Source organism: Macaca thibetana, chromosome 19, assembly GCF_024542745.1.
Source record: "Macaca thibetana thibetana isolate TM-01 chromosome 19, ASM2454274v1, whole genome shotgun sequence".
NCBI classification, from domain to species: Eukaryota; Metazoa; Chordata; class Mammalia; order Primates; family Cercopithecidae; genus Macaca; species Macaca thibetana.
In genome coordinates, this window is record NC_065596.1 from 47,383,495 (window position 1) to 47,455,583 (window position 72,089).

Consider the following 72,089-nt stretch of genomic DNA (forward strand, 5'->3'; position numbering starts at 1 on the left):
ATAGATATCCTCTTCCTAAAGGAGCTGTCATGGAAAGAAAGAAAACAAGGAATGGAGGTGATGTTATTTTACTGGGGGAAGCCTCAGGAACAAGCATGTAACACGAGGTACTCTATAATTGTTTCTTCAAATAATATATTATTTCTGTTGTAAAGTTGATGGGAGATGGTTATATTCTTGCAGATTTTTTCCCCTCTCACCATGTTTCTAAGTTGGTGATCAGTCCTCTGTCAATTCTCAACAGCACACGATATTTCAGAAGGGTTTCAGATGGGAGAAAGGCTGATTGCTATTTTCTATGTCGTTAGAACTTTCCACTTTCCCACCTTTTCATGGTTGCATCTTTTTCTCAGTGTCTCTGTGGTGGTAGCCATGAATGAGACCCTGCCGGGTCTTCATGGCAGGGACATGATTGACAGAAGGCCCAGGTCAGTGCATTTCAAATTCACCAAGTCCTTTGCACAGAAAGCTTCCTTCCCACAGGCTCCCAGCAAGGGTGTGAAAGCAAGCCTAGTTCTCTGAGGCTCTGTTTAACTTTAATGGGAAACTGGTTGGAGGACTCCCCATCAGCCATGCAAAAACTCTCTTAGAACTGTATTAATACCTAAAACTTCTTTCTCTTTCTTTTTCACAGGAGTGTGCTTTGCATAGGGGTCTGTGAGTTCTCCCATACTACCTTCATGCCTGCCCCACATTCCCTCAGAGGTGTCTTCCCTGATAAATTATCTTATATGTCTAATCCCATCCTGGATGCATCTCAGTTGGTAAAAACTAACATACCAGGTTTGATTCTTTGCACTTAGTTTGTTTGCTTTCTCTCTCACAAGTAGTCAGGAACCATGTCCTAGTGTTTTATGTGTTACCTCTTTTTCTACATATATATGGAAACAGGTACTGTTGAGGGGCACATCCTATGTGCCAGGCCCTTTGCTAAATGCTTTATCTGTACTTCATTTAATTCACACAGTAACCCTGTCAAGTGGATAGTATTTCCATTTTGCCGATGAAAAGACAGAAACTTAGAGTAGTGTAAAATCTTTCCTGGTGTCGTATGGCTAGTAATAGGTGGATCTGAGATTTGATGCTGGGACTATTTAACCTCAAGGCTAATGATGATGGTAGTAATATAGCAGCTGACATTGGTTCGCCTGTGTGTGGCATCTTGTTTCATTGACTGCATGAAACCTTTAAAAGAATGGTATGAAGCAAGCTCCCTCATACTTCAGGATTTGAAAGAAGAACAAACTAAACCCAAGCACAGTGAATGAAGGAAACAATAAGGATTAGAGTGGATAAAAATAAAATGGAGAATGGTAAAAGAATAGAGTAAATTAATGAAACCAAAAGTTGATTCTTCAAGTTAAAATCAACAAAATTGACGACCATTAAGTAGACTGACTAAGAAAAAAGAGAGATTAAAATTACTAAAATGAGAAATGAAAATGGAGTCTGAATATGACAGGTCATAGTTTAATCCTAGCACTTTGGAAGGTCACAATGGGAGGATTTCTTGAGGCCAGGTGTTTGAACCAGCATAGGTAACCTGGGGAGACCCAGTCTCTACAAAAAAAGAAATAAAAATCAATTAGCTGGGCATATTGGCATGCATCTGTATTCCTAGTATCTTGGGAGGCTGAAGAAGTAGAATTGCTTGAGCCCAGAAGGTTGAGGCTATGGTAAGCCATAATCATACCACTGTATTTCAGCCTGGGCTAGCCTACAGAGTGAGAGCCTGTCTCTCTCTCTGAAAGAAAGAAAGAAAGAAAGAAAGAAAGAAAGAAAGAAAGAAAGAAAGAAAGAAGAAAAAAGAAAATGAAGTGATTACTACCAATTCTAATAAAATGATTATGAAATTGCTGGAAATAATTGTATGCCAATAAATTGGAAAACCTAGATGAAATAGACAAATTCCTAGAAAAACACAAAAATATGAATAGAGCTATAATCAGTAATAAGATTGAATCAATGAAAGCATTTGATGAAATTCAATGTTTTTTCACAGTAACAACATTCTAACTAAGAATGGAAGGAAACCACCTCAACATAAAGGCAATATGTGAGAAACCCAATACTAACATCATACTCAATGGAGAAAGACTGAAAGTTTTCCCTGTATGAGCAGGCACAAGACAAGGATGCTGCTTTTGACACTTCTATTCAATGTAGTATTGAAAAATCGAGTCAGAAAAATTAGGCGAGAATTTTAAAAAAGACATTCAAATTGGAAGAAAGAAGTAAAATTATTTCTGTTCGCAGATAACTTGAACTTACATGTAGAAAATCCTAAAGATGGAACAAACTTATTAGAATTAATAAATGAATTCAGTAATGTTGCACAATACAAAATCATCATTCAAACATCAGTCGTATTTCAATACACTAACCATGAACAATCTGAAGGGAAATTAAGAAAATATTTTTAATTTGTATTAATATCACAAAGAATAAAATATTTTAGGAATAAGTTTAACCAAAGAGGTGAAATGATTATACCTGAAATCCATAAAATATTGCTTAATGATGACATCAATAAATTGAAAAACATTTTGTGTTCATAAATTAGAAGACTCAATATTGTGAGGAGGACAATGCTACCCAAAGTGAGCTCCAGATTCAATACACTTCCTATCAGAATCTCAGTGACAGTTTTGCAGAAAAAGAAAAATCTGTCCTAAAATTTATATTGAATCTCATGACTCTAAATAGACAAACAACTCTGAAGAGTAAAAATGAAGCTGGAGGACTCACTCTTCCTGATTTCAGCATTTACTACAAAGCCCCAGTAACCAATACATTGTGGTACTGGCATAAAGGAGGACATAGAAATTAATGAAATTGAAGAGAGAGCCCAGAAAGAAATCCTTGCATATATGACCAAATGATTTTCATCGAGTGTGCCAAGATCGTTCAATGGGGAAAGGACAGTATTCTCACCAAATGACATTGGGAAAGCTGGATATCCAAGGGCAAGAATGAGTGGAACCTTTACCTAACACCATATACAAAAATTAACCCACAATAGATCAACGATCTAAATGTAAGAGCAAAAACTATACCACTCCTAGAAGAAAAGGTAGAAGAAAATCTTTATGATATTGGATTTCACAATGATTCCTTGGTTGTAACAACAAAAGAATAGGCAACAAATAAAATGGATAAATTGGACTTCATAAAAACCAAAACCTTTTATATATCTAAGAACATTATCAAGAAAGTAAAAAAGGAACCCATGAAATGAGAAAAATATTTGCAAATTATATGTGTGATACCTAATTAATTTCTAGAATACATGAAAAACTACAAGTCAACAACAGCAAACATCCAAAAACCCAATTAAAAAATGAACAAAGGATTAAAGCAGAGTTTTCACCAGGGAAGATATACAAATATCCCATAAGTCCACGCAAATTTCCTCAGCGTCACGAATACTTAGAGATATGCAAATCAAAACCACAATGTGACACCATCTCACACACTTTAGGATGGCTTTGATAAACAACATAAAACAAAGCAACATAAAACAACAAGTGTTTTCAAACAGTTGGAAAAATTGGAGCTCTAGTGCATTGCTGATGGGAATGGGAAATGTTACAGCCACTGTAAAAAGTGGTGTGGCTGTTTCTCAAAAAATGTAAACAATAAATTACCATTTGATCCAGCAATTCCACTTCTAGACATACTCCCTATAGAATTAAAATAAATTTGAACAAATGTTTGCACATTGATGTTCAGAGAAGCATTACTCACAATAGGAAAAAAAAGGAAACAACGGAAAGTCCATTGAAAGATAAGTGGGTAGGCAAATGAGGTATATCTATACATCAAAATGTTATTCAACCTTAACAAGGAATAAAATTCCAATACATCGTGCAAAATGGATGAACTTGAAGACATTATGCTAACTGAAATAAGCCAGACACAAAAGGATAATTATTTTATAATTCCATTTATAAAAGATAGAATAGCCAGTTACATAGAGACAGAAAGTAGAATGGTGGGTGCTAAGACTTAGGGGGAGAAGGAGTGAGGGTTACTGTTTATTGGGTACAGAGGTTTAATATGGTAAAAGGAAAAAGTTCTGGAAATGGATAGTGTGATGGTTACACAACACTAAATTGCACACTTAGAAATAGTTAATGATAAGTCTTATAATAGATATATATAAGTGTTCTGGTAGTCTTATACTCTATAAATATACACTTTCTGGCATGGCCCCTTTCCTGCCATGCAGAGCCCCAGAGGTGAATCTCCCTATTTCTCCAAGTGTGCATCACTCATTGTCCTCTGTGCTGTGTCCCACGTGCTGTGCCCACAGCCTTATGTGGCTGGTGACTTCAGAGCCAGGATACAACTCCAGAGTCTGCCCCGAGGCTCCCTCTCTTCTTATTTCCCTGCAGCCTAGGCTTCATTGCAACCGGCAGCTAAATTTAGCCGAATTCAGGACAGGCCATCAGGGGTCTTTCTCCATACATGCTGTTCCCACCCCAGTGGGACCCACCCCAGTGGAGTCAGGAAGGGCCAGTCACTGGAGAAGCCTGGAGCAGAGGATGCAGCAATCTGAGCTGCTCCTCTCTCATCCAAGGGGCTTCCTCCTCTTATTTGGGGGAAAAATGTGAGCTTGTTTCAAAGCCTCAGATGTTCTTTGTAGCACATGGAGTAAGTAAAAGAAAACAAAGATGTGGCAGAAAGGGATGTGTTGGAGACAGCGAGAAGCAACTTGATCTTGAGGACTCTCCTTCTTGTCCCTGTATGAAGCCTCTTCCACCACATAGGGCTCAGGACTGACAAAGCCCCCTCCCTACCCTTCTCAGACTGGACACAAGGTCAGCCATGAGAAAACAGAGAAACAACAAGAAGAAAGTCTGTAGAGAGAAATTGAGAGGGTTCAGAAGGAGAATTTAGGATTTGCTTCTGCCCATGGGACACAGGCTGGGAATAAAAATGTTTTCCTGACTCTTCTCTGAAAGCCAGATAGACTCCACCTAAAACCCTATTGCCAATGATGCAGGGATCCACTTACCAGAGACTATGACCATCTTGAAAGTGGAACATTCCCTGCCAGTGGCTGAGTTACGAGCAGAGCAACCATAGATCCCGTTATGCTTTGTACTAATTTGGGGGATAAAGAGCTCTTGTCCTGATTGCACAAACTTCCCATTAATCGTCCAAGAATACTCTGCCGGTGGGTTAGAGTTCGCGAGGCAGGACAAGTAGAGGTTATCTCCTGAACGGTAATCCGTGAATGAAGGGAAAATCCTGGGGAAGTCTGGACCATCTGGAGTAAAGAGAATAAAACCACAGGTGATGTCGTCCAAGGGAAGGGGATGCGCCTGGTCTCTCAAAGGGACACATGTCCCTCTGAGCCAAGACACACCCTCAAGGCCCAGCCAAACCCCTTCTGTCTTCACTGAACAGAGGCATGAGGTATTCACGTGTTTCTCCCATCACAGGCTGTAGACCCCAAGTCTCCCATGACAAGAGCAGCCCCTCCCTTTATATTCTTGCTTAAGGCTGTGCCTAGCCAAGTTTTCCCAGGGCAGGGAGTCATGACCAGGCCTGGCGTCCAGAAATAAAAGTATCTGTATTTGAACCTGAGAGAGACTGAGATGCCTGGCCTCTGGTGGCTTGGATTTTTGCTGGTGGCCTGGTCCACAGAGGAACCAGATAAAAAGGACATCCAGGATGACTGGGTCACTGCAGATGCTACCAACTCGGTCCCGTATTTCACATTCATAGGGTCCTGTGTCATTTCTTGTGACATTGGCTAGAATGAGGATCCTGTTTTTACCGGGTTGCTTTAGCCTGGGACTGATCGGGAGGCTCTGACCATTTACGCACCACACGTAGGTGTAGCCCTGAGTCTTAGGTACACAAGTTAAGGATACATCATTCTTGTTCTCCATGGGGTTGAAATAATTGCTGGTGATGTAGGGCTTGGGCAACTCCGCTGGGTGGATAACAGAGAGAAGATTGTCCTGTGTGGCACCTTTGATTCCTCCACAGACATCCTTCAATCAGAGTTGGCATCTCCCACCTCTCAGCCCACCAGAGTCCTTGAAAGTCAATAGCGGGTGCGTGTGTCACAAGACAGATGTATGATGATCTAAGGGCTCAAAGACTATGAGGCTGCCTGCTCTGTCTTAGGGAAGCACAGACTTTCTGAAGTGTGAATTTAGCAGCAGTGTTGGGTCATGGACAAACATGTCAGTGGGAGTCACAGGCCCTGGTACACCTCCCAGTCCCTCTCTAATCCACTGACTGGCTGGCTCACCTTGGATTCCTTACCTGGAATGTGCAACTGCTGGGTCCCTTCCAAATTCCATCCTACTTTGCCCCCCTAGATGTGATTTCTCTGCAGCTTCCATTTCCAAGGACATTCTAGAGATGAGTAATAACGGGACTTCCCATTGTCCTGAAACCCTAAGATACTGAACAGCCTGGCCTGGGACTGAATGTTTCAGCAGAAATAAGACATGGGAGACCAGAGTCAAACCTGGAGGTCAGTTCAGTCCTGAGGCAGTGGAGGTACAAGGTGGGGTAGTTTTTTGCAGGTGTTTCATGATGACTTACTTGAGCCAGTGACCTCCAAAGATAGAACAGAATGTAAGGAATGATCTAGAAAGAGTGAAGGGGACAGGCAAAAGCTGGTCGTTTTGGAGCAGAAACATATTCCCTGTCCTGGGTTTTTTATTTCCTTCTCCCTCTGCAGAGGGCAGGTGGTTCTTCCTTGATAGCCAGATAGACTTCACGGGAAAACATATGGCCAATGCTCCCTGGATCCACTTACCAGGAACTATGATATTCTTAATGATGAGATTGTTCCATCAGTAGCTGAGTTATGGATGAAACAGACATAGGCCATTCTATATGTTTTAGTGATGTGGGGGGATAAAGAACACTTTTGCTGATTGCTGGAACTTCCCATCAATCAGCCAAGATTGCTCTGCCAGTGGGTGAGAGTCTGTGAGGCAGGAGAGCTTGGGGACTTCCACTGGATAGTAATAGGTGTATGAAGAAGAAATGGTGGGGGTATCTAGGCCATCTTGAGCAGAAAATAAAGTCACAGCTGATGTTGTCAGAGGGAAGGGAAAATCCTGGCCTGTGGAGGAGCCACGGTGACCCTGTGAACTAAGTCACTACACTGAAGTCCCAGCCAAATCCCTGCTGTGTTCACTGATCTGGAGCTTGAGACATTCACCTGTTTCTCCCATCATAACCTGTGGACCCTGAATCTCCCATGACAGGAGCAGCCTCTTCTCTCCCATTGTCGATCAAGCCTAAGCCTACTCTTAGTCATCATGGCCAGCTTTGATGTCTAGGTTTAAAGGTCTCTGTTCTTGGACCTGAGAGGGAGTGAGAGGCCTGGCCTCTGGCCATGTGTATTTGGGATGGCAGCCTGGCTCACAGAGGAACAGAAGATACTCACAAAGGAGATTCAGGGTGACTGGGTCACTGCGGCTGGAACTCACTGGGTTCTTCATTTCACATTCATAGGGTCCTGCAGTATCCTTTGTGACACCAAATAGAACGAGGGTCCTGTTGTTTCCAGACAGCTGCCACTTGCGACTGATAGGGAGGCTCTGACCGTTTATCCACCACAGGTAGCTTACATCCTGAGTGTCAGGATCACAGGATAAGATCACAGTCTCCACGGCCTCTCTGGGGTTTAAGTTGCTGCTGGAGATGTAGGGCTTGGGAGTCTCCACTGTGCAGATAACAGAGAGAAGATTGCCCTGTGTGGCACCTTTGATTCCTCCTAAGACATTTTTCAATCAGAGATGGTCTTTCCCACTTCTCAGCCCACTCAAGTCCTAAAAAGCCCATGGCAGATGTGTGTGTTACAAGACAGATGCATGGCAATCTGAGGGTTCAGGGATTGTGAGGCTGCCTTCTGTATGTGGAAGAAGCACAGACTTTCTCAAGTGTGAATTGAGTAGCAGCATTGAGTCATGGAAAAACATGGGACCAGCAGTCACAGCCCCAGGTGCCTCTCTGAGTCCCTCCCTCTCCAACTGCCTGCCTGGCCCACCTTGCGGTCCTCACCTGGAGCATGCATTGCTGGAATCTTCTTAGTTTCAGTCTTACTTTGCCCCCAAGGTATGTTTTCTCTGCAGCTTCCCTTTCCAAGGGGATCTTAGAGATGGATGATGAAAGTTCCCATTGTCCTTAAACCCTTTGGGTACTGGGAAGCCTGGCCTGGGACTGGGTACTTGAGCAGAAATAACACAGGGGAGACCAGAGTCAAGCCTGGAGGTCAGTTCAGTCACCAGGCAGTGGAGCCACAAGGTGGGGCGGTTTTCCCAGCTGTCTCATAGTAAGTGACTTGAGCCAGTGACCACTAAAGATAGAGCACAGTCCAAGGAATAACCTACAAAGAGTGAAGGGGACAGGCAAGAGCTGATAGCTTTGGACCAAGACCATGTTCGCTGTTCTGCATCAATGATATTCCCTACCCACTGTAGAGGACAGGTGAGGACCATGTATATCTTTCTAGAAATACATGTAGATGTTTGCAAACGCAGAACTGACTGGTGGAAAGGGCGGACATGAACTGATGACAGAAGTCTGGCCCTCATGGACCATATGTGTTTGGTGGCTATTAGAGCAATATGTGGGAAGAAGTCTTGCAGATACTTTCTCTCATTAGACATTCTACTCTCTAATTCTAGGAGTCAGACTACTCTATGTACCTTATCTCAGTGAATTCCAGAGTGAATCATAGAGTAGAATAGTAGTTTCCAGGAGATGTGGTCAGGGGAATAGGGCATTGTTCCATGGCTGTGCTGTTCAGTTATACAGGATGAGGAGGTTCTAGAGATTTCCTGTACAGTTTCATGCCTATAGTTCATACAGATAAAGTGTTCCTTATGCAGAAAGCTTAAAACCAAGGTTTTTGGATTCTAACTTTTTTATTTATTTTGGAATATTTATGGTAGATGTACTGGGTTAGCATCCCAAATGTGAAAAATTTTAAATCTAAAATGCTCCTGTGAGCACTTCTTTTTAGCATCACATCAGTGGTCAGAAGTGTTGGATTCTGGAGCATTTCAGATTTTGGATTTCTGGATTTGGGATGCTCAATTTGTAGTACTGTAATTTTCCCATAAAAAGTTGTCAAGAGTTTAGACCTCATGTTATGTTGTGACTCTAGTAACGAAACAAAAAAAGATTTGGAGGAAACATTAAAATGTTGTCATAAGTGGAAATTTTTACTGATGGTCCAAACATCTAAGATCGATTGCTATTAGTAGTATTTATCTTGATACCAAATTAAGGTTTAGGTGTGGGGTGAATTCCAACAGGATCACATTATGCTCAAAGAAAGATGCCAAAAGTGATTTGAAATTAGCAACTCCTTAAGTAGAGAGAGTCCCGTTAAAGAGACAGAACTGGTCAGTGTGTCAATTACATAAAGGGAGGAATGATGCCGAATTAAAAGAAGTGATATGTGTTATGTTAGTAAATACAGTAAAAAATCCCTGTTTCTAATTTCTGTGCAGAGTTAGGAAAAATGGGGAAGAGCCCAAAACAGGTATGTGAAAAGCTTTCTTCATTTTCTCTTAACCTCAGGAAATACAACTAGAGTTTAAGTTTGTGTGAATCAGGAAGAGTCTAAGTGAGATGCCAGTGGCTCATGTGTCCCCCACACAAAGAACCCCAACTTATGAAAATGGCATCATCAGGAGGAAACAATCGTATGTGGCACAGGCTGTAAAACCATCAGATAGCACCCCCTGGCTACCCCCAACAGGTCCCGGAAACCACCAGTATTCCCATTATGTGTAAGTTACAGCCTTGGAGGTTGTACCACAACTACAAAATTTAAAAATTGCTATTGTCAATACAAAATGTTAAATATGAAGTGGGATATATTGTTCCATTTTTTCCCCCCCCCACTCCTTTTGAACTTTCCTTTTTCAGTTTTGGAAGTTTCTATTGACACATCCTCAAGTTAGGGATTGTTTTCTCAGCTGTGTGCATTCTACCACTAGGCATCAAAAACATTCTTCATTTTTCTAACAGCAAGTTTTTCGTTTTCCTTTTTTTTCTGAGATGGAGTCTCACTCTGTTGTCCAGGCTGCAATGCAGTGGCAAGATCTTGGCTCACTGCAAGCTCCACCTCCCGGGTTCATGCCATTCTCCTGCCTCAGCCTCCTTAGTAGCTAGGACTACAGGCGCCCGCCACCACACCTGGCTAATTTGTTTGTATTTTTAGTAGAGATGGCGTTACACTGTGTTTGCCAGGATGGTATCGATCTCCTGACCTCGTGATCCGCTCACCTTGGCTTCCCAAAGTGCTGGGATTACAGTTGTTAGCCACTGTGCCGGCCATCTCTGAGGGATTTTAACGAGTTGTTGACTTTTGAGTTTTCCGTTGTTTACTTACTGTTAGAACCGAGTGACAAATTTCAAGCCTGTTATATGGCTGACAGGAAACCAGAAGTCTCTAGGAAGTGGCTGGAGAATGTGAGCTCCATAGTAGGTTGTGGATGGAGTCGTGAGTGAAATGGGTGAAATCAGCCCATGGGCTTTGGAGACTGCAGACCTGTCCAGCCTCTGACACCCTGGTCAGTCAGTGCAAAGATTACAACAGTGACAGCAAACTAGCATGGCTGACTCCATCTGGCATCGAGTCTCAGGCTGGCTGTCCTCACTCATTCCTGGACATAGGCCAGGCTAACCATGGGAGGAATTTAATTTATGGTTTAACTTTGAAGCAAGAATGATAATAGTTCCTCCATAACACTAATACCCTTCTTTTGCCCAGGGATTGCCTTTGTAAAACTGGTGAAAGACCATGAGAATAAGATTGTAGGAGGGAACTGAATTCTGCTAAAATGGAGGCACAGTTTCTATAATCCCTTACTGCTCAAATGTCATTTGCCCAGAGTTTACAAAATTTGTATCTATTTGCTCCTATAGATAACATCACTATTGTAGAACCTGAGATTGGTCTTTTGAGATGTTTCTCATTCTTTGCATTCTGGAAACCCGCTGACCTCATCCATACCCATGACTAATGGCTCAGCCAGTCACATGGTCCCCACCTAGAGGTGGATTCAAGCACAAACAGATCATTTCCCTCCGCCCTCATGATTCCATCCCCAAACAGTCAGCAGTACCCATTTTTTAGTCCTGTGCCCCTGAAACTATCCTTGAAAATCTCTAACCCCTGATCCACTAGGGAGTCTGATTTAAGTAATAATAAACCTCCATCCTCCTGTTTGGCACACTTGGAGTCATTAAAATATTTCTTTACTGCAAATCACTATCTGGATAAATTGGTTTTGTTTGTGCAGGAGGCCAGAAGAACTTGTCTGGAAATTATAAGAGTGGATGGAGGAGCTGACTATCCCTGTCCCATGGTCTTGTCCACAGAACAGCCTCACAAAAGGACAGAGCCCTGAATGGGGATACAGTGGAAGCTTATTCTCTTAGTGACCTGGGGACATTGGCTCAAGATGAAACTTGGCAGGAGTGGCAACTCCAGGTGATTTCTGTGCCTTTCCTGTTTCCTGGGAGGTGGGCCAGGCCACAGTGTTAGCAGGAAGGGAACAGAACAATTAACCTAGTTAGAGGGAGTGTCTGGGGAAGGCCTAGGGGTGGAGGAAGAAGCTGTGCAGGACAGGGCTTGCCAGGTAGAATGAAGTGGGAGGAAGATGAGGGACACAGAGAAGCAGAGAGAGGCAGAGACAGCATGGCAGTGAACAGTGGGGCCTACAGTGACTTCAGAGACCCCAGGGACCAGGTGTCCCCAGTTCCACAGGCCAGGATCAGGCCTGAAAACCCTCCAGTGACCAAAGGGCTTCAGAGTTACATGAGATGGGTTGGCTTTAGGGGCAAGAGTTAGTGGGGGATGAAACATGGGTGTCAGCCTCTGAATGACAAGGGACAGGTGTGGCTAGACCTCCTAGGATCCTGCATCCAAGATCCAGTCTAAAGAAGTTATGGATCATTCATTTCTTCATTCAATTCCTTCATTTGTTATGTGAGAGCTCCTGAGTGTGTGTCTCTCACTGGGCCTGTGCTGGTGCGGGGTGTGAGTGGGGAATGAAAACAAGGTCCTCTCTTTTATCCTGTCATGGCAGTGACATGGACACTTTGGGAAACACAGGATTTCAGGTTCAGTGATAGGGGTTAAGATCTGAGTGGGAGACCCGGACATTTTTTGCACTGACTCTGACAGTTGAGGCAGGTGATTTAGTTCTGGAGAACAGACTAATCAGCTGACCATTTGCTCTCACTCCTCTGATGTTTGGACGCCTAAGAAGAGAGGATTTGAGCCAATGAATGACTATGGGGTCCTTGGAACCCAAAAAGCCCTCACTTCTGGTGGAGGAGAGGATGGGCCTGTGGCTACAGACAGACCTCATGTGACCCTGATCTGCCTTTTGTGTTTGTGTGACTCTCATTCAGTGACTGTGCCTTCCTGTGTCTCAGTTTTCTCTCAGTCAAATAAGGTAAATTGCAAATGGACTGTGGGTTTTCATGCTATCTGTGAATAAATTGTAAATTCTTCACAGTCACCTGACCTAATGCTTGGTGCAGTGGAGGTGTTCACACAAACAGCATTTATTATTACTCACTTCCATGAGAGAGCACCTTTAGGTCAGATCCCTGTGGATAAGCTGCTGCCAGGTACATTTTCTGTCTTCTGTTTCTGCTTCTGGGGACATTAGACTCGCAAAGCAGTTGGCTGATGGCCTATAAAGCTTGTCTTTCTGTCCTCTCCACTCTGAGTGTCAGGTGAAGAAAGCTCTGTCCTGCCCAGATGAGGATCTGAGGGCTGAGCCCTGGCAGTGAGCAGCTCCTGGAGACACAGTCCTCAGACGCCTGGTGAATCCTTGGTCCCAGTAAGCCCTGCCACAACCCAGCCTTGGTACAGCCTCCTCAGCTTTATCTGGAGTAAGGATTTAGGGACGGGTCTGGGGTTGAGGCCTCCAGGGCTGAGCTTTTCTGAGAGCATCTCTGGGGGCCTCTTAGGCAAAGCCCTACTCAGTTCTCCAGGGTCTTTCTCAGGATCTAGTTTATGAAGAGGGCATGAGGTGCTTGGCTGAGATTCATCTCTTGCTGAGCACCCTCCCTTCAGACTGTCCTTCCTGTGCAGCAAGTGTCTGCAGGGTCTGGAGGCAGGAAAGGAATTCTGATCTGTTATAGTTTGTCTCCTCTGTGTGTGTCCTCCACTAAATGCCAAAACACCAACATGCGACATAATGCAGAGAGGGACACAGGCACCGTCTAGGCCTGACCATCCTGTTGGTGTAAAGTAGAACGGACTCCCAACCCCCAACACCCAGGGATCATGTGGAATCACTCACGGTATAAGGTGAAATGTCCAATTACTCCTTTAGTCTTATCACCTTGCTTTATCATTTGTATGGTGTAGGATCCTGTGTCCTTCTGGGTGACATTCTGGATCAGCAGGGATGCATTGGAATATACTGTTTCTCGTCCACTGTATGCAGGCCCAACTATAATTGTTTCAGCATCTATTACATATGATGTAATGTAATGGCGGAAGTCCGTTTTTTGCCCTTTGTACCAGATGTAGGCGATAAGATTCTGGGGCAAATTCTGGACAAGTAGAAGAACATCCTTCCCCTCGGAAACTTTGGTTGGCTGTGCTTCAATCGTGACTTGGGCAGTGGTGGGTGTGTTCCAGAAGATTAAAAGTGATGCTAGGACGTGGAGAGAGCATCAGTCAATATTGCGACGTATGTATGGGGGTGAAAAATGGGACTCTGGGTCCTGAGAAGATCTCTTCAATCTTCAGTCTTGAAGACACACACACACACATACAAACACACACAGCACCCCAGTATGACAGTAGGACACACACATACACCCCTTTTGTGTGTGTGTGTGTGTGTGAACTACTGTCCTACTGGGTCAAAGTCAGCAGCATGACCCCCATTTCTTCAACCCTTCTTACCTTGTCATATTTCTGTTTGGAATCCTCTTCCCCAGGGATCTTCATGCCTCCCTCCACACCACCCTCAGGTCCTTCTCACATCAGGGCATCTTTAGATTTCTTTCCTGACACCTCCTTCAGAGACCCTGGGTCTCCTACTTCTGACCTTTCCCTGCTCTTCTCCCTCCGGAGCTCTTGTCAACACCTGACCTCACATTCTAGATCTCTTTGCATGTCTGTCTTCCTTCCCATGACAGCGTGAGCTCCCTGAGGACAGGGACTTTTAGGATCTTGGTTGCACCCCAGTGCCTGGAACAGGCTGCAGACTCCTGTAGATGAGAAAGTTCCCAGGTCCCTCCATGCCTGGGGTGTTTTTTTTCTTTCACCAATTGTTGAGGTTTTTTGGCTGAGGACAGTGTTTCATGCAATGCTTATATTTTCATTTGAAGTGTCATCTGATAATCGTTATTATTATCATTTTTCAAAATGTGGTGTCCAGTGTTGATTAACCAGGAAAACAGAACACTTGGGATTTTCCTACCTCTTACCAATTCCGGTTCAATGTGATTTTCCTGTTTTGACCCCTGTCCCTCTCTGGTGTATTTCCCCCTATCCAGGCTCCAACAGAGCCTTCTTTTCTGTTTTTGTTTCTTCTTTTCCTTTCCTTTCTTTTTTTCTTTTCTTTTTTTTTTTTTTTTTTTTTTTTTTTTGAGACAGTCTCATACTGTCACCTAGTCTGTTGTGAAGTGTCATGATTTTGGCTCACTGCAACCTCTGCCTCCCAGGTTCATGTAAATCTCCTGCCTCAGCCTTCCAAGTAGCTAGGATTACAGGAGCACATCACCACACCTGGTTAATTTTTTGTATTTTTAGTAGAGACGGGGCTTCACTGTGTTGACCAGACTGGTCTTGAACTCCTGACTTCATGATCCACCCACCTCAGCCTCCCAAAGTACTTTCTTCTGTTATTTCTTAGAACCCCATCCTCCAGGAAAATCCATCCAATCATTCTGCTTCCTCCTCCTGTCCTCTCCGAGGAAGTTCTCTCCTCACCTGTGAGCAGGAGCTCCTTCCAGGTGATATGCAGTGTGCAGCGAGGGGCTGAGAGGGGCCCCATGGCCTGTGCTACCTGTGTGTTCTCCTGTGTGGAGATGAGCCTGGGATCCAGAATCTTTCCTAGCACAGCTGTCAGCTGTGCTGTCCTTCCTCCTTCTTTGCTGGGCCTCTTCCCGGGACAGGAGCACTTCTCTGGCTCATGGGTGGAGTCTGAGCCCAGGACACCTCTCTGTCCCCTCCCCTCTCAGTCCTGCCTCCTTGTCCCCCTCCTTCTCTTTTTCCTTTTGTCTGTGTCTCAGGTCCCTGGGAATAGTGGAGGCCTTTGTCTTTTTCAGCAGTGATTCTGTCACCAAACCTCAATGCACACTATGTCCAGAAACACAAACACACACACAAAAGAGACACACACAGTCACACACATACCCTGTAGGTTGGGCAAGCACAGTCCTGGGTCTCAGCCTCCTGCTGTCCCAATGGCTCTGGTTTGAGGTGCACATTCATGCCCTTTGCCCTCTTTCATCCCCATCTGGCTCTCCCCTTCAGTGCAGGAGGCTGGAGCTGCACCAGGTTCCTGTCACAGGTACACCCCATTGTGCTGTGGGTGAGCTGTGTGTCGCCTGGTGAGAGGGACCTTTCCTTTCTCTAATTGTGTCTAGCTTGGCTGCAGCTTCCAAGGATGGACATTCAGGACCTGGGTGTCCCAGAGGAAAGTGTCCTTCCTGGAGGTGTGCAGGGTGAATCTCTCATGCCTCTTGGGAGGAGAGGCCTGTGCTGGTTGCTCAGTAGGGGCTGTGAGTCCCATGATCAAAGAGACAGTTCTCAGTCACTCTATTGCTCCCTGGGGTCTGGTGGCTGAGCTGGGGCTCAGGGTTTCTCATTTCTTCTTGACCATCTTTGGTGTCCACCAGGGCAGGAGCATCAAAGCCAGGGGATTAGGGACAAGTCATTTTCATTTTCTCATTCCCAGGGACCAGAACCCAGGATTCTGACTCCAGGGCATGGTATCACACCCTGCTGGTGTCCATGAATGTCATGAGTGCTCATAGTGTCATGTTGCCTTGGCATTCATTTTTTAAGGTGTATGTTTATTTGCCTCACATCAGAGGCAGGCCTGGGTCACCATGGTACTTTTTTCCATACTGTATCTGGTTCAAGTGGGTCCAGTTGTTGACCAGAGATAAAATCTTAGAGTCATATCTTCTGCTTGGTGTGCTGGGCTCCCCTCTCTCCAGCTGCTTTCTTTAAACTGATAAATCCGATATTTGCCCTCACATTTAAAGTGACCGCTTCTCAGTCACAGCATGATCTCCTGGTCCCAGTGTTTGCTGCTTGCTTTAAACACATCCATTAAAACTCCCTGCTGGAAACCTGTCAGATAACACCTGAACTTACTAAAGACATTGGCTTACCGGTCTCTTCTCTCCTCCCTGCCTGGGCTCACTGATCTCGGTATCTGTGGTCTCCAGGTGTGCCGAGTGCTCCCCAGTGTCTGTAAGTAGTAAAAACACTTACACTTTCACGTTGTGGTTGTATCACTATAGCCTCACGTGCCATCCAGGGCCTGACATCAAGGCTGCCCTATGGGACCTGTGCTGGTTGAACCCTTGCTGGAGCTCTTGTTTTGGAACCTCTGCTTCTTCTGGGCACAGGAGCTTCCAGCTAACTTGATTGAAAGAGTGATATATGTCATTGAAAACACTGGTTCAGATGATGTATTCATGGGCTTCAGCTGCCGTAACAAACACCTTAGCCTGGGTGAATTAAATAATGGAAATCAATTTTTCACAGTTCTGTGAATAATGTGCTATACTAACCATTTCAAAATGTGTAATCAGGTGGAATTAGCCACATACACAGTGTTCAGTTACCATCACCACTATTTTTCTGAGAAAATTTTTATCATTTTAAACTGAAACTTTGTATCTTTGAAACAATAATAACTCCCTGTATTTTCCACCCTAGACCTTGATCATCTCTACTCTGTCTCTATGAATTTGCCTATTCTTGATGTTTCATATAAATGGAATTATACATATATGCTATTTTGTTTCTGACATGTCACTTAGCATAAGGTTTCCAAAGTCCATGCATGTTCCAGCGGATGTCAGAGCTTCATTCCTCTTTATGGCAGATTAACATTCAGTTGTATGTGTGACCACATCTGTTTATTCATGTGTTGATGAACACTTGGATTGTTTTCATATTTTATCTTTTGTGAATAATGCTGCAATCAACATCCTAGGTAAGTACCTGTTTGAGTCCCTGGATTCAATTCTTTGGGTATATACCTAGGAATGGATGTTATTCTGTATGAGAATTCTATGATTATCTTCTTGAGGAGCAGCACAACTGTTTCTCCTAGTGGTTGTACCTTTTTATAATCTCACCAGCAGTGCATGAGGATTCCAAATTCTACATAAGGCTTTCACTTGTTATTTAACATTTTGAAAGAACGGTAGCCATATTTATAGGTGTAATGTGGTATCTCATTGTGGCTTTGACTTTGTGTGTTCCTAATGACTAATGATGTTGAGTTTCTTTTCATGTTCCTCTTGATGATTTGCATATCTTCTTTGAAGAAAAGTCCATTTGAGTCCTTTGGCCCATTTATATAAATTGGGTGGTTTGTCTTTGTGTTTTTGAGTTGTAGCAGTTCTTTATATATTCTGGGCATGAAACCATTGTCTGAGTGATTTGCAACTGTTATGTGTCATTCTGTGTTTGGTCTTTTTATTTTCTTGATAATATCCTTTGATGCATAAAAGGCTTGCGTCTTTAGCCCAGTTTATCTGTTTTTCCTTTTTGTGTCTCATGCATTTGGGTCATACTTGAGAATGCATTGCACATTTGAGGTCATTAAGTTTTACCCCTATGTCTTTTTCTAAGATGTTTTTATGGTTATAAATCTTATAATTAACTCGCTGATCATTTTTTTAGATAATTGTTTGATATGGTTGGAAGTATAGTTCTCTAAGTTTATTGTTTTGCATGTGGTTATCTAGTTGTTTCTGCACCGTTATTTGAGAGGATGATTGTTCCTCCATTAAATTATCTTGACACCCTTATGCGAGAGCAATGAACTATGAGGGTGAGGGTTTATTTCTGGACTCTCAATTGTATCCCTTTGGTCCCTATTTGTATTCTTATGTCAGGAGCCTCTGTTTTTAATAGTTGTAATGTTTTGTGAGATTTCAAATAAGGAAGTTTAAGTTCTGCAATTTATTTTTGCAAAATTATTTTGGCTCTTTCAAGGATACTTTTTTGAAAAGCAAGGAGGCCAATGTTTTGCAATTAGAAAGCATTTTCTGTCTTCTTTTGACTGAAATTTTGCAGTCTAGGGATCTTTTCAGGAATTTTATCAAAGTAGGTAAATTATCATCACTTCCTTTGCTGAGGAACTGTGTTAAAATGTGTGTTGAGGAATTGAGAGACCCTGGAAGCACTTACCCATGTGGTGAGGGACAGTGAGCTCCATAATGAGGGACACAGAAAACATTGCTTTGGGGCACAATGTTGTCAGGTTAGCTGTGTACATCACTCAGTAGAATGAAAACAGCTGAGACTCAGAGAAGCCAGTGAGGTCTGACTCTTAGAAGCCAAAGACCAGCAGGTGGATGTCCTCAGGGGCAAATGGACTGCACTGGTACCCATTGCAGTGGAGTGGAAAAAAGCTAAGAGGCTTTAGATATTCAATTTTCTCACTCAGCTCTTCAGCAGGAGGTTTGGGCCCTGGGCTGATACTGTTCTGCAGCAGGGTCATGGTAGACAGGAATGGCTGCATATCAGGCCTAAGTCCATGTCATCCTGTCAGGCATTGCCTCTGAAAATGGAGAATTTTTTTCAAAGGCCCATCCTGGGCACATGGAAGGAACCATTTTATTAAAATTTATTTAAGAAAACAGTATGCACACTTTATTCTTCTAGAATAATTATTAAGGTGATGTTTTACAATGTATCTCTTAAAGAAATTGTGAGAGTCATCTACATAATATATGTTTTGTGTGGTCTTTTCTATAATTGCAGCTTTCATATGTTCTTCTAGAAACCATTTCCTTTGCGAACACACAGGCAGTATCTCTGTGTTCATTTCTACTGGGAAATCTTTATGCAGGGTGGAGAGGGTCACATTTCCTAATGAGAGATGGAAAGCATCTAACTACCAAAAAAAGTGTCTAGATGCTGCTGGTAATGATCATGGGGCTGCAGGTGGAGATCAGTTTAAGGAGGTGTCAGGGAAAGTAATTTTGACTGTCTCTTTTTTTTTTTTTAAAACAAAATCATGGGTAGAAGCCACCACGTGGACCCACCACATGTTGGAATGGATGAGGGACAGAAATAGAGCTCAGTCAATTAAGAAAGAAATCCAGGAGTGGGCAAGAGGTTTGAGAGGTCGACGGGTGTGAGAGGTGGATAGGTGAATGGTGAGAATGTTCACAACATCGTCTTTCTCCATAATAACAGAGCATTTATGTCCCTGAGCCAGACAGTGTCCAGGCCAGGAGGAGCAGGATGTTGTCAGCTCTCCTGGCCAAAAGTGAGACTCCAGCAGTGTCCAGTTTCTTGTTCCAATTTGGGATTTATTCCTATTTTTAAAATGGTCCAACAGTATACAATTTTGAAAATACACAAAAATCCCTATGCTACCATTCATAGATAACCAAGATGGCCCTAAGATGGTGAGAGAATCAGAATGGTGTTTGGGTTTACTTTGTGTATTTTTTTCTCCCAATATCTACAGAATTCCCTACATCCCACTTTTTAATGTAACCCAGTGGGTGTCATTCCCTTTCGCAGTTACAGACCTTTCCGGTTCACGGTTACAGACCCTTGGAAAACCCATACCCTTTCTGCTGTGAGGTACAGGCCGCCATGCGGCATCACCTCTAAACATGCCTTCTGGGACATCAAATTACTGATTAAGTAAATGTCCTTTCAATAGATATTGAAGACCTCCATTTAACCCATCTCACACTTGTAATTCTTTTACCAAGAGGTGATGGGTTTTAGTGGTGATTTGCTTTTATAGATTAGTGTAGATTATTGCTTCTGCCAGGGGCAAATTTTTCATTCAGAAAAGCATTTTGCAAAGCCTGGATACATTGCTCTTTGTCAGAGCTGGGAGAGGGAGTCCTGCTGGCCTTGAGCAGGAAGAGTCCCCAGATAGTGCTGAACATTCTAGAGCTCACAGAGCCCCACCAGCATGACCACTATAAAGTTCAATGTTGAGGAGGAGTGGAGAGCCCTGATGTGCCTCCCCTAGCTTCCCTGGAGCTTTTTACCTTCTCCTTCCATCAGTCTCTACCACTTTCTCACCTCAGCTTGCTCCTTGAGCCTTAAGGCCCTCCACTTGAACTTGCCCTTAGTTTAAGACCTGCTGTAATCTCTGGACTTCCTTGGCCCCTTTCTGATCCTTAGCAGCGTGTCCTCTAGAGGGAACCCTCACCTTTCCTGGAGCTTCCCAGGATCCAGATACCCCTGCCCTGTTTGGGCACCAGGGATATCGCCGTGTGCCTCTGGCCCTAAAGGTCCTGTCACTCAGGACATTTGTGTGAGAGCAACTGAGGTGATATTACTCTCCCCTATTTTTCTTGGAACATAAAAATTTGTACAAATCTTGTAGAGCAAAATTTCTTAATGCATGTCAAAATTTAAAAAATATATATATTTTTGCCTCCCAAACTTTACTAGGAAAAATTTATCATAGTCCCAGTCATAAAAAATGACACCTAATCAGGGTTATTCACTGTATTGTTTGTTTAACAGCAAAATATTGGGAACAACCTAGACTTTCACCAGCACAATGCTAATTAAACAGGTTACCTTATGTCTACACAACAGAATATGATGCAGCTGCATAAAGAGTACAGAATCTTTCAGCTATTCGTATGGAAACACCTCGTTGTTCTATTTTAATTATAGCGTTTAAACATCACAGAATAAGATGCAATTTTTGTAGTAGATCTGACCTTAGTACATTATTTTTACTGTTTTTTTTTTTTTTTTAAATTTAAAGAGAGAGTGTCTCACTCTCATCCCGAGCTCGAAGTGCAGTGGCGAGATCATAATTGACTGCAGCCTCAACCTTGTGAGCTGAAGCGATCCTCCTGCCTCAGCCTCCTGAGTAGCTGCAATCACAGGCACGTGCTACCATGCCTAGCTAATTTTTTGTGTTTGTTTCTGTAGAGATGGGGTTTCACCCAGGCTGGAGAAATCCCAGGCTGGTCTCATACTTCTGCGCTCAAGTTATCTGCCCACTTTCACTCCCAAAATGCTTGAATTAAAAGCAAGTGTCACCACAGCTGATTCTGCCTTTTTTTTTTTTTTTTTTTGAAATTGGACTGCAGTCTACTCACTCATTTCTTTCCCCATCAGGTGATTTCTATTTTTCCTCTATTTCTCTACCATATGTCAATGCCAAAATCCAGATGTATTTGCTTTTGTTTAGAATTAGATTTTTTTTTTTTTTTTTTTTAAAGAGAAACCTTAGGAATGGTCTCATAGCTGATTTTCACGATTCTAATCTTCACTGTCTAAGCCCTAGGTTTTCAACTCCGAATACTGATTAGAGTCACTTGTAGGTCATTAAAGCCTACAAATGCCTGTACTATCCCTCAAGCATATCTGATTTGTCTGATGTGTGGTGTAGCCCAGGGATTGGTTGCTTGAAAATGCTTTCAAGGAAAAGGGTCATTTTACAGTGGAGGAACTTTAACCCAGTGATCAAAGTTAACATCCCCAGTAATAAGAGATAACGACATCTTAGGGCATTCTAATATAATTGATGGAGAAGGTGTAGAATCATCCCTGTGGCATTCTTGTACAAAGTGTATAACCTGAGTTTAATCATGAGAAAATATTAGAAATGTCCAAACTGAGGGTCATGCTACAAAATAAGTAACCAATACGCTTCAAAAAGGTGAAGCTCTTAAAGGTAAATCCTAACTTTCCCAGATTAAAGGAGACTGAGAGAAGAGTACAATGAAGAGCAATGTGTGATACTAGATGGGATCCTGGTCCAGAAAAAGGACATTAGTCAGAACATCGAGGGGATTTGGATAAGGTCTGTACAGGCATGCATTTTACAGTGTTAATAATCATTTATTGATGTTTATTGTTAGGTGCATATCTATAATGTTAATATTTGGGGAAGTTGAATGAAAAGCATATGAGGACTTTGCCTATTTTTGGAACATTTTAGAAAGTCTGAAATTATTTCAAAATTAAACATGAGAAGAAAAGAAAAGAAATATAGATCTTTTAGACATTTCTATTAAGTTGCTAAAGTTGAAGATCATTTCCCAACTTATCTTGCCTAATACTGGTCAGGGTAATCTTCCTGGAAATGCTGTTTGTCACGTTTGTGACCTTCTCAAAGCTTTCCAGTGACTTCTCTTATCTGTAGGATGAAGTTCTCATTATGTAGGCTGCCATGCAGTGTCCTCATAACATGGCCCCAATCTCCCTTTTTTTTTTTTTTTTTTTTTTTTTTTGATCTGTGTTGAAAGACCTGACCAACATTTTACTTTCTTATGGCCAAACTTGTTCTAGTTCTTTCTTGCTTGTATAACGCCCTTCCCTGTCTTTTCAACTGTGGGACTTCATGGTGGGAAATGTTTTAGAGGAAAAATTGTAAAGATATTTATAGGAAATAGTCACAAACCTTCTTGGAAGTTTGGGGGTTTTCATAGCTTCAGTAAAAGGTTTGGCTGAAGGCAGCTGAATTATCTTAAAAGCTTAGGGCTTGGGTACATAGGAATGTAGAGGAGTTTATCTAAATAGCTTGTTTACTCAGGTGGTCCTAAATCCAACATTTAATCCTATGCTCAGGGGAACTACTCTGGGGGAGGTTGGCAATGTCAATTACCTTATAGTGGTGTTTACTCAAGACCTTTGTCATTTAATCTGTACTAAATAAATGCAAACTTGCCTGGCTGATCAGGGCCAAGGCTGTTAACTCTTTACCAGACCCTTCTTGGTATTGGTGAGTGATTTGGCCACCTAGCCTGCTCTTTCACTGGATATTAGTGTCTGAGTGTATTTGTTCCTCCATTGCTGGGTCAGGGTCTGCTGGTCGGACCCAGACAGTTGGTGCCTGGTGTGAGGACCTTGCATGTTGGTTCCCAGGTCTGAGGTATAGCTGCAAATAATTGCAACAGAAGCCTCGAAAACTAAGGTGAAGACTATGCGGTTGGTAAGTCAGTAAGTCGATAAGTCAGTAAGTCAGTAGGTCATCGGTGCCCGCTTGGGATCTCCAAGTTCGAGGGAATTGTTCAGGGTAGGGTTTAATAATGGGACAACAGTTATCAGCACAACAGAAGCAGTATCTAAAAGTATTCAAACAGCTGCTTAAAGCCACTGGAGCCTTGGTTTTGCAGGCTCAATTAAGGGACCTAATGCAAATTGTATCACTTAACCTGTGGTTCCTGGAAGAAGGTAAGCGAGACATAGAGCTTTGGGAACAAGTGGGAAGAAATCTTTTTGTTGTTGCGGTTGTTTTTTCTTTTCTTTTCTTTTTTCTTTTTTCTTTTTTCTTTCTTTCTTTTTTTTTTTTTTTTTTTTTTTTTTTTTTTGTGAGACAGAGTCTTGCTCTGTCACCCAGGCTGGAGTGCAGTGGCACAATCTCGGCTCACTGCAAGCTCCGTCTGCTTGATTCACGCCATTCTCCTGCCTCAGCCTCCTGCATAGCTGGGACTACAGGCACCCATCATCACATCTGGCCAATATGGTATTTTTAGTAGAGATTGGGTTTCACCATGTTAGCCAGGATTGTCTCGATCTCCTGACCTCATGTGCAAGAGCAGCGGGTCCCAGTATAATCTTTAATGCTATGAGCTAAATGAGGGCAATTCTGGTCCCATTATACACAGAAGAGCCTAAAAAAGGGAAGGAGAAGGAACCATCACCTACTTTACCACCTCTGAGTCCCTCAACCCCACTATCACGGGGCCAAAATAACAAAGAGGAAAGTGAGGTTTTGCCTGAGTCCCATGCTCCAATAAATAAGAGAAAAGAAGGCATACACTACAGCTATGGGACCCTGTCTTAAGTAAGCAGCATTAGAAGGGAAGCTTTTAGCTTCCTCGGTGATGCAAAATCAATAAGGTAATCAGGTGTATGTTTATAAAGAGGTAAGAAAAGGCATTAGAAGCGGAAGCAGTCCAGCCCAGGGAGCGGCAGGTATAAGGAAAGGCTCAGGGAGAAAAACGCTTGTAGTGTCCAAGCTGACAAGGTCCGCCCAGGATGGCAACCTCCGCCCAGCGGTGGCAGGAGGGAGCGGGGCAGACAAAAAGCAGCACAGAGAAAAAGTGGCGCCTATGCAAGCACAGTGTGACCACTGCCCAGGACCTGTTTCGCTGCCCTCCAGCTCCACGGGCGGCTCATGGTAAAATTTCATGTGTTCCTTGTATACAAGGAACATCTCAAATTATAATTCTCTGTTAAAATTTAAGTTAAATTTAAATTATAATTATGGCCACTGTTTTTCCTCTACTACCCCTGATGTGTGTCTCTCAAAATTTTAATTGGGTAGAACAGGGACCTCTGAAGGTAGAGAAATTACAAAGAGCCCATGAATTAGTTGAGGAACAATTAAAAGCCGACCATATAGAACCATCTAACAGTCCTTGGAATTCACCCATTTCCTCATTCCCAAAAGTCTGGCAAATGGAAACTTTTGCATGACTTATGTGCTATTAATGCTAACCTACAGCCTATGGGACCCCTTCCCGCATGGCAATTCGTCAAGACTGGCCTATAATTGTGATTGACTTAAAAGATTGTTTTGATACTATTCCTTTCACAGAACAGAACAGAGAAAATTTGGCGTTTACATTATCAGCTATTAATAATGAAAGGTCAGCTTGCCGATTTTATTGGAAAGTGCTTCCTCAGGGAATGCTGAATAGTCCTGTCATGTATCAGTAACATGTAGATCAGCCTTGCTCCCCAGTGGAAAAGAATTTTGTAATAGCAAGATTATTCATTTTATGGATGATATATTACTGGCAGCTCCAAGAGAGCCAGCACGTGTAAGTTTATATGCCTGTGTCATAAAGAATACACAGTTGGCCGGATGCTGTGGTTCACGCCTGTAATCCCAGCACTTTGGGAGGCCGAGGAGGGTGGATCACGAGGTCAGGAGATTGAGACCATCCTAGCTAACACGGTGAAACCCCGACTCTACTAAAAATACAAAAAATTAGCCGGGCATGGTGGCGTGCGCCTGTAATCCCAGTTACTCGGGAGGCTGAGGCAGGAGAATGGTGTGAACCCGAGGGGCAGAGGTTGCAGTGAGCTGAAACCGTGCCACTGCACTCCAGCCTAGGTGATAGAGTGAGACTCTGTCTTCAACAACAACAACAAAAAATCTGAAAGTGTTACAGTAGATAGCTGGTCAGACATGAGCAGGCAGGAGAGATCCTTCCACCACCCCCATATTAGAAATGGCAAGTGATCATCACCAGGTGATGGTCAAGTCAGTTGTTTGTTAACTGTCTCTCTAAAGTAATAATTGGCTGCAGGTAGTGCCAGGGAGATACAGTCTCACAATAGATAGAAAAGAGCGGAAACAGGTGATCAGCAGCTTCCCGATAAGTTCTCAGAAGTTGAGCCAGTGGGCTCAAACATATGCACTAAGAGGCAGCATAATAGAGTTTTCTGGTATGTGACCTTCAGGGCCTTTTTTTTTTTTTTTTTCTTTTTCTTTTTTTTTAAATTTTAGAATTTTTTAGGAACGCTGTTTTTAAATTTTTTGCCATTTTATTTTATTTTTAAATCTATTTTTCCATAGATTTTTGGGGATTTGGTATTTAATTACATAAGTTCTCTAGTGGTGATTTGTGAGATTTTGGTGCACCCATCACCAGAGCAGTATACACTCAACTCAATTTGTAGTCTTTTATCGTTCACCCCCTTCCGACCCTTTTCCCTGAGTCTATGGTATCATTCTTATACCTTTGCATCCTCATAGCTTAGCACCCACTTATGAGTGAGAACATACAGTGTTTGGTTTTCCATTCCTGAGTTACTTCACTTAGAATAAGAGTCTCCAGTTTCTTCCAGGTTGCTGGGAATGCCATTAATTCATTCCTTTTATGGCTGAGTAGTATTCCATCATGTATATATGACAATTTCTTTACCCACTCATTTATAGTTTACGTTCCCACCAGCAGTGTAGACGTGTTCCCTTTTCACCGCTTCCACATCGACATCTATTACTTTCATTTATTTATTTTTGAGATGGATGGAGTCTTGCTCTTTCACCCAGGTTAGAGTGCAGTGACAAGACCTTGTCTCACTGTAACTTCTGCCTCCCAGGTTCAAGCCATTCTTCTGCCTCAGCCTCTGGAGTAGCTGGGATTACAGGCATGCACCACCTCACCTGGGTAATTTTCTTGTATTTTTAGTAGAGACAGGGTTTCACCATGCTGTGCACACCGGTGTCAAACCCCTGACCTTAAGTGATCCACTTTTTCATAGGATTGTTTGTTTACTAATCTGTTTGAGTTTTTAGTAGAGACAGGGTTTCACCATGCTGTGCACGCTGGTGTCAAACCCCTGACCTTAAGTGATCCACCGATCTTGGACTCCCAAAGTGTTGGGATTACAGGTGTCAGCCACTGTGCCTGCCCAGCAACTGTTATTTTTTCATTTTTTGATTATGAACATTCTTGCAGGAGTAAGGTGGTATCACATTGTGGTTTTGATTTGCATTTCCCTGATCATTAGTGATATTGAGCATTTTTTCATATGTTTGATAACCATTTGTATATCTTCTTTTGAGAATTCTTTATTCACATACTTAGCCCACTTTTCATGGGATTGTTTGTTTACTAATTTGTTTGAGTTTCTTGTAGATTCTGGATATTGGTTATCTTTCAGATGTATAGATTGTGAAGATTTTCTTTCACTCTGTGGGTTATATGTTTAGTCTGCTGACTGTTGCTTTGCTGTGCAGAAGCTCTTTAGTTTAATGCTCACCTATTTATTTTTGCTTTCGTTGCGTTTGCTTTTGGGTTCTTGGTCATTAACTTTTCGCCTAAGCCAATGTTCAGAAGGATTTTTCCAGTGTCATCTTCTAGAATTTTTATAGTTTCAGGTCTTAGTTTTAAGTCCTTGTTTCATCTTGAGTTGATTTTTGTATAAGGTGAGAGATGAGGATCCAGTTTTATTTTCCTGGTTTGGCTTGCCAATTATTTCAGCACCATTTGTTGAATAAGGTGTCCTTTACTATTTTATGTTTTGGTGTTCTTTGTCAAAGATAAGTTGGCTGTAAGTATTTAGGTTTATTTCTGGGATTTGTATTCTGTTCCATTGGTCTATGTGCCTATTTTTATACCAGCACCAAGCTGTTTTGGTGACTTTGGTCTTAGAGTATTGTTGGAAGTCAGGTGATGCGACACGAGCAGATTTGTTCTTTTTGCTTAGTCTCGCTTTGGGTGTGTTGGCTCTTGTTTGGTTCCATATGAATTTTAGAATTGTTTTTCTAGTTCTGTGAAAAATGATGGTGGCATTTTAATGGGAATTGAATTGAATTTGTAGATTGCTTCTGTCGGTGTGGTCATTTTCACAACAATGATTCTATTCATCCATGAGGATGGGGTCCATTTTCATTTTTTGCATCATCTATGATTTCTTTCAGCAGTGTTTTGTAGTTTTTCTTGAGGTCTTTCACCTCCTTGTTTAGATATATGCTGAGTTATTATTTCTTTAAAACTGCTGTCGTAAAAGGGGTTCAGTTCTTGATTTGATTCTCTGCTTGGTCACTGTTGGTGTGTAGCAGAGCTACTGATTTGTGCACATTAATTTTGTATACTGAAACTTTGCTGAATTCAGTTATCAATTTTAGCAGCTTTCTGGAGGAGTCTTTAGGGTCTTCTAGGTATACAATTATATCATCAGCAAACAGCATCAGTTTTACTTCCTCTTTATCAATTTGGATGCCCTTTATTATCCCTTGTTTGATTGATTTGGCTAGGACTTTCAGTACTCTGTTGAATAAAAATGGTGAGAGTGAGCGGCCATCCTTGTGTTGTTCCCCTGCGGAGACTGATGCTTTCAACTTTTTCTCATTCAGTATTATGTTGGCTGTGGGTTTGTGTGCCAATTTTGATGAGCGTTTTAATCATAAAACGATGCTGGATGTTGTCAAGTACCTTTTCAGTGTCTATTGAGAGGATCATGTGATTTTTAAATTCTGTTTATGTGCTGTTCCACATTTATTGTCTTGTGTATGTAGAACCATTCCTGCATCCCTATTATGAAACCTACTTGATCATGGTGGATTACGTTTTTGATTTGCTATTGGATTCAGTTAGCTAGTATTTTGTTAAGAATTTCTGCATCTGTGTGCATCAGGGATACTGGTCTGTAGTTTTCTTTGTTATGTTTTTTTCTGGTTTTGATATTAGGGTGATACTGGCTTCATGGAATGATTTAGGAAGAATTTCATCTTTTTCTAGCATGTGGAATAGTGTCAAATGAATTGCTACCAACTCTTCTTTGAATATCTAGTAGAATTCAGCTGTGAAACAATCTGGTCCTGGAATTTGTTTTGTTGTTAATTTTTAAATTATCTTTTCAATCTTGCCGCTTTTTGTTGGTCTGTTCAGGGTTTTGAATTCTTTCTGATTTAATCTAGGAGGGTTTTATATTTCCAGGAATTTATTCATCCCCTCTAGGTTTTCTAGTTTATGCACATAAATGTGTTCATACTACCTTTGAATGATCTTTTGTATTTCTGTGGCGTTGGTGGTAATAGCTCCCATTTCATTTCTAAATGAGCTTATTTGACTCTTCTCTCTTCTTTTCTTGGTTAGTCTTGCCAATGGTCTATCAATTTTATTTATTTTTCCAAAAAGCCAACTTTATATTTTATTTATATTTTGTATTATTTTGTTTCAACTTCATTTAGTTCTGCTCTGATCTTGGTTATTTTCTTTCTTCTGCTGGGTTTGGGTTTGGTGTGTTCTTGTTTCTTGAATTTCTAGAAATGTAACCTTAGATTATCTATTTGGGCTCTTTCAGTCTTTTTGATGTAGGCATTTAAAGCTATGAACTTTTAGCACACTCTGCAGATTTCCAGATGTTTTGATAGGATGAGTCATTATTGTTCAGTTCAAAGAATTTTCAAATTTCCATATTGGTTTCATATTTGTCCCAACGATCATTCAGGATCAAGTTATTTAATATGCATGTGTTTGCATGGTTTTGAAGGTTCCTTTTGGAGTTGATTTTCAGTTTTATTCTACTGTTGTCTGAGAGAGTACTTCATAGAATTTCAGTTTTCTTAAATTTATTGAGACTTGTTTTGTGGCCTTCATATGGCCTATCTTGAAGAAAGTTCCATGTACTGGTGAATAGAATGTATATTCTGGGTTGTTGGGTCGAATATTTTGTAAATATATCTTAAGTCTCTTTGCTCTAGGGCATAGTTTAAATCCACTGTTTGTTTCTTGACTTTCTGTCTTGATGACCTGTCTTGTTCTGTCAGTGGAGTACTGAAGTGCCTCACTATTATTGTGTTACTGTCTATCTCATTTCTTAGGTCTAGTAGTAATAGTTACATAAATTTGGGAATTCCAGTGTTAGGTGCATATATATTTAGGATTGTGATATTTTCCTGTGGGACAAGTCCTTTTATTATTATATAATGTCGCTCTTTGTCTTTTTTAACTGCTATTAGTTTTTTCTGATATAAGAATAGTTACTCCTGCTCACTTTTGTGGCCATTTCCATGGGGTATCTTCTTCTATCCTTTTACCTTAAGTTTATATGACCCTTTATGGTTAGGGGAATCTCTTGAGGGCAGTAGACACTTGCTTAGTGAATTATTATCAATTCTGAAATTGTATATCTTTTAAGTGGAGCATTTAGACCACTTACATTCAATGTTAGTATTGAGATGTGAGGTACTGTTCCATTCATCCTGCTATTTGTTGCCTGGATACCTTGGTTTTATTCAGTTATTTATTGTATTTTTGTTTTATAGGTTATGCGTTGATGTGTTTCCAGGATTTGTTTCAAGATTTGGAGCTCCTTTGAGCAGTTATTGTAGTGCTGGCTTGGTAGTGGCAAATTGTCTCAGCATTTGTTTGTCTGAAAAAGTCTGTTATCTTACCTTTATGAACTTTAGTTTTGCTGGATATAAAATTCATGGCTGATAATTTTTATAAGGAGGCTGCAGATAGGTATGCATGCTCATTTGAGGTGTTCTTCCATTATTGAAGATTACTAAAATCACATGGGTTGAAAAGCATTTGGGTTATTTACTTAATTGATTAGTATGCATTTATTTTTATATTTATTTGATACCATGTATAAACAGTATATAAACACAGGTATGGACATATACATATATGTGATACAACATAGAACATATACATGTGCACATAAAGATAGAGGGATGACAGAAATACTTTAGATTTTTGAGTTTAAAACTTTATGCATGAAACCCATAAAACTCACTTTAAAAAAAGCTGTTGGATTTGAATTGTGGTTTTGTAAATAGAAAAAGTTAAAATTTATCTGAGGAAGCCCTTGCCGAGTTTTAGAGAAAGTAGGTAGTAAATTTACATCTCAAAGAAGAGAGAGAAAGAGAGAGAAGGATTTTGGGTGTGTTCAAGGAGATTAAAAATAGATGCCAAGGTAACATAAAAATGATAGAAATTTATAAGGGGATTTTATTAGGAGACCAATTTTATTGACATACATAGCTTTTATTTTGGTCTCTGTTTTCCAACTGTACTCCAGGAAACACACTACACAGGCTCCCTTCCTAAGTGCTCGTGGGCCACTGCACATGCAGAGAGCCCACTTTAAGGGAAGAATCAGGGGAGAAGAGATGCAGACCCCAGAATTATTCCATCATACAAACACCTAAGTCACAGGTCAAACCACACACCTGAAATCTCATCACCTGTTTGGCCCTGTTTTAAGTGTACTTTACTTTCTTTAATTTCTGCTCTAAAGCTTTTAAATAAACTTTCACTCTTGTTGTAAAACTGGCCCCAGTCTCTTCTTCTGCCTTATGACCCTTAGTTGAGTTCTTCTGAAGAAGCAAGAATTGAGGCTGCTGCAGACTTGTACAGATTTGCTGCCATTAATATACTTTAGTGCCATTCTACATGATAGAATATGTGTATATTCTTATATTTATACATATATATATATATACACAACATATATGTATTCATAGAGGCCTTGAATCTACACTCTTGCTGCACTTTGTGTAAAGAATTCAGGTATAAGACTAAAGCTTATTTTGCAATTACGTTGGTCCCATATGATTTCCATTTCATAAAAATGGGAAACAGGAGGGGAAAATTGTTTTGCAGAAGAAAACAACAGCACAACAGTTATTAAATTTTAGGTGTGTTCGAACTCTTCGTGCGCTCTCTTGTTCCTCGGGCGCTCTCCTCGCTGGCCTTCTGGCTTTCCCATGCCCTGCTCTGAAGAGACACCCGCCATTTCACCCAGTAAGCGGCCCCGGACTGCAGAGGAGGGCGGCATGCAGCTCCGCTTTGCCCGGCTTTCCAAGCACGCCACGGCCCCCACCCAGGGCTCCGCGCGGGCCGCGGGCTACGACCTGTACAGTGCCTATGATTATACAATACCGCCTATGGAGAAAGCTCTTGTGAAAACGGAGATTCAGATAGCGCTCCCTTCTGGGTGTTATGGAAGAGTAGCTCCACGGTCAGGCTTGGCTGCAAAACACTTTATTGATGTAGGAGCTGGTGTCATAGATGAAGATTATAGAGGAAATGTTGGTGTTGTACTGTTTAATTTTGGCAAAGAAAAGTTTGAAATCAAAAAGGGTGATCGAATTGCACAACTCATTTGCGAACGGATTTTTTATCCAGAAATAGAAGAAGTTCAAGCTTTGGATGACACCGAAAGGGGTTCAGGCGGTTTTGGTTCCACTGGAAAGAATTAAAATTTATGCCAAGAACAGAAAACGAGAAGTCATACCTTTTTCTTAAAAAAAAAAAAAAAAGTTTTCTTAAAGTGTTTTGGTGTTTTGCACTTCTGTAAACTTACTAGCTTCACCTTCAAAAAGTACTGCATTTTTTACTTTTTTTTTTTTATGGTCAAGGAAGAGATCATAAAAAAATAAAACACAAAGCTTTTTGTGTTTGGATCAAAAAGAAACTTTGTTTTTCTGCAATTGATGGTTGTATGTAAATCTGCTTTGTGGTGACCTGATGTAAAGTGTCTTCTTAAAATCAAATGTACATCAATTACAGATTAAAAAAAAAAAACAACCTGTATTTAACTAAAAAAAAAAAAATTTTAGATGTGTTCATTTTTTTTTTTGAATTTTGTTATTTACCTACAATTTGGACTGAATCCTAAATTTTTTCCTGGGTACAAGTTTCAAAACTAATCGTTTCAGAATTTTCTTCCATTTCTCTTCCATTTTGGTATATTGTAAATTAAAACTGTGCTTTTAAATTTTTTATCATTTTTTAAAATTACACTTTTAAGTTCTGGGACACATGTGCAGAACCTGCAGGTTTGTTACATAGGTATACACGTGCCATGGTGTTTTGCTGCACCCACTAACCCATTATCTACATTAGGTATTTCTCCTAATGCTATCCTTCCCCTAGCCCCCCACCCCCCAACAGGCCCTGGTGTATGATGTTCCACTCCCTCTGTCCATGTGTTCTCATTGTTCAACTCCCACTTATGAGTGAGAACATGCAGTGTTTGGTTTTCTGTTCCTGTGTTAGTTTGCTGAGAATGGTGGTTTCCAGCTTCATCCATTTCCATGCAAACGACGTGAACTCATCCTTTATTATGGCTGCATCGAATTCCATGATGTATATGTATCACATTTTCTTTATCTAGTCTGTCATTGATAGGCATTTGGATTGGTTCCAAGTCTTTACTATTGTGAATAGTGCCACAATAAACATATGTGTGCGTGTGTCTTTATAGTAGAATGTTCTATAATCCTTTGGGTATATACCCAGTAATGGAATTACTGGGTCAAATGGTATTTTTTGTTCTAGATCCTTGAGGAATTGCCACACTGTCTTCCACAATGGTTGAACTAATTTACACTCCCACAACAGGGTAAAATCGTTCATATTTCTCCACATTCTCTCCAGCATCTGTGTTTTCCTGACCTTTTAATGATCACCATTCTAACTGGCGTGAGATGGTATCTCATTGTGGTTTTGATTGGCATGTCTCTAATGACCAGTGATGATGAGCATTTTTTCATATGTTTCTTGGTCACACAAATGTCTTATTTTGAGAAGTGTCTGTTCATGTGCTTCGCCCACTTTTTGATGGGGTTTTTGGTTTTTTTCTTGTGAATTCGTTTAAGTTTCTTGTAGATTCTGGATATTAGCCTTTTGTCAGATGGATAGATTAAACCTTACAAGCTGAAACTAGATGGCTTATGTAAACTTCTGGAGAAATCATAGCAACTTATATATAAACAACCTTTATGCCTGCTGATGTGTAGACTACACAAAAGGTACACATAGACACTGGGTTCAGACTGCAATTCAGAGAATTGTGTCAGATTGCAATTGCAGTTGGGAGACGCTTCAGAAACTCTAGAAAAACTAGTCTATAGACTGCTCCAGACATTACAGGTGAGCCAACATACAACTGAAAGGTTTGGAGCGATGTTTGCTAAACAAATTGCTCTAATTGAAGCAGCAGTTGTGTGACTTTAATAAGGTTCCAGGATTATACTGTCCCCTTTTTGCTGTGATTTCCCTTTGCCCTTTTCTGATTTGACTTCATCCCCTTTTCCATGGGATGTGACTTCTCCAGAATGAGTCTTCCTAGTCATGTAGGATCAGATGAAACATACAGCCACAAAGGTCTTCTACAATGCTTTCTCTGAGAGCTTTTGAAGAATTGGGGTGCCACGTGTGCTGTCACAGGCCTGTAATCCCAGCATTTTGAGAGTCCAAGGCAGGAGGATCACTTGAAACCAGGAGTTTAAGACCAGCCTAAGCAACAAAGGGAGATCACCTCTTTACTAAACAAAATAAATCAAATTAGCTAGGTGCAGTGGTGCATGCTTATAGTCTCAGATACTTGGGGGGCTAAGGTAGAAGGACCGCTTTAGCCCAGGAGTTCAAGGCTGCAGTGAGTACACTCTAGTCTAGGTGACAGAACAAGAGTGTGTCTCTTAAAAAAAAAAAAAAAAAAAAAAAAAAAAGAAAAGAAAAAGAACGGCGTAAACAGGAAAGCCAAAGATCTCAGTCATCTCCAGATGATTGCCTGAAGAGATTGTTTTTTCTTGGCTTCAGAACATTTCAAGATGTATATTTCTTTGCAAAAGAAAGACACGCCAATTGTAACTTTATTATTTTCTGAGGCACAGAAGAAAGAGAAGATTAGATCAATTGCTTTTCTGCCCACTACATCTCTTCCTACCTGCCTTCTATCCTTTAATCAAAGTATAAATGCTAAGCCTCCTGAAACATCTTCAGAGAGAACACAAGCCACCGAGGTTTTTTGCAACTCATGTTTTTCCAGGGTGCACCTTCAAGCTATGGCTCAATAAAATTCAGTTTTTTCAAGACCCTTGCCTCAGTCAGTCATTCTGGATAACCTCCATATGTCCTGCAAAGCCCTTCAGTAATCTATTGTCTGTCTATGTGATGTGTACCTAGGTGAGTGAGGTGTTCATGAGTCAAACACTCTTCTTCCTTTTCTGCCTTTCCCAACCCTACAACTCAGTGCTGTGTGCTCTCATCTGACACCAGCTCCCATGTTGTTTGTATTGGTCTAAGAAAGCAAGACCAGGAAGGGCAGGTTGAGAAGGAAGTAAGAGGCCAACACCCATGGAACGTGGCAGGTGAGGCTGCCATTGCTCAAAGCCACACTCCCTGGGTGCATTTTATGAATTTTTCTGGATTTGGAATCTTTTCCCTGTGTGTCTATCTAGAAACTCACCCTCCTTCTACTTTCTTCTCATTACACTTTCTGTTTCTAGTGCACTTGTTTATGGCCAGAGAATGGTCATGCAAATAGTTGACAATAGAATAAAAATTGACTTTTTTGAGACTTGGAACCTGGCCTTTCTTTTTTCGAAAAAAGATTGAAGTTTCTAAAAGCTAGCTTTTATGCAGGGCTGTGCAGTTGTGAGTGTAGTGTTAGGGAACAGGTGCATAAGTGAAGGATGAGACAGAAAACAAAATGCTGGCTGTCAAATCCTGAAAGCAAATGGGACAAAAATCATTTTTGAAGGTGGATGTCATTCAGGAGACTTTGTAAATCTTAGAGTGCCCTCTCACCAGATGAAGTGGAGGATGAGGTTAACTTATAGAGTTAGGTGACAGTGGGCACATACTTCTCTGCCATAGTTTTTTTTTAATCTGTAAAAATGGGGATGGTGGCACTTAGGATTTTTTTGTCAGGACTGTAGCTACGTGAAAAGCTCTTAGGATAGTGCCTGGTGCATAGTGAGTGCTACGTCAGTTTGTGAGCTCTTATAATTTTGGGAATAGGCAAAAGTGCCACCCTGGCCATCCAGAGTGTGGAGGTACTTTCCAGTCAGGGTCCAGGCAGGCCAGCTGGAGATAAAACTGGTTAGTTGGGAAGCTTGACTTCCAGGAGTAGAAGAATTTAGGAGAAGAAACTCATACACAACATTCTGTAAACATTCCTTTACCCAACAGTAGGAATACTCACGTGGGTTGGCATCTGTGACAATCATTATCTCCTGGGAATCTAAGAGTGTGTCCTAGAGTGGAATGGCTTTGATGTAAGCCAAACCCAGAAACGGGCTTCAGGGCTGCCTTGCAGATAGCATTCATCTTGAAAAAGGAAAGCATTCATCTTGCTAAAGGAATACCCTCTTCTGGCCCAGGCCATTATTTTTGTTTTTGTGCTATCCTAATTTTTAAGGTGTAAGGAGAAAGACTGAAGAATAAAATAATGAAGTGCATGTATGAAATAACAGGGTAGAATTGAGACTGGTATGTGTAAGTTAAGAGAAATCGTGTATAAATTTTGTGTGAACATAAACAGGATTTCTTGTTGCAAACAGACCTCTCCATATACATGATACCACTGCCTTGAGTGGATAGCAGACTCTATCACAAGAACATACCATCAGAGTCATGAGAGAATGGGTACTGTGGCTTTCTTAATTGACAGATTAGACTGATAAAGTTCCTGAAGGGAAAGGAGTTGAAAGAGAAGATGGTTGAGGGCAAGAAAAATGGGATGGTGAAAGGAAAGGACTGAAAGGAATGTTTACGGAGGGCTCATCAGGTACCAGGCTCTGTGACTAATGTCTTACACATGTCCATTTACTCTTCCACTGTCATTTTCTGATGTAGTAAGAGTCAGCCTTACACTGCAGATGAGGAAAGAGGCTGAGGGAGGTCAAATGAGGGGCCTAAGGTCATGCAGCCACTTCGTAGCAGAGCTACTATGTTTCACGGCGGTTTGTGCAGACAGAAAAGTGAGACATGGTAGGAAGGCAAAATATATTTTTGTTGTGGGTAATGTTTATGAAAGTGACCTGTATGAGGCAGAATAATGGCCTCTTAAAAATGTCCACATCTGGGCTGGGTGCAGTGGCTCATGTCTGTAATCCCAGCACTTTGGGAGGCCAAGACGGGCAAATCACGAGGTCAGGAGTTCGAGACCAGCCTTGCCAACATGGTGAAACACTGTTTCTACTGAAAATCCAAACATTAACTGGGTGTGGTGACAGGCACCTGTAATCCCAGCTGCTTGGATTCTGAGGCAGGAAAATCATTTGCACCTGGGAGGTGGAGGTTACAGTGAGCTGAGATCACCCCACAGCATTCCAGATGGGGACACATGAGTGAAACTGTCTCAAAAAAAAAAAAAAAAAAAAATCCCATCCTAAGCCTTGGAACACATGCATTTACTTTTCTTGGAAAAAACACTGTTCAACAGTGAAGCAGTTGAGTGTCTTGACATGGAAAGCTTATTCTGGATTATCTGGGTTTCTCTCAGTGTCATCATAAAAGTCCTTTAAGTGAAAGAGAAAGGCAGGAGAGTCAGAGTGAGAATGATGCAGCCTGAGAGACTCCACTGGCCATTGCTTTCTGTGAACATGTGTGACAAGACAAAATTTCAACAAATTTAATTATAGATGTAATTGGCTTTTATCTGTGATTTATGATTTGGGGCAACTCTCCCTCTACAGATATAGTGATAACTCCACCTCGGCAATACAATAACAAAACAGTGGGTTTTGTCAAATGCGAATCAGTAAACAAAGCCCTAGAAATAAATTGATTGGTTAACATCAGAGCACTTCAGGTCAGTTATTTTGGTAAAAGTTAAAGCAGAGGGGACTTCGTTATTATGATCTCTCAGGTAGACTGGAATCTTCTTTTTACAGAAAAATATGATCTGTTTTGAGAGCTATCTGCTTCCTTAAAATTTCAGTGGGAGTATATAACATCCAGCGTGTGTGGCTCTATTTTGAAGTGTCTGTACTCTCTTAGGAGAGAATATGATTAAAACTTAAAGAATTAGCATTAGTCTCAATAACTGTAGTTTTGGGCTTCCATCATTTCTCTTCTTTTCTTTTTTTAATTTCCTTTGTCTTAAAAAAATTTTTTTATACTTTATATTCTAGGGTACATGTGTACAACCTGGAGGTTTGTTACATATGTATACATGTGCCATGTTGGTGTGCTGTACCCGTTAACTCGCTATTTACATTAGGTATATCTACTAATGCTATCTCTCCCCACTTCACCCACCCTACAACAGACCCCAGTGTGTGATGTTCCCCGTCCTGTGTCCAAGTGTTCTCATTGTTCAGTTCCGACCTATGAGTGATAACATGCAGTGTTTGGTTTTCTGTTTTTGCGATAGTTTGCTGAGAATGATGGTTTTCAGCTGCATCCATGTCCCTACAAAGGACATGAACTCATCCTTTTTTATGGCTGCATAGTATTCCATGGTGTATTTGTGCCACATTTTCTGAATCCAGTCTGTCATTATTGGAGAATTGGGTTGGTTCCAAGTCTTTGCTCTTGTGAATAGTGCTGCAATAAACATACATGTGCACGTGTGTTTATAGCAGCATGATTTATAATCCTTTGGGTATATCCCAAGTAATGGGTTGGCTGGGTCCAATGGTATTTCTAGTTCTAGATCCTTGAGGAATCGTCGCACTGTCTTCCACAATGGTTGAACTAGTTTACAGTCCTACCAACAGTGTAAAAGTGTTCCTATTTCTCCACATCCTCTCCAGCACCTGTTGTTTCCTGACCTTTTATTGATCACCACTTTAACTGGTGTGAGATGGTATCTCATTGTGGTTTTGATTTGCATTTCTCTGATGGCCAGTGGTGATGAGCATTTTTTCATGTGTCTGTTGGCTGCATAAATGTCTTCTTTTGAGAAGTGTCTGTTCATATCCTTTGCCCAGTTTTTGATGGGGTTGTTTGCTTTTCCTTGTAAATTTGTTTGAGTTCTTTGTAGATTCTGGATATTTGCCCTTTGTCAGATGAGTAGATTGCAAAAATGTTCTCCCATTCTGTAGGTTGCCTGTTGCCTCTGATGGTAGTTTCTTTTGCTATGCAGAAGCTCTTTAGTTTAGTTAGGTCCCATTTGTCATTCTGGCTTTTGTCACCCTTGCTTTTGGTGTTTTAGACATGGAGTCCTTGCCCACGCCTATGTCCTGAATGGTATTGCCTAGGTTTTCTTCTAGGGTTTTTTTATGGTTTTACATCTAACATTTAAGTCTTTAATCCATCTCGAATTAATTTTTGTATAAGGTGTAAGGAAGGGATCCAGTTTCAGCTATCTACTTATGGCTAGCCAGTTTTCCCAGCACGATTTATTAAATAGGGAATCCTTTCCTCATTTCTTGTTTTTGTCAGATTTGTCAAAGGTCAGATGGTTGTAGATGTGTGGTATTATTTCTGAGGGCTCTGTTCTGCTCCATTGGTCTATCTCTCTGTTGAGATACCAGTACCATGCTGTTTTGGTTACTGTAGCCTTGTAGTATAGTTTGAAGTCAGGTAGCGTGATGCCTCCAGCTTTGTTTTTTTGGCTTAGGATAGTCTTGGCAATGCAGACTTCTTTTTGGTTCCATATGAACTTTAAAGTAGTTTTTTCCAATTCTGGGGAGAAAGTCATTGATAGCTTAATGGGGATGGCAATGAATCTATCAATTACCTTGGACAGAATGGCCATTTTCATGATATTGATTCTTCCTATCCATGAGCATGGAATGTTCTTCCATTTGTTTGTGTCCTCTTTTATTTCACTGAGCAGTGGTTTGTAGTTCTCCTTGAAGAGGTTCTTCACATCCCTGAAAGTTGGATTCCTAGGTATTTTATTGTCTTTGAAGCAATTGTGAATGACAGTTCATTCAGGATTTGGCTCTCTGTTTGTCTATTATTGGTGTATAAGAATGCTTGTGATTTTGGCACATGAATTTTGTATCCTGAGACTCTGCTGAAGTTGCTTATCAGCTTAAGTAGATTTTGGGCTGAGACGATGAGGTTTTCTAAATATACAATCATGTCATCTGCAAACAGGGACAATTTGAATTCTTCTAATCCTGATTGAATACCCTTTATTTCTTTCTCTTGCCTGATTGTCCTGGCCAGAACTCCCAACACTATGTTGAATGGGAGTGGTGAGACAGGGCATCCCTGTGTTGTTCCAGTTTTCAAGGGGAATGCTTCCAGTTTTTGCCCATTCAGTATGATATTGGCTGTGGGTTGTGATAAAGAGCTCTTACTATTTTGAGATACATTCCATCATTAACAAATTTACTGAGAATTTTTTAGCATGAAGGGCTGTTGAATTTTGTCAAAGGCCTTTTCTGCATCTATTGAGATAATCATGTGGTTTTTTTCTTTGGTTCTGTTTATATGCTGGATTACATTTATTGATTTGCGTATGTTGAACCAGCTTTACATCCTAGGGATGAAACCCACTTGATCATGGTGGATAAGCTTTTTGATGTGCTGCTGGATTCTGTTTGCTAGTATTTTATTGCGGATTTTTGCATCGATGTTCGTCAGGGATATTGGTCTAAAATTCTCTTTTTTTGTTGTATCTCTGCCAGGCTTTGGTATCAGGATGATTTTGGCCTCCCAAATGAGTTAGGGAGGATTCCCTCTTTTTCTACTGCTTGGGATAGTTTCAGAAGGAATGGTACCAGCTCCTCCTTGTAACTCTGGTAGAATTTGGCTGTGAATCCGTCTGGTTCTGGACTTGTTTTAGTTGGTAGGCTATGAATTATTACCTCAATTTCAGAACCTGTTATTGGTCTATTCAGAGATCCAGCTTCTTCCTGGTTTAGTCTTGGGAGAGTGTATGTATCCAGGAATTTATCTATTTCTTCTAGTTTTTCTAGTTTATTTGCAAGAGTTGTTTGTAGTATTCTCTGATGGTAGTTTGTATTTCTGTGGGGTCGGTGGTGATATCCCCTTTATCATTTTTATTGTGTCTATTTGATAATTATCTCTTTTCTTCTTTATTAGTCTTGCTAGTGGTGTGTCAATTTTTTGATCTTTTCAAAAAACCAGGTCCTGGATTCGTTGATTTTTTTGAAGGAGTTTTTGCGTCTCTATCTCCTTCAGTTCTGCTCTGATCTTAGTTATTTCTTGCCTTCTGCTAGCTTTTGAAAGTGTTTGCTCGATATTGATTCTTCCTATCCATGAGCATGGTATGTTCTTCCATTTGTTTGTGTCCTCTTTGATTTCACTGAGCAGTGGTTTGTAGTTCTCCTTGAAGAGGTCCTTCACATCCCTTGTAAGTTGGATTCCTAGGTATTTTATTCTCTTTGAAGCAATTGTGAATGGAAGTTCATTCCTGATTTGGCTCTCTGTTTGTCTGTTACTGGTGTATAAGAATGCTTGTGATTTTTGCACATTAATTTTGTATCCTGAGACTTTGCTGAAGTTGCTTATCAGCGTAAGGAGATTTTGGGCTGAGACAATGGGGTTTTCTAAATATACAATCATGTCATCTGCAAACAGGGACAATTTGACTTCTTCTTTTCCTAACTGAATACCCTTGATTTCTTTCTCTTGCCTAATTGCCCTAGCCAGAACTTCCAACACTATGTTGAATAGGAATGGTGAGAGAGGGCATCCCTGTCTTGTGCCAGTTTTCAAAGGGAATTTTTCCAGTTTTTGCCCATTCAGTATGATATTGGTTGTGGGTTTGTCATAAATAGCTCTTATTATTTTGAGGTACGTTCCATCAATACCGAATTTATTGAGCGTTTTTAGCATGAAGGGCTGTTGAATTTTGTCAAAAGCCTTTTCTGCATCTATTGAGATAATCATGTGGTTCTTGTCTTTGGTTCTGTTTATATGCTGGATTATGTTTATTGATTTGCGAATGTTGAACCAGCCTTGCATCCCAGGGATGTAGCCCACTTGATCATGGTGGATAAGCTTTTTGATGTGTTGCTGAATCCGGTTTGCCAGTATTTTATTGAGGATTTTTGCATCGATGTTCATCAGGGATATTGGTCTAAAATTCTCTTCTTTTGTTGTGTCTCTGCCAGGCTTTGGTATCAGGATGATGTTGGCCTCATAAAATGAGTTAGGGAGGATTCCCTCTTTTTCTATTGATTAGAATAGTTTCAGAAGGAATGGTACCAACTCCTCCTTGTACCTCTGGTAGAATTCAGCTGTGAGTCCATCTGGTCCTGGACTTTTTTTGGTTGGTAGGCTCTTAATTATTGCCTCAATTTCAGAGCCTGCTATTGGTCTATTCAGGGATTCAACTTCTTCCTGGTTTAGTCTTGGAAGAGTGTAAGTGTCCAGGTAATTATCCATTTCTTCTAGATTTTCCAGTTTATTTGCATAGAGGTGTTTATAGTATTCTCTGATGGTAGTTTGTATTTCTGTGGGGACGGTGGTGATATCCCCTTTATCATTTTTAATTGCGTCGATTTGATTCTTCTCTCTTTTCTTCTTTATTAGTCTTGCTAGTGGTCTGTCAATTTTGTTGATCTTTTCAAAAAACCAACTCCTGGATTCATTGATTTTTTTTAGGGTTTTTTGTGTCTCTATCTCCTTCAGTTCTGCTCTGATCTTAGTTATTTCTTGCCTTCTGCTAGCTTTCGAATGTGTTTGCTCTTGCTTCTCTAGTTCTTTTAATTGCGATGTTAGAGTGTCAATTTTAGATCTTTCCTGCTTTCTCTTGTGGGCATTTAGTGCTATAAATTTCCCTCTACACACTGCTTTAAATGTGTCCCAGAGATTCTGGTGTGTTGTATCTTTGTTCTCATTGGTTTCAAAGAACATCTTTATTTCTGCCTTCATTTCGTTATGTACCCAGTAGTCATTCAGGAGCAGGTTGTTTAGTTTCCATGTAGTTGAGCGGTTTTGATTGAGTTTCTTAGTCCTGAGTTCTAGTTTGATTGCACTGTGGTCTGAGAGACAGTTTGTTATAATTTCTGTTCTTGTACATTTGCTGAGGAGTGCTTTACTTCCAAGTACGTGGTCGATTTTGGAGTAAGTACGATGTGGTGCTGAGAAGAATGTATATTCTGTGGATTTGGGTTGGAGAGTTCTATAGATGTCTATTAGGTCTGCTTGCTGCAGAGATGAGTTCAATTCCTGGATATCCTTGTTAACTTTCTGTCTCGTTGATCTGTCTAATGTTGACAGTGGAGTGTTGAAGTCTCCCATTATTATTGTATGGGAGTCTAAGTCTCTTTGTAAGTCTCTAAGGACTTGCTTTATGAATCTGGGTGCTCCTGTATTGGGTGCATATATATTTAGGATAGTTAGCTCTTCCTGTTGAATTGATCCCTTTACCATTATGTAATGGCCTTCTTTGTCTCTTTTGATCTTTGATGGTTGAAAGTCTGTTTTATCAGAGACTAGTATTGCAACCCCCGCTTTTTTTTGTTCTCCATTTGCTTGGTAAATCTTCCTCCATCCCTTTATTTTGAGCCTATGTATGTCTCTGCGTGTGAGATGGGTCTCCTGAATACAGCAGACTGATGGGTCTTGACTCTTTATCCAGTTTGCCAGTCTGTGTCTTTTAATTGGAGCACTTAGTCCATTTACATTTAAGGTTAAGATTGTTATGTGTGAACTTGATCCTGCCATTATGATATTAACTGGTTATTTTGCTCGTTAGTTGATGCAGTTTCTTCCTAGCCTCGATGGTCTTTACATTTTGGCATGTTTTTGCAATGGCTGGTACCGGTTGTTCCTTTCCATGTTTAGTGCTTCCTTCAGGGTCTCTTGTAAGGCAGGCCTAGTGGTGACAAAATCTCTAAGCATTTGCTTATCTGTAAAGGATTTTATTTCTCCTTCACTTATGAAACTTAGTTTGGCTGGATATGAAATTCTGGGTTGAAAATTCTTTTCTTTAAGAATGTTGAATATTGGCCCCCACTCTCTTCTGGCTTGGAGAGTTTCTGCCGAGAGATCTGCTGTTAGTCTGATGGGCTTCCCTTTGTGGGTAACCCGACCTTTCTCTCTGGCTGCGCTTAAGATTTTTTCCTTCATTTCAACTTTGGTGAATCTGGCAGTTATGTGTCTTGGAGTTGCTCTTCTCGAGGAGTATCTTTGTGGCGTTCTCTGTATTTCCTGGATTTGAATGTTGGCCTGCCCTACTAGGTTGGGGAAGTTCTCCTGGATGATATCCTGAAGAGTGTTTTCCAACTTGGTTCCATTTTCCCCCTCACTTTCAGGCACCCCAATCAGACGTAGATTTGGTCTTTTTACATAATCCCATACTTCTTGCAGGCTTTGTTCATTTCTTTTTCTTCTTTTTTCTTTCGGTTTCTCTTCTCGCTTCATTTCATTCATTTGATCCTCAATCGCTGATACTCTTTCTTCCAGTTGATCAAGTCGGTTACTGAAGCTTGTGCATTTGTCACGTATTTCTCGTGTCATGGTTTTCATCTCTTTCATTTTGTTTATGACCTTCTCTGTATTAATTACTCTAGCCATCAATTCTTCCACTTTTTTTTCAAGATTTTTAGTTTCTTTGCACTGGGTACGTAATTCCTCCTTTAGCTCCGAGAAATTTGATGGACTGAAGCCTTCTTCTCTCATCTCGTCAAAGTCATTCTCCGTTCAGCTTTGATCCGTTGCTGGTGATGAGCTGCGCTCCTTTGCCGGGGGAGATGCGCTCTTATTTTTTGAATTTCCAGCTTTTCTGCCCTGCTTTTTCCCCATCTTTGTGGTTTTATCTGCCTCTGGTCTTTGATGATGGTGATGTACTGATGGGGTTTTGGTGTAGGTGTCCTTCCTGTTTGATAGTTTTCCTTCTAGCAGTCAGGACCCTCAGCTCTAGGTCTGTTGGAGATTGCTTGAGGTCCACTCCAGACCCTGTTTGCCTGGGTATCAGCAGCAGAGGCTGCAGAAGATAGAATATTTCTGAACAGCGAGTGTACCTGTCTGATTCTTGCTTTGGAAGCTTCCTCTCAGGGGTGTACTCCACCCTGTGAGGTGTGGGGTGTCAGACTGCCCCTAGTGGGGGATGTCTCCCAGTTAGGCTACTCAGGGTTCAGGGACCCACTTGAGCAGGGTGTCTGTCCCTTCTCAGATCTCAACCTCCATGTTGGGAGATCCACTGCTCTCTTCAAAGCTGTCAGACAGAGTCGTTTGCGTCTGCAGAGTTTTCGGCTGCGTTTGTTATTGCCCTGTCCCCAGAGGTGGAGTCTACAGAGACAGGCAGGTTTCCTTGAGCTGCTGTGAGCTCCACCCAGTTCGAGCTTCCCAGCAGCTTTGTTTACCTACTTAAGCCTCAGCAATGGCGGGCGCCCCTCCCCCAGCCTGGCTGCTGCCTTGCCGGTAGATCACAGACTGCTGTGCTAGCAATGAGGGAGGCTCCGTGGGTGTGGGACCCTCCCGGCCAGGTGTGGGATATGATCTTCTGGTGTGCCTGTTTGCTTAAAGCGCATTATTGGGGTGGGAGTTACCCGATTTTCCAGGTGTTGTGTGTCTCAGTTCCCCTGGCTAGGAAAAGGGATTCCCTTCCCCCTTGCGTTTCCCAGGTGAGGCAATGCCTCGCCCTGCTTCACCTCTCGCTGGTCTGGCTGCAGCAGCTGACCAGCACCGATCGTCCGGCACTCCCCAGTGAGATGAACCCAGTACCTCAGTTGAAAATGCAGAAATCACCGGTCTTCTGTGTCGCTCGCGCTGGGAGTTGGAGACTGGAGCTGTTCCTATTCGGCCATCTTGCCCATTCTCTCGAGAGTCACATTTCCTAATGAGACATGGAAAGCATCTGACTACCAGAAAAAGTGTCCAAATTCTGCCGGTATGATCATGGTGCTGCAGGTGGAGGTCAGTTTAAGGAGGTGTTAGGCAAAAAATTTTGAAAGTCTTTTTTATTGTTTCTTTGTTTGTTTGTTTTTGGGGTTTTTTTTTTTTTGTTTGTTTGTTTTTCATAAAATCGTGGACAGAATCCACCACCTGGATCCACCACATGTTGGAATGGATGAGGGACAGAAATGGCGCTCAGTAAATTGAGAAAGAAATCCAGGAGTGTGGAAGAGGTTTGAGAGGTCAACGGCTGTGAGAGGCGAATGGGTGAATGATGAGAATGTTCAAAATATCTTCTTTCTCCATAATAGGAGAGCATTTAGGCCCCTGAGCCAAACAGTGTCCAGGCCAGGGGGAGCAGGATGTTGTCAGCTCTCCTGGTCAAAAGTGAGACTCCAGCAGTGTCCAGTTACTTGGTCCAGTTTGGGATTTATTCCTATTTTAAAAAGGATCCAACAGTATACAATTTTGAAAATATACAAAAATTCCTATGCTAGCATTCATAGATAGACAAGATGACCCTAAGATGGTGAGAGAATCAGAATGGTGTTTGGGTTTACATTGTGTATTTTTTTCTCCCAATATCTACAGAATTCCCTACATCAATTTTTTAACGTAACCCAGTGGGTGTCATTCCCTTTCACAGTTACAGACATTTCCAGTTTACGGTTACAGACCCTTGGATAACCCATACCCTTTCTAATCTGAGGTACAGGCAGCCATGTGGCATCACCTCTACACATGCCTTCTGGGACATCAAATTGCTGATTAAGTAAAAGTCATTTCAATAGATATTGAAGACCTCCATTTTACCCCTCTCACACTTGTAATTCTGCTACCAAGAGGTGATGAGTTTTAGTGTTTTGCTTTTATATATTAGTGTAGATTAATGCTTCCACCAGGGGCAATTTTTTCATTCGGAAAAGCATTTGGCAAAGCTGGAGACATTGCTGGTTGTCAGAGCTGGGGGAGGGAGTCCTGCTGGCCTTGAGCGGGTAGAGTCCCCAGATAGTGCTGAACATTCTAGAGTTCACAGAGCCCCATCATCATGAGCACTACAAAGTTCAATGCTAAGGTTGAGTGGAGAGCCCTCATGTGCCTTCCCTAGCTTCCTGGAGCTTTTTACCTTCTCCTTCCATCACTCTCTGCCACTTTCTCACCTCAGCTTGCTCCTTGAAACTTAGTGCCCTCCGCTTGAACTTTCCCTTAGTTTAAGACCTGTTGTAATCTCTGGACGTCCTTGACCCCTTTCTGATCCTTAGCAGGGTGTCCTCTAGAGAGCATCCTAACATTTCCTGGAGCTTCTCAGGATCCAGATGCCACTGCCCTGTGTCGGCACCAGGGATATGGCCGTGTGCCTGTGTCCCTAAAGTTCCTGTCACTGAGAACATTTGTGTGAGAGCAGCTGAGGTGATATTACCCTCCCCTACTTTTCTTGGAACATAAAAATATGTACAAACCTTGGAGAGTAAAATTTCTTAATGCATGTCAAAGTTTAAAAATTACATATTTTTCCTCCCAAACTTTACTGGGAAAAATTTATCACATTACCAGTCATGAAAAATGACACCTAATCAGGGTTATTCACTCTATTATTTGTTTAACAGCAAAATATTGGGAAAAACCTAGACTTTCACCAGCACGATGCTAATTCAACAGATTACCTTGTATCTACACAGTAGAATATGATGCAGCTGCATTAAAAGTATAGAATCATTCAGCTATTCATATGGAAACACCTCGTTGTTCTATTTTAATTATAGCATCTAAACATCACAGAATAAGATGCAGTTTTTGTACTAGATCTGACCTTAGAACATTATTTTTACTGTTTCTTTTTTTTAAATTCATAGAGAGAATGTCTTACTCTCATACACAGGCTGAAGTGCAGTGATGAGATCATAATTGAGTGCAATCCCAACCTTGTGAGTTCAAGAGATTCTCCTGCCTCAGCCTGTTGAGTAGCTGGAATCACAGGCACGTGCCACCATGCCTAGCTAATTTTTTTGTGATTGTTTCTGTAGAGATGGGGTTTCACCCAGGCTGGAAAAATCCCAGGCTTTTCTCAAACTTCTGGGCTCAAGTGATCTGCCCACTTTCACTCCCAAAGTCCTGGAATTACAAGCAAGTGTCATGACACCTGGTTCTGCATTTTTTTTTTTTTTTTCAAATTGGACTGCTGTCTACGCACTCATCTCTTTCCCCATCAGGTGATTTCTATTTTTCCTCAATTTCTCTACCATATGTCCATGCCAAAATCCAGATGTATTTGCTTTTGTTTAGAATTAGATTTTTTTTTTTCTTTAATGAGAAGCCTTAGGAATGGTCTCCTAGCCAATTTTCAAGATTCTAATCTTCACTGTCTAAGCCATATATTTGCATTTCCAGATATTGATTAAGTCACTGGTAGGGCATTTAAAGCCTCCCAATGCCTGTGCCATCCCTCAAGCGTATCTGATTTGGCTGATGTGTGATGTAGCCCAGGAATTGGTTGTTTAAAAATGCTTTCAAGGAAAAGGGTCATTTTGCAGTGGAGGAACTTTAACGCAGTGATCAAAGTTAAGATCCCCAGTAATCAGAGATAACGACGCATTATGGCATTCTAATATAATTGATGGAGAAGGTGCAGCATATTCCCTGTGTTATTCTTCTACAAACTGTATAACCTGAGTTTAATTGTGAGAAAATATTAGAAAAGTCCAAACTGAGAGTCATGCTACAGAATAAGTAACCAATACTCTTCAAAAATGTGAAGCACTTTAACGTATGTCCTAACTTCCCCAGATCAAAGGAGACTGAGAAAACAGTACAGTGAAGAGCAATATGTGATACTAGATTGGATCCTGGTCCAGAAAAAGGACATTAGTCAGAACATAGAGGATACTTGGATAAGGTCTCTACAGGCATTCATTTTACAGTGTTAATAATCATTATTGATTTTGATTATTAGGTGCATATCTATAATGTTAATATTTGGGGAAGTTGAATGAAAAGCATATGAGGACTTTGCCTATTTTTGGAACATTTTAGAAAGTCTGAAATTATTTCAAAATTAAACATGAAAAGAAAGAAAAGAAATATAGATCTTTTAGATATTTCTATTAAGTTGCCAAAGTTGAAGATCATTTCCCAGCTTATCTTGCCTAACGTTTGTCAGAGTAATCTTCCTGGAAATGCTCTTTGTCATGTTTGTGACCTTATCAAAACTTTCCAGTGACTTCTCTTATCTGTAGGATGAAGTTCCCATTACGTAGGCTGCCATTCAGTGTCCTCATAGCATGGCCCTCATCTCCCTTTTTTTTTGATCTGTGTTGAAAGACCTGACCAACATTTTACTTTCTTATGGCCAAACGTGTTCTAATTTTTTCTTGCTTGACTGATGCCCTTCCCTGTCTTCTCAACAGTGGGACTTCAGTCAAGGTGGTGGGCAATATTGTAGAAGAAAAATTGTAAAGATAGTTATAGGAAATAGTCACAAACCTTCTTGGAAGTCTGGGGGTTTGCATAGCTTCAGTAAAAGGGGTAGCTGAAGGCAGCTGAATTATCTTAAAAGCTTAGGGCGTAGATACACAGGAATGTAGAGGAGTTTATGTAAAGAGCTTGTTTACTCAGGAGGTCCTAAAGCCAACATTTAATCTTATGCTGGGGGGACTACTCTGGGGGAGGTCGGCAATGTCAATTACCTTCTAGTGGTGGTTACTCAAGACCTTTGTCATTTAATCTGTACTAAATAAATGCGAACTTCACTGGCTGATAAGTGCCTTTGCTGTTAACTCTTTTTGGGACCCTTCTAGGTATCCGTGAGTGACTCCACCATCTAGCCTGCTCTTTCACTGGATATTTGTGTCTGAGTGTATTTGTTCATCCATTGCTGCATCAGGGTCTGCCAGTTGGACCCAGACAGTTGGTGCCCCGTGTGAGGACCTGGAATATTGGTGCCCAGGTCTGAGGTATAGCTGCAAATAATTGTGACAGAACGTATGAAAACTAAGGAGAAGACTGTGCGGTTGGTAAGCCAGTAACTCGATAAGTCAGTAAGTCAGTAAGTCAGTAGGTCATCAGCGCCCACTTGGGATCTCCAATTTTGAGAGAATTGTTCAGAGTAGGGTTTTATCACGGGACAACAGTTATCAGCACAACAGGAGCAGTATCTAAAAGTATTCAAACAACTGCTTAAAGCCACTGGAGCCTGGGTTTTGCAGGATCAACTAAGGGACCTAATGCAAATTGTATCACTTAACCCATGGTTCCTGAAAGAAGGTAAGCTAGACATAGAGCTTTGAGAACAAGTGTGAAAAAATATTTTTGTTATTGTTGTTTGAGACAGATACAAGAAACAGAAAAGGTGGAGATGTGGGAGTTCAGTCAGGGTGGTGGAGATGATTTTACAGGAAAATTTATAAAAATAGTTATAGGAAACAGTCACAAACCTTCTTGGAAGGCCGGGGAGGTTGCATAGCTTCAGTAAAAGATTTGGCTGAAGGCAGCTGAATTCTCTTTAAAGGTGTAGATACATAGGATTGTAGAGGAGTTTACTCAGGTGGTCTTAAGAACAACTTTTGATTATCTGCAGGAGGTCGGTAATGTCAATGACCCTCTAGTGGTGTTTACTCAAGACGTTTGTAATTTAATCTGTACTAAATAAATGCGAAATTAGCTGGCTGATTGGGGCCACTGCTGCTACCTCTTTTCCGGAACTTTCTTGGTATGGGTGAGTGACTCTGCAGCCCAGCTCATTCTTTCGTTGGATATTTGTGTCTGAGTATATTTGTTCATCTGTCCCTGTTTCAGGGTCTGCCAGTCCAACTCAGACACTCAACCTCCTTAATTGTTTTTTGTCCTAAGGCCCATTTCAGACCCTGTCTCTTCATTGATATCTGTATGGTTATTTCTGTTAGAGGCAGCCAACTTTCCTTTCTTTGAATTCTGGTAGGTATAATAGTGTAGAGTGAAATAAGAATTTTATTTTATTATTATTTAGAAAAAAGAAGCTAATTTATTCTGGTCATTAAAAATTTTCTTTTTCCAACAAATCTTAAAATTTTGATTGGAGAAGGATTAGAGATAAAATTGTTGATGTTTGAATTTCATCGTGTTTTTTTTAAAAAATGCTTGTTTAATTTCAGGGGTACATGTGTCGGTCTGATGTGTAGGTAAACCCATGTCACAGGGGTTTGATGTACAGATTATATCATCAATTAGGTAGTAAGTCTAATACTCAATAATTATTTTTTCTTCTCTTCCTTTGCCTCCAACCCTCCACCCTCAAGTAGGTCCTGGTGTGTGCTGCTCCCGTTGTGTCCATGTATTCTCTCTATTTAGTGCCCACTTATACATGCAATATTTCATTTTCTGGTTCCTGCATTAGTTTGCTAAGTATATTATTCTCTAGTTCCATTTATGCTCCTGCAATAGACAAGATCTCATTCTTTTTTTTCATGGATGCATAGTATTCCATGGTGTATATGTACCACATTTTTAAACATCCAGGTTCCATTGAGTGGCATTTAGGTTGATTCCATGTCTTTTCTGTAGCAAATAATGCTGCAATGAAAATTTGTGTGCATGTGTCTTTATGGGAGAATGATTTGTATTCCTCTGGGTATATAACCTGTAATGAGATTGCTGGGTCAAATGGTAGTTCTGTTTTTAGCTCTTTGAGGAATTGTCACACTGCTTTCCACAATGGTTGAACTAATTGATACTGCCACCAACAGTGCATAAACGTTCCCTTTTCTCTGCAACTTTGCCAGCATGTTATCTTTTTATTTTTTGATAATAGCCATTCTGACTGGTGTGAGATGGTGTCTTGTTGTGGTTGCGATCTATATTTCTCTAATGATAAGTGATATTGGGCTTTTTCATGTGCTGTAGGCCACATATATAACGTCTTTTGAAACGTGTCTCTCCATGTCCTTTGCCCACTTTTTAATGGTTTATTTTCTTGTAAATTTATTTAAGTTTTGCATGGTGGATATCATGCCTTTGTCCAATGCATAGTTTCTAAATATTTTCTCTCATTTCTTAGGCTGTCTGTTCCCTCGGTTGAGAGTTTCTTTTGCTGGAAGCATGAGTTTTAGATTCAGAAATGTGAGTCTGAGTCCTGGTTCTACCTTTAATGGGCTCTGAGATAAGGGACAAGTTTATCAATGTTTTGGGATAGAGGGATAATAGTAACTGATTAAAGGGTCATTGTGAGCATTATATGAGGTGCAAACATAAAGGTCCCCAGTGTATAGCAAGGTTTTTCCTCTTCATTTTCATCTTCATCTTAAGCTATATTTTCTCTCATAAAACAAGGTCACATCAATTGTAACTTTAAGTGTGCAATCTAAGTCTAGCTCCTAAAACTAAAGTCTGTTAGAATTTACACTGATAATGTTTTCTTTTCTCTATATAGAATAAGATGAGACCCAATATTCTTCCCCCTACTTGTCTCTTCCTACCTGCCTTCCCTAACTTAAGATGGTGTATAAATGTCAGACCTCCTGAAAACCTCCTCAAAGACATAACAAGCAACAGAGGTTTCTAAAACTTGTATTTTTCCAGAGTTTGCCCTCAAGCTGTGGTCCAATAAACCTCAATTGATTCAGAAACTTGAATCAGGCACTCAATTTGGTTAACATTTTCCCAACCATGAAGGGGTCCTCTTAATGGAGTTTAGAATCTTTGACCTGCAGTTCTTCTTTTTTTGTTCATGCTCAGTACCAATTATAGAGCTTCAGTTCTGACCAATCGTGTGACTTTCTGAGAATTGGATCCTACTTGCTCTTGAGGTCCCTGCTTTCTCAGATTTTTTCTTTGGTTTGAGATCTGAGTTTTGTTTTTTCATGGAACTCCTCTTCTCATGGAGTCTTGCTCACTTCCTAAAAGGAACATGAGTTTCCTGCTCCTGTGACAATGGAGAGCAGACTACAGCTTGGTCCCTGCTCAACTAAGGAGCTGGTCTGGGGTTTTGTTTTAGAATTTGGTAGCTGCAGGATAAAGCTTGTTACTACTTCATTCTAACCTCTGCTTATGCTTAGAGTGTTCAGCAGTATCTAAATAGTGCAATCTCTATTTGTGGTTTTGGTTTTTATCATTCTTCTTTTGGATTAGACCAACTCTTCACCCTGTCTAATATCCAAAACCCTTTCACTTGGTCAAATCCAAATCTAACAGGAGCTCTATATTATGGTGAAGCAGGCCTTGAAATTGGCTAAAGTTCTGTAACTGCAGAACATCCAATTCCACCTCTAGAAACACCCGTTAGTTGAAGAAAATAAAAATATTTTTAACCCACCATATATAACTGCTGTCGTAAAAGGGGTTCTGTTCTTGATTTGATTCTCTGCTTGGTCACTGTTGGTGTGTAGCAGAGCTACTGATTTGTGCACATTAATTTTGTATACTGAAAAACTTTGCTGAATTCATTTACCTGTTCTAGCAGCTTTCTGGAGGAGTCTTTAGGGTCTTCTAGGTATACGATTATATCATCAGCAAATAGCGACAGTTTTACTTCCTCTTTATCAATTTGGATGCCCTTTATTTATTTCCCTTGTTTGATTGATTTGGCTAGGACTTTCAGTACTCTGTTGAATACAAGTTGTGAGAGTGAGCAGCCATCCTTGCCTTGTTCCCCTGCTGAGAGTGAATCCTTTCAAGTTTTTCTCATTCAATATTATGTTGGCTGTGGGTTTGTGTGCCAATTTTGCTGAGAGTTTTAATCAAAAAACGACGCTGGATGTTGTCAAGTACCTTTTCAGTGTCTATTGAGAGGATCGTGTGATTTTTAAAATCTGTTCATGTGGTGTAACACATTTATTGACTTCTGTATGTAGAACCATTGCTGCATCCCTAATATGAAACCTACTTGATTATGGTGGATTATGTTTTTGATGTGCTGTTGGATTCAGTTAGCTAGTATTTTGTTAAGAATTTCTGCATCTGTGTGCATCAGGGATTTTGGTCTACAGTTATGTTTGTTATCTCCTTTTCTGGTTTTGGTATTAGGGTGATACTGGCTTCATAGAATGATTTAGGGAGAATTCCATCTTTCCCTAGCATGTGGAATAGTGTCAAATGAATTGCTACTAACTCTTCTTTGAATGTCTGGTAGAATTCAGCTGTGAATCTGTCTGGTTCTGGAATTTGCTTTGCTGTTAATTTTTAATTTATCTTTTCCATCTTGCTGCTTTTTGTTGTTCTGTTCAGGGTTTTGAATTCTTTCTGATTTAATCTAGGAGGGTTTTATATTTCCAGGAATTTATTCATCCCCTCTAGGTTTTCTAGCTTATGCACATAAATGTGTTCGTAGTACCTTTGAATGATCTTTTGTATTTCTGTGGCGTTGATGGTAATAGCTCCCATTTCATTTCTAATTCAGCTTATTTGGCTTTTCTCTCTTCCTTTCTTGGTTAATCTTGCCAATGGTCACCAATTATATTTGTTTTTCCAAAAAGTCAACTTTACATTTTATTTATATTTTGTATTACTTTGTTTCAACTTCATTTAGTTCTGCTCTGATCTTGGTTATTTTCTTTCTTCTGTTGGGTTTGGGTTTGGTGTGTTCTTGTTTCTTGATATTCTAGAAATGTAACCTTAGATTGTCTATTTGTACTCTTTCATCTTTTTGATGTAGGCATTTAAGGCTATGAACTTTTCACATACTCTTGGCAGAATTCCAGATGTTTTGATAGGATGCGTCACTATTGTTCAGTTCAAAGAATTTTTAAATTTCCATCTTGATTTCATATTTGTCTCAGTGATCATTCAGGAGGAAGTTATTTAATTGCCATGTGTTTGCATGGTTTTGAAGGTTCCTTTTGGAGTTGATTTCCAGTTTAATTCTACTGTTGTCTGAGAGAGTACTTCATATTATTTCAATTTTCTTAAATTTATTGAGACTTGTGTTGTGGCCTATCATATGGCCTATCTTGAAGAAAGATCCATGTGCTGATCAATAGAATGCACATTCTGGGTTGTTGGGTAGAATATTCTGTAAATGTTTCTTAAGTCTCTTTGCTCTAGGGCATAGTTTAAATCCACTGTTTCTTTTTTGACTTTCTGTCTTGATGACCTGTCTAGTGTTGTCAGTGGAGTACTGAAGTCCCTCACTATTATTGTGTTACTGTCTATCTCATTTCTTAGGTCTGGTTGTAGTAGTTTTATAAATTTGGGAGCTCCAGTGTTAGGTGCATATGTATTTAGGACTGTGATATTTTTCTGTTGGACAAGTCCTTTTATTATTATATAATGTTCTTCTTTGTCTTTTTTAACTGTTGTTGCTTTAAAGTTAGTTTTTTCTGATATAAGAATAGTTACTCCTGCTCACTTTCATGACCATTTACACGGTGTATCTTTTCCTACCCTTTTACCTTGAGTTTATATGACCCTTTATGGTTATGGGAGTCTCTTGAGGACAGCAGATACTTGCTTGGTGCATTATTATCAATTCTGCAATTCTGTATCTTTTAAGTGGAGCATTTAGACCACTTACATTCAATGTTAGTATTGAGATGTGAGGTACTGTTCCATTCATCCTGCTATTTGTTGCCTAAATACCTTGGTTTTATTCAGTTATTTATTGTATTCTTGTTTTATAGGTCCTGTGAGATTCATGCTTAAAGAGGTTCTGTGTTGATGTGTTTCCAGGATTTGTTTCCAGATTTGGAGCTCCTTTTAACAGTTATTGTAGTGCTTGCTTAGTACTGGCAAATTCTCTCAGCATTTATTTGTCTAAAAAAGACTGTTATCTTTCCTTTACTTATGAACTTTAGTTTTGCTGGATATAAAATTCTTGGCCGATAATTTCTTTTAAGGAGGCTGCAGATAGGTATGCATGCTCATTTGAGGTGTTCTTCCATTATTGAAGATTACTAATATCACATGTGTTGAAAAGCATTTGGGATTATTTACTTAATTGATGAGTACTCATTTATTTTTATATTAATTTGATATCATGTATAAACAAAATATATATCTATAGGTACAGACATATACATATGTGTGATACCACATAGAACAAAAACACGTGCACATAAAGATAGAGGGAGACAGAAACACTTTAGATTTTTGATTTTAAAACTTTATGCATGGAACCCATAAAACTCACTATTAAAAAACAAAAGTTGTATTTAAATTGTGCTTTTGTAAATAGAAAAAGTTAACATTTATCTTAGGAAGCTCTTGCTGAATTTTAGAGAAAATAGGTAGTAAATTTACGTCTCAAAGCAGAGAGAGAGTGAGAGAGAAGGAATTTGGGTGTGTTCAAAGAAGATTAAAAATAGATGCCAAGGTAACACAAAAATGATAGAAATTTATAACAGGATTTTATAAGGAGACCAATTTTATTGACATATATAGCTTTTATTTTGGTCTCTGTTTTCCAACTGTACTCCAAGAAACACACTAGACAGGCTCCCTTCTTAAGTGCTGGTGGGCCACTGCACATGCAGAGAGCCCACTTTAAGGGAAAAATCAGGGGAGAAAAGATGCAGACTCCAGAATTATTCCAACATACAAAAGCCTAAGTCCAAGGTCAAATCACATGTGTGAAATCTCATCGCCTGTTTGACCCTGTTTTCAGTGTACTTTACTTTCTCTAATTTCTGCTCTAAAGCTTTTAAATAAACTTTCACTCTTGCTGTAAAACTTGCCTCAGTCTCTTCTTCTGCCTTAGACCCTTAGTTGAATCCTTTCTTCTGAAGAAACAAGAATTGAGGCTGCTGAAAACTTGTACAGATTTGCTAATATACTTTAATGCCATTCTACAGGATAGAATATATGTATAAATTCTTATATTTATATATATAAATATATATAACATATAAGTATTATTAGAGACCTTGAATCTACATTCTTGCTGCACTTTATGTAAACAATCCAGGTATAAGACTAAAACTTATTTTGGAAATACATTGGTCCCATATGATTTCTGTTTCATAAAAATGGGAAACAGGAGTTGAAAAACAATCCTATTTTTTAGAAGAAAACAACAGAACAACAATTATGGAATTTTAGACGTGCTCATTTTTTTGTTTTTTTGAATTTTGTTATTTACCTACAATTTGAACTGAATCCTAAATTTTTTCCTGGCTACAAGTTTCAAAACTAATGGTTTCAGAATTTTCTTCCATTTTTCTTCCATTTTGGTATATTATACCTTAAAACTTTGCTGTTAAAATTTGTATCATTTTTTAAAATTGCACTTTTAAGTTCTGGGACACATGTGCAGAACCTGCAGGTTTGTTACATAGGTATACACATGCCATGGTGTTTTGCTGCACCCATTAGCCCATCATCTACATTAGGTATTTCTCCTAATGTTATCCCTCCCCTAGCCTCCCACCACTCAACAGGCCCCAGTGTATGATGTTCCCCTCCCTGTATCCACGTGTTCTCATTGTTCAACTACCACTTATGAGTGAGAAAATGTGGTGTTTGGTTTTCTGTTCCTGTGTTAGTTTGCTGAGAATGATGGTTTCCAGCTTCATCCATGTCCCTGCAAAGGACATGAACTCATCCTTTATTATGGCTGCATCAAATTCCATGGTGTATATGTACCACATTTTCTTTATTCATCTATCATTGATAGGCATTTGGGTTGGTTCCAAGTCTTTGCTATTGTGAATAGTGCTGCAATATACATATGTGTGTATGTGTCTTTATAATAGAATGATCTATAACCCTTTGGGTATATACCCAGTAATGGGATTACTGGGTCAAATGGTATTTCTTGTTCTAGATCCTTGAGGAATCACCACACTGTGATTCCACAATGGCTGAACTAATTTACACTCCCACCCACAGTGTAAAAGCGTTCGTATTTCTCCACATTCTCTCCAGCATCTGTTGTTTCCTCACCTTTTAATGATCACCATTCTAACTAGCATGAGATGGTATCTCATTGTGATTTTGATTTGCATGTTTCTAATCACCAGTGATGATGAGTTTTTTATCACATATTTGTTGATCACATAAATGTCTTATTTTGAAAAGTGTCTGTTCATGTGCTTCGCCCACTTTTTGATGGGGTTTTTCTTTTTTTTTTTTTCTTGTAAATGTGTTTAAGTTTCTTGTAGATTCTGGATATTAGCCTTTTGTCAGATGGATAGATTAAACCTTGCAAGTTGAAACTAGACGACTTATATAAAATTCTGGAGAAATCATAGCAACTTATATATAAACAACCTTTATGCCTGCTGATGTGTAGACTACACAAAAGGTACACATGAACACTGGGTTCAGACAGCAATTCAGAGAATTGTGTCACATTGTAATTACAATTGGTAGATGATTCAGAAACTCTAGAAAACCTAGTCTATAGACTGCTCCAGACATTACAGTTGAGCCAACATACAACTGAAAGGGTTAGAGCCATGTGTGCCAAACAAATTGCTATAATTGAAGCAGCAGTTGTGTGACTTTAATAAGGTTCCAGGATTATACTGTCACTTTTTAGCTGTGACTTCCCTTTGCCCTTTCTGATTTGACTTCATCCCCTTTACCATGGGATGTGACTTCTTAAGAATGATCTTTCCTAGTCATGTAGGATCAGATTTAACATACAGCCACAAAGGTCTTCTACAATGCTTTCTCTGAGAGCTTTTGAAGAATTGGGATGTCAGGTGTGCTGTCACCGGCCTGTCATCTCAGCACTTTGAGAGTCCAAGGCAGGAGGATCACTTGAAACCAGGAGTTTAAGACCACCCTAAGCAACAAAGAGAGACCACGTCTTTACAAAACAAAATAAATCAAGTTACCCAGGTTCAGTGGTGCATGCTTATAGTCTCAGATACTTGGGAGGCTAACGTGGGAGGACCGCTTCAGCCCAGGAGTTCAAGGCTGCAGTGAGCACACTCTAGTCTAGGTGACAGAGCAAGATTCTGTCTCTTTAAAAAAAAAAAAAAAGAAAAGATAAAGAACGGAGTAAACAGGAAAGCCAAAGATCTGAGGCATCTCTGGATCATTGCCTGAACAAATTGTTTTTTCTTGACTTCAAAACCTTTCAAGATGTATATTTCTTTGTGAAAGAAAGACATGCTGATTATAACTTTATTATGTTTTGAGGCACAGAAGGAAAAGAAGATTAGATCAATTGTTTTTCTGCCCACTCCATCTCTTCCTATGTGTCTTCTCTCCTTTAATCAAATGTATAAATACTAAGCCTCCTGAAACCTCTTCAGAGAGAACACAAGCCACCGAGGTTTTTTGAAACTCATGTTTTCCCGGGGTGTACCTTCAAGCTATGGCTCAATGAAACTCAATTGTTCAAGACCCTTGCCTCAGTCAGTCATTCTGGATAACAACCATGAGTCCTGCAAAGCCCTTCAGTAATCTATTACCTGCCTAGGTGATATGAACCTAGGTGAGTGAGTTCTTCATGAGTCACTCTTCTTCCTTTTCTGCCTTTGCCAACCCTACCACTCAGTGCTGTGTACTCTGATCTGGCCCCAGCTCCCAGGTTGTTTGTATTGGTCTAAGAAAGCAAGACCAGGAAGGGCAGGTTGAGAAGGAAGTAAGAGGCCAACACCGTGGAACTTGACAGGTGAGGCTGTCATTGCTCAAAGCCACACTCCCTGGGTGAATTTTGTGATTTTTTCTGGATTTGGCATCTTTTCCCTGTGTGTCTATCTAGAAACTCACCTTCCTCCTACTTTCTTCTCATTGCACTTTCTGTTTCTAGTGCACTTGTTTATGGCCAGAGAATGGCCATGCAAATAGTTGACAATAGAATAAAAAATGACTTTTTGTGTGACTTGGAACCTGGCCTTTCTTTTTTCCAAAAGAGATTGAGGTTTCTAAAAGCTAGCTTTTATGCAGGACTGTGCAGTTGTGAGTATAGTGTTAGGGAACAGGTGCATAAGTGAAGGATGAGACAGAAAACGAAATGCTGGCTGTCAAATCCTGAAAGCAAATGGGACAAAAATCATTTTTGAAGGTGGATGTCATTCAGCAGACCTTGTTAATTTTAGAGTGTCATCTTAGCAGATGAAGTGGAGGATAAGGTTAAATTATGGAGTTAGGTGACAATGGGCACATACTTCTTTGCCACAGTTTTTTTTTTTTTTTTTAATCTCTAAAAATGGGTTGGTGGCACTTAGGATATTTTTGTTAGGACTGTAGCTACATGAAAAGCTCTTAGGATAGTGCCTGGTGCATAGTGAGTGCTGCATCAGTGTGTGAGCAATTATAATTATGGCAATAGGCAAAAGTGCCACCCTGGCCATCCAGAGTGTGGAGGTACTTTCCAGTCAGGGTCCATTCAGGCCAGCTGGAGATGAAGCTGATTAGTGGGGAAGCTTAACTTCCAGGAGTAGAAGAATTTAGGAGAGGTAACTCATGCACAACATTCTGTAAACATTCATTTACCTAACAGTAGGAATGCTCAGAGTGAGTGTGGCTTCTGTGACAATCATTATCTCCTGGGAATCTAGAATGTGTCCTAGAGTGGAATGGCTTTGATGTAAGCCAAACCCAGAAATGGGCATCAGGGCTGCCTTGCAGATATCATTCACCTTGAGAAGGAAAGCTTTCATCTTGCTAAAGGAATACCCTATTCTGGCCCAGACCATTACTTTTGTTTTTGTACTATCCTAATTTTTAAGGTGTAACGAGAAAGACTGAAGAATAAAATAATGAAGTGCATGTATGAAATAACAGGGTAGAACTGAGACTGGTATGTGTAAGTTAAAACAAATCATGTATAAATTTTGCGTGAACATAAAAAGGATTTCTTGTTGCAAACAGACCTCTTCATATACATAATACCATTGCCTTGAGTGGATAACGGACTCTGTCACAAGAACACAACATCAGAGTCATGAGAGAATGGGTACTGTGGCTTCTTTAATTGGCAGGATAGACTGAGAAAGTTATTGAAGAGAAAGGAGTTGAAGGAAAAGATGAGTGATGGCAAGAGAAATGGGATGGTGAAAGGAAAGGACTGAAAGGAATGTTCACCGAGGGCTTATCAGGTACCAGGCTCTGTGACTAATGTCTTACACATGTCCATTTACTCTTCCACTGCCATTTTCTGATGTAGTAAGAGTCAGCCTTAAACTGCAGATGAGGAAAGAGGCTGAGGGAGATCAAATGAGGGACCCAGGGTCATCCAGCCACTTCATAGCTGAGCTAGTATGTTTCACTGTGGTTTGTGTAGACAGAAAAGTGAGACATAGAAGGAAGGCAAAACATATTTTTGTTGTGGGTAATGTTTACGAAAGTGACCTGTATGAGGCAGAATAATAGCCTCTTAAAAATGTCCACATCTGGGCTGGGTGTGGTGGCTCATGCCTGTAATCCTAGCACTTTGGGAGGTCAAGATGGGCAAATCACGAGGTCAGGAGTTCGAGACCAGCCTGACCAATATGGTGAAACCCTGTTTCTACTAAAACCACAAAAATTAGCTGGACGTGGTGGTGGGCACCTGTAATCCCAGCTACTTGTTAGGCTCAGGCAGGAGAATCATTTGAACCTGGGAGGTGGAGGTTGCAGTGAGCTGAGATCACCCCACTGCATTCTAGCACGGGACACATGAGTGAAACTCTGTTTCAAAAAAAAAAAAAAAATTCCCATCCTAACCCTTGGAACACATGCATTTACTTTTCTTGGAAAAAACACTGTTCAACGGTGATGCAGTTGAGTATCTTGAGATGGGAAGTTTATTCTGGATTATCGGGGTGTCTCCGAGTGTCATCATAAAGGTCCTTGTAAGTGAAAGAGAAAGACAGGAGGGTCAGAGTGAGAATGATGCAGCCTGAGAGACTCCACTGGCCATTGCTTTCTGTGAACATGTGTAAGAAGACAAAATTTCAATTAATTTAGTTATAGATGTAATTGGGTTTAATTTTTGATTTATGATTTGGGGCAGCTCTCCCTATACAGATATAGTGATAACTCCCCTTGTGCAATACAATAACAAAACAGTGGGTTTTGTCAAATGTGAATCAGTAAACAATGCCATAGAAATAAATTGATTGGTTAACATCAGAGTACTTCAGGTCACTTATTTTGGTAAAAGTTAAAGCAGAGGGGACTTCCTTATTATGCTCACTCATGTAGACTGGAATCTTCTATTTACAGGAAAATATGATCTGCTTTGAGAGCTATCTGCTTCCTTAAAATTTCAGTGGGTGTATATAACATCCAGCGTGTGAGGCTCTATTTTGAAGTGTCTGTACTCTCACTTAGGTGAGAATATGATCAAAACTTAAAGAATTAGCATTAGTCTCAATAACCATAGCTTTAGGCTTCCATTATTTCTCTTCTTTTCTTTTTAATTTCCTTTGTCTTTATAAAAATTTTTTCATACTTTATGTTCTAGGGTACATGTGCACAACGTGCAGGTTTGTTACATATGTATACATGTGCCATGTTGGTGTGCTGCACCGGTTAACTCATCGTTTACTTTAGCTATATCTTCTAATGCTATCCCCTCCCTCCCCCTATCCCACAACAGACCCTGGTGTGTGATGTTCCCTGTCCTGTGTCCAAGTGTTCTCATTGTTAAATTCCCACCTATGAATAAGAACATGCGGTGTGTGGTTTCCTGTTCTTGTGATAGTTTGCTGAGAATGATGGTTTCCAGCTGCATCCATATCCCTACAAAGGACATGAACTCATCCCCCCCCCTTTTTTTTATTATACTACAAGTTCTAGTGTACATGTGCACAACATGCAGGTTTGTTACATATGTATACATGTGCCATGTTGGTGTGCTGCACCCATTAACTCTCATTTACATTAGGTATATCTCCTAATGCTATCCTTCCCCCCACCCTCTCCCCACAATAGGACCCTGTGTGTGATAATCCACTTCCTGTGTCCAAATCCCGTTGTTCAATTCCCACCTATAAGTGAGAACATGAGGTATTTGGTTTTCTTTTCTTGCGATAGTTTGCTGTGAATGATGGTTTCCAGCTGCATTCATGTCCCTACAAAGGACACGATCTCATCCTTTTTTATGGTTGCATAGTATTCCATGGTGTATATGTGCCACACTTTCTTAATCCAGTCTGTTGCTGATGGACATTTGGGTTGATTCCAAGTCTTTGCTATTATGAATATTGCTGCAATAAATATATGTGTGCATGTGTCTTTATAACAGCATGACTTATAATATTTTGGGTATACCCCCAGTAATAGGATCTCTGGATCAAATGGTTATTCTAGTTCTAGATCCTTGAGGAATCGCCACACTGTTTTCCACAATGGTTGAACTAGTTTAGAGTCCCACCAACAGTGTAAAAATATTCCTATTTCTCCACATCCTCTCCAGCACCTGTTGTTTCCTGATTTTTTAATGATTGCCATTCTAACTGGTGTGAGATGGTATCTCATTGTGGTTTTGATTTGCATTTCTCTGATGGCCAGTGATGATGAGCATTTTTTCATGTGTCTGTTGGCTGTATGAATGTCTTCTTTTGAGAACTGTCTGTTCATATCTTTTGCCCACTTTTTGATGGGGTTGTTTCTTTTATTCTTGTAATTTTGATTGAGTTCTTTATAGGTTCTGGATATTAGCCCTTTGTCAGATGAGTAGATTGCAAAATTTTTTTCCCATTCTGTAGGTTACCTGTTCACTCTGATGGTAGTTTCTTTTGCTGTGCAGAAGCTCTTTAGTTTGATTAGATCCCATTTGTCAATTTTGGCTTTTGTTGCCATTGCTTTTGGTGTTTTAGACATGAAGTCCTTGTCCATGTGTATGTCCTGATTAGTATTACCTAGGTTTTCTTCTAGGGTTTTTATGGTTTTAGGTTCAACATTTAAGTCTCTAATACATCTTGAATTAATTTTTGTATAAGGAGTAAGGAAAGGATCCAGTTTCAGCTTTCTACTTACCGCTAGCCAATTTTCCCAGCACCATTCATTAAATAGGGAATCCTTTCCCCATTTCTTCTTTTTGTCAGGTTTGTCAAAGTTCTGATGGTTGTAGATATGTGGTATTATTTCTGAGGACTCTGTTCTGTTCCATTGCTCTATATCTCTGTTTTGGTACCAGTGCTATGCTGTTTTGGTTACTGTAGCCTTGTATTATAGTTTGAAGGCAGGTAGCGTGATGCCTCCAGCTTTGTTCTTTTGCTTTAGGATTGTCTTGGCAATGCGGGCTCTTTCTTGGTTCCATATGAACTTTAAAGCAGTTTTTTCCAATTCTGTGAAGAAAGTCGTTGGTAGCTTGATGGGGATGGCATTGAATCTATAAATGACTTTGGGCAGTATGGCCATTTTCACGATATTGATTCTTCTTTTTTCTATTGATTACAATAGTTTCAGAAGGAATGGTACCAGCTCCTCCTTGTACCTCTGGTAGAATTCGGCTGTGAATCCGTCTGGTCCTGGACTTTTTTTGGTTGGTAGGCTGTGAATTATTGCCTCCATTTCAGAGCCTGCTATTGGTCTATTCAGGGATTCAACTTCTTCCTGGTTTAGTCTTGGAAGAATGTAAGTGTCCAGGAAATTATCTATTTCTTCTAGGTTTTCTAGTTTCTTTGCGTAGAGGTGTTGATAGTATTCTCTGATGGCGGTTTTATTTCTGTGGGGTTTGTTGTGATATCCCCTTTATCATTTTTTATTGCGTCTATTTGATTCTTCTCTCTTTTCTTCTTTATTAGTCTTGCTAGCAGTCTATCAATTTTGTTGATATTTTCAAAACACCATCTCCTGGATTCTTTGATGTTTTGGAGGGTTTTTTGTGTCTCTATCTCCTTCAGTTCTGCTCTGATCTTAGTTATTTTTTGCCTTTTGCTAGCTTTTGAATGTGTTTGCTCTTGTTTCTCTAGTTCTTTTAATTGTGATGTTAGGGTGTCAAATTTAGATCTTTCCAGCTTTCTCTTGTGGGTATTTAGTGCTATAAATTTCCCACTACACACTGCTTTAAATGTGTCCCAGAGATTCTGTTATGTTGTATCTTTGTTCTCATTGGTTTCAAAGAACATCTTTGTTTCTGCCTTCGTTTTGTTATGTACCCAGTAGTCATTCAGGAGCAGTTTGTTCAGTTTCCATGTAGTTGAGCGGTTTTGATTGAGTTTCTTAGTCCTGAGTTGTAGTGTGATTCCACTGTGGTCTGAGAGACAGTTTGTTATAATTTTTGTTCTTTTACATTTGCTGAGGAGTGCTTTACTTCCAACTATGTGTTCAATTTTGGATTAAGTGTAATGTGGTGTTGAGAAGAATGTATATTCTGTTGATTTGGGGTGGAGAGTTCTGTAGATGTGTATTAAGTCCACTTGGTGCAGGGTTTAGTTCAATTCCTGGATAGCCTTGTTAACTTTCTGTCTAGTTGATCTGCCTAATGTTGACAGTGGGGTGTTGAAGTCTCCCATTATTATTCTATGGGAGTCTAAGTCTCTTTTTAAGTCTCTAAGGACTTGCTTTATGAATCTGCGTGCTCCTGTATTGGGTGCATATATATTTAGGACAGTTAGCGCTCCCTGTTGAATTGATCCCTTTACCATTATGTAATGACCTTCTGTGTCTCTTCTGATCTTTCATGGTTTAAAGTCTGTTTTATCAGGGACTAGGATTGCAACCCTACTTTTTTTGTTCTCCATTTGCTTGGTAGATCTTTCTCCATCCCTTTATTTTGAGCCTATGTGAGTCAAAAACCTCTTGAGACTAGGAAGCCAAACCAAGGCCAACTTCAGAGTTTGCCTGCATTCCCTATGGGTTTATTCTACATATATTCTCAAATAGAACATCCAGTCAAAACCTTGGTAATATAACCAATGTTTTCAATGTGTTCTGTTATAAAAAGAGAAGATTCTTACTGAACTTGTGCAAATAACTTTATTACCGTTAGTATATAAATACTCATGAATAGTTTTCCAATTCTGAGTCACTCATATTGAGAGCAAAGGCAAATGTTTCTATTTTTGTTTACAAAAGTATACTTTACCAAATTGCTGTAAGTATAAATAGCTTAAAAGAAAAAGTTCATAAATCTGGAGAACAAAACATTCAAATAATCAGCACATTTTCAAATAAAAAATTATGAAAACATTATCCTTTTGATTGTTTAGTCCAGTAAAACTGAGTTTCTTGTCTTCTTCTTTGTCTTGAATTTCATGAAGGTATCAGCCTGTTCATTAAAATTTTGAAAGTTCTCAGAGAGTCCAGTGGTATGATCTTGAAGTTATCAGAAACTTGTATTCAAGAGTCATTGTCAGAGTCTTTTCCATATATCTCCTCGAAGAAAAAGCAATTTTGGACTGTAGCTGATTATAAATACTTCAAGGAAGAATCAAAGCAACTGTCTGGGAATGACAAAGATTTAAAATGACTATGGTTAAAAATCTAATGAGATTTTTATTAGGTTTATTATGGCAAAGACACAGCTCACATAGAAATCTAGTTACTTCTGTGGCATATGACACTATGACTGATAACGTATTCGATTTCCAGAAATGTTATATAGTTTTTAGAATACTCATTTTTAAAAATTTATTTATTTATTTTTGACATGGAGTCTCACTCTGTCGCCCAGGCTGGAGTGCAGTGGCACAATCTCTGCTCACTGCAACCTCCACCTCCCAGGTTCACGCCGTCATCCTGCCTCAGCCTCTGGAGTAGCTGGGACTACAGGTGACTGCCACCACACACAGCTAAGTTTGTTTTTCTATTTTTAGTAGAGACGGGGTTTCACCGTGTTAGCCAGGATGGTCTCGATCTCCTGACCTCATGATCTGCCCGCCTCGGCCTCCCAAAGTGATGGGATTACAGGTGTGAGCCACCGCTCCCAGCCTAGAATACTCATATTTTTAACATTCCCATAAATATTTAGAGAAGGTTTAGCATCACTTATCCCTCATTTGAAAGTGCTTTATATATATTTTAATATATCAAATAAAGTGACTTTTCTATTCAACTTCTGTTTCCCAATTGGATTACTGAGTTCTTGGTGTAGCCTATTAACAATTAGGGCCAAAAATGTATAGTCTTACATATGTTGAAAACGGTCCTTAGGTAATTCCAGTACTTGTACCTGAAAATCATTGATTTAGTTTTAAGTTCTACCTATTACAACAAGAGTTCTCCATTTTTGTTACTTGTTTGTAGTATCAGGGAAGACTTAGAAATTACCAGTGCCTGGGTCCCTCTCCAGACCTTTAAACTGGAACTCATGGGTGAAGCTCGAGCAGCCACTTTAAAAAATGTTTTCCAGTGATTCTATGGTGTAGCTGTATTTCCCATCAGATTTCTCTGATGTCTTGTGGTCTCTACTTTTTTTCCTATTTTGGTATCATGATTATTCTCAGGTCTCATTTCCTGTCTTATGCTTTTTGTCCCCTGAGGTAGGGACCTTGCCATCTTCATTTCTGTATCTTTTCTGAACACGTGAATTGGTCATCAGGAAAGTGTCTCAACCACACACAGGTTATATTCTGAGTCTCAGATTCACAGGCTAATCCTAAAGTCTTTGTTCTCCACGAGGTCAGAGATTGCTTGTGATGAAGGGTGTGGTTAAGTCTGTAGTGCAGATGGTGGAGGGGAGTTCACCCTGTTTTTAGGCATAGCATTGGAACAAAGAATTTTTTGTCTATATGGGTGAAGGGGCAGGATGTGTAGGAAAACAGATCTAGTTAGGATGGAGGAATTATACTAGGAAGTAGAGGTAAAGGGAGTGAGAAGGATTAGTAAATAGAAGAAATGTGAAGTTACCAAATAGGCTAGAGTAGACCCCTGGAGATTCTCGATTAAGTGAATTAACTAGATTTTAGAAAGTTAATGTGGTAGTCTTATGCAAGGAAGGTTTCAAAGTCTGGAGACAAGAAGTCAAGCAACACTTTGAGAAGTGGTTGAGCTTTATGGAATGGAGAGAATTACACTATTGAGAGATGTTAAATATAATGAAAACGGTTTCACAATGTGAAATTATGTTTCTCATTTGAATCTGAGAAACAAATGAGCAGAGGCTGGAGATAATTATGTCTAAAAGACAGTGGGGTACAGGGAGTATAAAGGCCAGGGAGAAAGGGAACTGCAGGAATTAGTGCTGAGAAGCAGGAGTTTGGTGGAGGAAGGAGGAGATCCAGTCCCAGATACAGGCCAATAAGTCTTTTCCCTCTCCCAAGCATGGCAGTCAGCCCTGGAGGAAACAGAACAAGAGAAAAGCCCATCATACCTGCCAGTCTTCCTGAAATACAGAAATGACATCACAGTTGCTATGTCAGATTATCCCAGGGTAGATGTCCTCTTCTTAAAGGAGCTGTCATGGAAAGAATGGAAAAGAAGGAATAGAGGTGATGTTATTTTACTGGGGGAAACCTCAGTTGCAAGCATGCAACATGAGGTGCTGTATAATTTTTTCTTCAAGGAATATATTGTTTCTGTTGGAAAGTTGATGGGAGATGATTATATACTTGCAGTTGATTTCCCCTCTCACCATGTTTCTCAGTTGGTGATCAGTCCTCTGTCAATTCTCTACTGTATTCAGACATTTCAAAAAGCTTTCAGATGTGAGAAAGGCTGATTGCCATTTTCTGTATCATTGGAACTTTCCACTTTTCCACCTTTTCATGGTTGCATCTTTTTCTCAGTGTCTCTGTGGTGGCAGCCATGAATGAGACCCTGCCAGGTTTTCATGGCAGGGACATGATTGACGGAAGGCCCAGGTCAGTGCATTTCAAATTCACCACTTCCTTTGCACAGAAAGCTTCCTTCCCACAGGCTCCCAGCAAGGACATGAAAGCAAGCCTAGTTCTCTGGGGCTGTCTTTTACTTTAATGGGTAACTGCTGGAGGACTCCCCATCAGCCTTGCAAAAACTCTCTTAGAACTGCATTGATACCTACAATTTCTTTCTTTCTTTTTCACAGGAGTCAGCTTTGCATAGTGGTCTTTGAGTTCTCTCACACTACCTTCATGCCTGCCCCACATTCCCTCACAGGTGTCTTCCCTGATACATTATCTTATATGTCTAATCCCATCCTGGATGCATCTCAGTTAGTAAAAACTAACATACCAGGCTTGATTCTTTGCACTTAGGTTTTTTCCTTTCTCTCCTACAAGTTGTCAGTAACCATGTCCTACAGTTTTATGTGTTACCGCTTGTTCTATATATATATATATGTAAATAGGTACTGTTGAGGGGCATGTCCTATGTGCCAGACCCTGTGCTAAATACTTTACCTGTACTTCATTTAATTCTCACACTAACTCTGTCAGGTAGACATTATTTCCATTTTGCCAATGAAAAGACAGAAGCTTAGTGTAGTGTAAAATCTTTCCTGGTGTCATATGGCTAGTAATAGGTGGATCTGAGAATTCATTCTAGGAGTATTTGACCTCAACGGTAATGACGATGGTAGTAATGTAGCAGCTGACATTGGTTTGTCTGTATGTGGCATCTTGTTTCACTGACTACATTAAACCTTTAAAAGAATGGTATGAAGCAAGCTCTCTCATACTTAAGGGTATGAAAGAAGTAGAAACTAAACCCAAGCACAATGAATGAAAGAAAGAATAAGGATTAGAGTGGATAAAAATAAAATAGAGAAAGGAAAAATAATAGAGGAAATTAATGAAATGAAAAGTTGATTCTTCAAAATAAAATCAGGAAAATTGATGACCATTAACTAGACTGACTAAGAAGAAAAGAGAGAAGATTAAAATTACTAAAATCAAAAATGAAAATGGAGTATGGTTTGTCATATTTTAATAGTAGCACTTTGGGAGTTCACAATGGGAGGATTTATTGAGGCCAGGTGTTTGAACCAGCATAGGTAACCTGGGGAGACTCTGTCTCTACAAAAAAAAATTAAAAACCAATTAGCTGGGCATATTTTCATGCATCTGTAGTCCTAGTATCTTGGGAGGTTGAAGAATGAGAATTGCTTGAGCCCAGGAGGTTGAGGCTGCGGTAAGTCATAATCACGCCACTATATTTCTTTTTTTTTTTTTTTTGTTATGGCAATTGCTTTAAAGTGAACATTTCTGTTTCTTTTTTTTATTTTTTATTATTATTATTATAATTATTTTTATTTTTTATTTTTTTTTGAGACGGAGTCTCGCTCTGTCGCCCAGGCTGGAGTGCAGTGGCGCAATCTCGGCTCACTGCAAGCTCCGCCTCCCGGGTTCACTCCATTCTCCGGCCTCAGCCTCCCGAGTAGCTGGGACTACAGGCGCCCGCCACGCGCCCGGCTAATTTTTTCTATTTTTTTTAGTAGAGACGGGGTTTCACCATGGTCTCGATCTCCTGACCTTGTGATCCGCCCGCCTCGGCCTCCCAAAGTGCTGGGATTACAGGCGTGAGCCACCGCGCCCGGCTATTTTTTATTATTATTATACTTTAAGTTCTAGGGTACATGTGCATAACGTGCAGGTTTGTTACATATGTATACTTGTGCCATGTTGGTGTGCTGCACCCATCAACTCGTCAGCACCCATCAACTCGTCATTTACATCAGGTATAACTCCCAATGCAATCCCTCCCCCTTCCCCCCTCCCCATGATAGGCCCCGGTGTGTGATGTTCCCCTTCCCGAGTCCAAGTGATCTCATTGTTCAGTTCCCACCTATGAGTGAGAACATGCGGTGTTTGGTTTTCTGTTCTTGTGATAGTTTGCTAAGAATGATGGTTTCCAGCTGCATCCATGTCCCTACAAAGGACACAAACTCATCCTTTTTTATGGCTGCATAGTATTCCATGGTGTATATGTGCCACATTTTCTTAATCCAGTGTGTCACTGATGGACATTTGGATTGATTCCAAGTCTTTGCTATTGTGAATAGTGCCGCAATAAACATACGTGTACATGTGTCTTTATAGCAGCATGATTTAGAATCCTTTGGGTATATATCCAGTAATGGGATGGCTGGGTCATATGGTACATATAAGGCATACAATTATTTACAGTAATTTCATAATCATTTTATTAGAATTGGTAATAATCACTTCATTTTCTTTTTTCTTTTTCTTTTCTTTTCTTTATTTATTTATTTATTTATTTTTTAAGAGACAGAGACAGGCTCTTACTCTGTAGGCCAGCCAAGGATGAAATATAGTGGCGCAGAGAAGATTCCACGCCACTATAGACAAATTCCACGCCACTATAGACAGAAATAGACAAATTTCTAGAAAAACACAAAAATATGAATAGAACTATAATCAGTAATAAGATTGAATCAATAAAAGCAGAGAAGATTCCACGCCACTATATTTCATCCTTGGCTGGCCTACAGAGTAAGAGCCTGTCTCTCTCTCTTAAAAAAGAAAGAAAGAAAGAAAGAAAGAAAGAAAGAAAGAAAGAAAGAAAGAAAGAAAGAAAGAAAGAAAGAAAGAAAGAAAGAAAGAAAGAAAGAAAGAAAGAAAGAAAGAAAGAAAGAAAGAAAGAAAGAAAGAAAGAAAAGAAAAAGAAAAAAGAAAAAAGAAAATAAAGTGATTATTACCAATTCTAATAAAATGATTATGAAATTACTGTAAATAATTGTATGCCAATAAATTGTATAACCTAGATGGAATAGACAAATTTCTAGAAAAACACAAAAATATGAATAGAACTATAATCAGTAATAAGATTGAATCAATAAAAGCATTTGATGAAACTCAATGATTTTCTTAATAAAAACGTTCTAACTAAGAATGGAAGGAAACCACCTCAACATAAAGGCAATATGTGAGACACCCAATGTTAATATCATACTCAGTGGAGAAAGACTGAAAGCTTTCCCTGTATGAGCAGGAACAAGACAAGGATGCTGCTTTTGACACTTCTATTCAATGTAGCTTTGAAAGGTCTAGTCAGAAAAACTAGGTGAGAATTTAAGAAAATACATTCAAATTGGAAGAAAGGAGTAAAATTATTTCTGTTTGCAGATAACTTGAACTTATATGTAGAAAATCCTAAAGATGGAACAAACCTATTAGAATTAATAAATGAATTAAGTAATGTTGCACAATACAAAATCAACATTCAAACATCAGTCGTATTTCAATACACTAACCACGAACAATCTGAAGGGAAATTAAGAAAAAAAAATTAATTTGTATTAATATCAAAAAGAATAAACTATTTAGGAATAAGTTGAACCAAAGAGGTGAAATGATTATACTTGAAATCCATAAAATATTGCCTAATGATGACATCAATAAAATGAAAGACATTCTGTTTTCATGAATTAGAAAACTCAGTATTGTTAGGAGGACAAAGCTACCCAAAGTGAGCTGCAGATTCAATACGTTTCCTATCAGAATCTCAGTGACATTTTTGTAGTAAAAGAAAAATCTGTCCTAAAATTTATATTGAATCTCATGACTCTAAATAGACAAACAACCTTGAAGAGGAAGAAAGAAGCTGCAGGACCCACACTTCCTGATTTCAGCGTTTACTACAAAGCCCCAGTAACCAATACAGTGTGGTACTGGCATAAAGGAGGACATAGAAATTAGTGCAATAGAACAGAGAGTCCAGAAAGAAATATTTGCATATAGGGCCAAATGATTTTCATCGAGTGTGCCAAGATCATTCAATGGGGAAAGGACAGTGCTTTCACCAAATGATATTGGGAAAGCTGGATATCCAAGGGCAAGAATGAGTGGAACTTTTACCTAACAACACATACAAAAATTAACCTACAATAGATCAAAGATCTAAATGTAAGAGCAAAATCTATACAACTCTTAGAAGAAAACATAGGAGAAAAGCTTCATGATATTGGATTTCGCAATGATCACTTGGTTGTAACAACAAAAGCATAGGCAACAAATAAAATGGATAAATTGGACTTCTTAAAAATCAAAACCTTTTATATATCAAAGAATATTATTAAGAAAGTAAAAAGGCAACCCATGAAATGAGAAATATATTTGCAAATTACATGTGGGATACAAAATTAATTTCCAGAATACATGAAAAACTACAAGTCAACAACAGCAAACATCCAAAAACCCAATTAAAAATGAACGAAGGAT

General features: G+C 40.0%; 2 protein-coding genes across 2 annotated transcripts; one reads left to right on the plus strand and one right to left on the minus strand.

Moving 5' to 3' along the window:
• Positions 1 to 1,090: 1,090 nt before the first annotated feature.
• On the minus strand, positions 1,091 to 15,120 carry LOC126941721 (pregnancy-specific beta-1-glycoprotein 2-like). The gene is made up of 5 exons (XM_050768381.1): positions 14,966 to 15,120; positions 13,320 to 13,679; positions 7,427 to 7,705; positions 5,021 to 5,275; positions 1,091 to 1,185 (listed from the first exon to the last, which is right to left on the minus strand). Exons 1-5 carry the CDS (start codon positions 15,027 to 15,029, stop codon positions 1,091 to 1,093), a joined length of 1,053 nt encoding a protein of 350 aa, XP_050624338.1. The 5' UTR covers positions 15,030 to 15,120.
• Positions 15,121 to 31,090: 15,970 nt separating this feature from the next.
• Positions 31,091 to 32,242, plus strand: LOC126941797 (deoxyuridine 5'-triphosphate nucleotidohydrolase, mitochondrial-like). The gene has a single exon (XM_050768564.1). The coding sequence runs from the start codon at positions 31,407 to 31,409 to the stop codon at positions 31,899 to 31,901; it is 495 nt and encodes a 164-aa protein (XP_050624521.1). The 5' UTR covers positions 31,091 to 31,406; the 3' UTR covers positions 31,902 to 32,242.
• Positions 32,243 to 72,089: the final 39,847 nt, after the last annotated feature.

Coding starts and splice junctions, on each gene's coding strand:
- LOC126941721 (XM_050768381.1), bottom strand. CDS start 15,029: ATGGGGCCCCTCTCAGCCCCTCGCTGCACACTGCATATCACCTGGAAG. Junction 7,706..13,319: donor TGGACATTTCACCTTATACC/GTGAGTGATTCC, acceptor TTATCTGCACAG/TGGAGACTCCCAAGCCCTAC. Junction 1,186..5,020: donor CAAGATGGTCATAGTCTCTG/GTAAGTGGATCC, acceptor ATTCTTTTAAAG/GTTTCATGCAGTCAATGAAA.
- LOC126941797 (XM_050768564.1), top strand. CDS start 31,407: ATGCCCTGCTCTGAAGAGACACCCGCCATTTCACCCAGTAAGCGGCCC.